Below are 52,490 nucleotides of genomic sequence, written 5' to 3' on the forward strand. Positions count from 1 at the left end.
CGGATGTATATATAAGGCTATATTTGTATATATTTATACATATACATGCATGTACATATATATATATATAATGACTGTGAATGAAATGCTAAATATGTATGCACAGCTAGGTGTGACGATACGTGTAGATACAGCCGCCAATTATCAAACGGCTTCGTCTCTGCTGCATATCTCCTAAAAGAGAGAAGAGACAGCTACAGCAGCAAGAGCAGCAAGCAAAGAAGTTTGTTTAAATAACTTCTGTTATGCAAACAAAGCAAAGAAATATATCGTTTAAGCGGCAATAAAAAGAAATAAAAGCGAAAAGGAGAGGAAGGACAAACTGGAAAACAAATGAAGAGGCAAAGGCGGCAGGCACAGCGATCGCTGCTGCGGCCGTTGCCGCTGCTGCCTCTGCTGCTGCTGCAGCTGCTACAGATGCTGGTATTGCTGCTGCTGCTGCGGTTAACTTCTGCTGCCTCTGCTGCTGCTACTGCAGCTGCTGCTACTGCTGCTGCAGCTGCTGCTGTTGCTGCTGCAGCTCCAGCTGGTGCTGCTGTTGCTGCTGCTGTGCACGCTGTCTCTCGATGCACTGGGCTGTATTTATTTATTTTCATTTATTTTTAAATTATAATGTTTATTTGTTGTACTTCTCCCCTTAACGGGAGTCAACAAAAACCCAAAAAGCCGCTGCCCAGAAAGGCTTCTTCGATGTCCTGGAGACAAAATAAATAAATAAATAACGCAATAATACTTTCTATGGAGTTATTATATAGCATACAATACTATTGTACATTTTACTAAGTTATTTTATATTGCACAATACTATTATACATTTTACTAAGTTGTTTTATGCTACACAATACTATTATACATTTTACTAAGTCATTTTGTATTATGCAATACTATTATGCATTATACTAAGTTATATTGCATTCTATATTGTACGTTATTAAATATATTTCACAGAGGTATTATAATACTACGATGCAAAATCTATATAATGTCCCTGTAATTATTGTACAGGGTTATTATGCATTATACAATTTATTATTATTCCTTATAGAATATCATTATGCGTTTTACAATACTAATTTATAGCATACAAAGTCAATATTACAATGTTATTATACCTTATTGAATATTACTGCGCCTTATGCAATATTATGCTGCCTTATACAATATTATTGCAATTAAATATTATTTGCTATATTACATTATGGCGCTGTATACAACATCAATATTATATTTGTAACAATAGTATTATGCATTAAACAATATTGTAATGCAGACAATATTATCATACCTCTTGCAGCATTATAATAAAGTCTATCTATAGATTATACCGTACTATTATTATACACTGCACAATTTTCTTATACCTTATTACTGTAAAGTATACAGTGTTAACATTATAGTACCCTATACAATATTATTATGCATTATAAAATAGTATTATACTTTATAGATTATTATGTATTATTATTCAAGATGAAAAACTACACATACATATATGTATATATATATATATATATGCATATATATATATATATATATATATATACATATATGCAATATTATTACGTACTAAGAAAGGCACTCTACAATACTATGATGCATTATAAAAAAGCATTATCATACTGTGTACAATGATACTATATATTACACAAACGGTTCCTCCCCTACAGGACATTATTAAACATCACTAAAAAGGATATATTTTTTGTAGTTGCTTATTTACCTCAAATCCCTGCAGAAGTTCGGTCATCTCCTCTAAAGGGCCAACAGAAGAATTGAAGAAAAACTCCATATCTTCTTCTCTTGCTTGTTCTTCTCTTTGTTGTTTCTGCATTTGATGCTGCTCTTGCTGCTTGTTTTGATTTTGTTTCTGTTCTTCTCTCTGTTGCATTTGTTGTTGTACTTGTTTCTGTATTTGTTTATTTCTGTTTATTCTCTGGGGTTTCTCTCTTTTCGTTTTTTGTTCGTTTCCTGTCTTTGGTTGGATTTTCCAAATTTCCACTTCATTAATGCCATTTGCTTCATTTTCTCCGATTGCATCAAACCACTTTATCTCCTTTTCGTCTTCTTCTCCTTCGTGTTCTTTTTTTACTTGTTCTTTTTCTTCGTGTTCTTGTTCTTCTCGTTCTTTTTCTTCTTTTTCCTTTTCTTCTTGTTCTTTTTCTTGTTCTTCTTCGTCGTCTTGTTTTCGTTCTTTTTGTTTGGCTTCGCTTTTGTTTTTATCTTCTTTTTTTTCTGCATATCGTGCTGAGTCTTTTTCTTGGTTTTTCTCCTTCAATTCTGTGCGTTCATTGTTTGCAGTTTTGTCTTCTTTCTTGTCGTTTCGTTTGTATGATCGTTCGCGATAATCCTCCTCCTTCCCCTTTTCCCCTCTTTCGTCTTCTTGTTCTTTTTGTTCCGTTTCTTGTTTTCCTTCCTTTCCTTCCTTTTCTTCTTTTCCCTCCTTTTTTGCCGTTTCTTTCCTTCCTTGGTGTTCTTGTTTTTCTTCTCTTTCTTCCTTTTCTTCCTTTTTTTCTTTTTCTTCTGTTGCTTCCTCTTCTTCCTCTTTTTTCCTTTCTTCTGTTTCTTCTTTTTCTCCTTTCAGTTCCTTTGCTTCTTCTCCTTCCTCCGCTTCTTCCCGCACTTCTCCGTCTTCTCCTTGTTCTTCTCGTTCGTCGTGTTCTTCTTGTTGTCGTTGCTCTTGCTGTTGTTCTTCTTCTTCGTCTCGTTCTTCTTGCTGTTCGTGTCCGTCTTGTTCTTCTTCCTCTCCTTCTTCTTCTGCTGCTGCTGCTTCTTCTACTCCTTCTTCTTCTTCGTTTTCCTCCTCGCCTTCGCTTTCTCTCCGCTGTTGTTGTTTTTCCCGTTGTTGTTGTTGTTGTTGTTGTTGTTGTTGTTGTTGTTGTTGTTGTCGTTGTCGTCGCTGTTGTTGTTCTCGCTCTTGTTCTTGTTGTTCCTGTTCTTGTTCTTCTCCTTCTTCTTCTCCTTCTTCTCCGTCTTCTTCGTCTTCTCCTTCTTCTCCTTTTTCTTTTTCTTCTTCATCCCTTTCTCCTCTGCAAGGCCACTCTTGGTGTGCCTCCATCAACACTTTCACTGCCTCTTCAAGCATCCAAAAGGCTTCACTCGGTCTAAGGCAGCAGCTGAACGTTTCCGTTGGGTATAAACAAAGAGGGGCTGCAAAGTAAAAAAAAGGAAAAACAAAACAAAAACCAAACCAGTGTATTTAGTGCTTCTAATGCAGAGGCTACTAAAACGACAGCAGCATGTAAATAAACTATATGCCCGTTCTGCGTTTACTACGCAGAACACGACGAATAAGACAAGGGAGGAAATGCTCTTCCTTCACTTCACTGCTAGTTCCTCGGTTGTTGTAATGAACAAAAAGAAGACTGAGGGAGGTGTATAAATATTTATATATACATATAGACATGGATATATTGTGTATGTATATTAGGCATTTTGTGGGTATTACTACACATGCGATATAATGCATCTTACGTATTACATATGGTAACTGCTACAGAGACAGAAGAACGGGAGACAGAGGGACTCGCAGAGACAGCGCAGCAAACAAACCAAGCAGAGAATATAATTTCGAACCACGAGACAGCTGGATAGGGATATCCGCCTCTGTCTGTTTTTGTTTGTCTCTTGTAAGCCACCCTTCTTCTTTCATATGCCTCTGCTAAGAAACGAAAATACAAAAAACCAACAGAACGAAGAAAGACGCAAATAATATAGTGAGTTTTCTCTTACAGATGGGCGAGAAGGCATCGTCCTGTAGGTTCATTCTGAGCTCTCTATTTCCTTCTCTCTCTTTGTCGTTTTCTATATATTCTTGTTCTTTTGTTTTGCCTTTGTCTTCGGTTTCGTCGGTGTGCCTATATTCGCCTTTGTACTGCGATGCACGTTTATCTCTCCTTATCTCTTTGTACTCTTCATTGTTTTCGTTAGCTTTGTTTTCTCTGCCTGCGTCTTCTTCCTTTCCTTTCTCTTTCTCGTATTTGTCTCCAACTGAACTGTCTATACAGCAGCAGTCTCCCCCTGTTCTGTGACTCCAGAGCCAGCAGCCTCTTTCAATTTGCCGTAGATCCAAATTTTCGTAGAGAAGTTCCTTCTGGAGTTTCTTCTCCTGATATTCTGCGCCCAATGTTGCCGCTAACAGACTGACAAGACGAGGCAGCCCTCTGCCCTGCTGCTCTTGCTGATGAGGCTGATGCAACTGTTGCTGCTGTTGTGGTTGCCGCTGTTGATGCTGTTGCTGTTGCTGTTGCTGTTCCTGCTGCTGTTGTTGCTGTTCCTGTTGATGCTTCAGTGGATGCTGTGGATGTTGCTTGTGCTGTTGTTGGTGCTGTTGCTGCTGTTGTTGCTCCTGCGTGCGCTGCTGATCTCCTGTAGGCTGAACACTTTTCACGGTTTCGTTTAGCACTAGTGATTTGCTGTAATTGGCGTTGTATTGATGATGCGGCTGCAAGCCAAATGTCCCAGGTCCCAGCCCGCTGCTGAAGCAGCTGCTGTCTTCGTTTTCTGATATTGCTATGAGCGGGTTTCTTGCAAATGACTCCAACGCCCTCAAGACAGCAGACAGGTAGTTGGAGAGATGAAACGGAGAGGGGAAAGCCGAAGGGGAAGAAGACAAAGAGCACGAGGCCGAAGAAGAAGAGGAAGAAGAAGAAGAGAAAGAACAAGAAGAAGACGAAACACCAGACAAAGAAGCAGGCGAACACGGATGCAAACCCAAAATGTCCTCCCCCTTCAGGAGTTCTCTGATCTTCATTTCAATTGCATGCATTTGCTGTTCGTTAAGAAAATTCAAACAGGCAGCGGCAGGGCCTGAGGCAGGCGAAGAAGCAGAAGAGGACGAAGAAGAAGCGGAGGAAGAAGAAGAAGCGGAAGAAGAAGAAGAAGAAGCAGAAGCAACACGAGTCTTATTAGCTTCTCCTTCCTGCTGACAAAGATGCTGTTGTCTGCTGGAAAGCCACAACGAGCTAAATGGCAGCAAATCATCACTTGAAAGCCGGCAATCCAACTGCAGTCCTTTGTTCAGCCCTCCTGCGTCTTCTGCTATTAGCAGTTCTTCTTCTAAACGACTTAAATCGCTGTCTATAAACAAAGAACTGCAAACCGAAGAACCAACGCCAATACCCCCACCAAAATCCAACACGTCCTCCGCTGTCCCATTGCACTCTAAACTGCTACTGCTGCTACTGCTGCTGTTGCCGCTGCCGCTGCTGCTGTTGCTGCTGCCGCTGCTGGCTTTCCGCTGCGAGGGAAGAAGAGCTGAGCAAGCTGCTCCAGCGCCATTGCGGGCGGCAGCAGCTGTTTGCATGCAGGGACGCAAACGGGGCCCTGCGGGTTCCTCTCCTTTCCTGCTGAGGCAACCTCGCGCCGCAGCAGCAGCAGCAGCTGCTGCTGCTGCTGCTGTTGCTGCTGCTGCCGGAATCTTAAGCACGCCCCGAGGCGGACAACGCTCTAGCAAAGGCCCGAGACCCAAACTGTACATAGGGAAAGAAGGCACGCGGTATGAACGCCTTAAAGCCAGCCGTTGCAGCAACCCCTGCCAGATGCCGCCCCCACTCCGCCCATACGTCGGGGCCGCTGCTAGAGAAAGAGAAGGAAACGGACCAGCAGGCGCAGCAGCAGGCGTAGCAGCAGCACCAGCAACAGCAGCGACAGAAGCAGCAGCAGGCCGGTCTATGTCTGACGCAGCAAACGTTTCTCTTGAGAAAAAATTATCTGCTGCAGAAGCTTGGCCCCCAATCCCTTCAGGGCAATTGCAGTGCATCTCCAACCAAATGTCGGAGTCGGAAACAGGCGCTATGGAGCCCTCTAGCAAAGGGTCACACCGTCTGCTGCTGCTGCTGCTGTTGCTGCTGCTGCTCTTTAGGCCTCTTCTCTCGGAAAGGGAGGGGGCTGCTATCGGCTGAAAACCTTCAAGGCAGCCGTCACCTGAGTCCAATTCCCCTGAAGCAACGATGTCTTCCGCCAACTCCTCACTGTACGTGACAGTACACTCCAGCGTGCCCAGAGATGTTGCAAGTGAAAGAAATGTGCACTTTTTCTTCCTTTCTTTGTTTCGCTGGGCAAGGCTGCTCCGGCCATCATTTCCTCCGCCTGAAGAGCAGCAACTGAAGCTGCAACTGCTGCAGCTGCTGCCGCTGCATCCCGAGCAAGGAACAGGAAGAGAACCCTCTTCACCTCTCGGAAGCTCAGCCCCATGCCGCCGACACTTTCGCGCATAGCTGCTGTTGGTGTTGCGGATGGACCGCCGTGAGGGGTAGTGGAGGGCCTCGGTGTTGCTGCAAGTTGGCTCTGCTACTGCTGTTGCTGCTGCTGCCTCCTGCGTACACGAGTAGGAACTCAAGGGGGCAGCAGTTGGTGGCTCGGGGAGGACTGTACATGAATACGACTGGTGCTGAGAGGAACTCCCTGCAGCACAAGAGCGTGCGATGCTGCGCAGCGGAGGAGAAGAATTTAAGCTCTCCTCTGGTGGGAACCAGCTTGGGTTTCCTGCCGCTACACCTCCAAAGCTTTCATCAGGAGATCGACACACCAAGGAGTCTTCTAAATCCGATCTGTAAGAAACCAAAGGCGTCCAGGGAGTAGCAGAGTGGCTCCGCCGATGCCGCACGTGGGAGTCTCCCCCCCGCCAACGAGCGAAGATGTGCGTCTCCACGTACATCTGCTGAGCTTCTCTGCGCTTTGCTTTTCCGGTGTTCGCAAGAGCCAGGAGAGCTGAATGCGCCGGAAGGAAATGCAGAGTCGCCAGCAAACCCTTCAAAGCTGTGCACAACTTTCTCTGCTCGAACTTTGCGTGACGATCAGATGTGACCGACGGGTGGAAATTCAGAATCCACTCTTCTAGGTTGAGATGACTATGGCTCTCTCTTGTTGAAGAATGAAGAGCAAGCAACGGCAACACTTTCCCTTGCGTTTCGGGATAAATACTGATACCATGCAGAAACGATGTGAGGGAATTATGCTCGAGAAAATGGCACTCAGTCGACGCTCTATTCGAGTCCGTTTCGTTCAAGTCGCTCTCACTGGATTTCGCACCGTTGGCCCTCAACGACGAAGAACCGCTCCTGGAGTACCCTTGGTTAGAAGGACGAACCACTGGCACAAGTAAGTAAACGACAACGCGAAGCTGCCAAGAATGATGCAGACTGAACTTTGGATCGCAGAGCAGAGCGGCCCTCAGACTCTCAATTTGAGGAATCTCAATGCGAAAGTGTCGGGCAGACTCAGGAATGAAGTCCACCGAGTAAAGGCAAGCTCTCCTGTTTTGTCTACTACTGTTCTTATAAGAAGTAGCAACATTTCGTGAGCCGTCATTTGGTGGATGTATATCCCGCACGGAACGGTCATTGCAGCGGAAGGGCAATGGCAACTCATCGGAGACGTGTGTTGGCCGAAGAAGATTTACAGGCTTACAAGAGGGGGAGCCAATATGTGGGAACAACCGGTGAGCTACAATTGCCTCCAGAGATGCAATAACCCACTCAGTCACGTAGTATTCTAGGTGCCTCGCCGGTATCATCTCGCGGCTCCGCTCCCACAAATGCCCGAACCAAACGGGCCCCTCTATATGAAAGTAAGGACTTGTATCCAGCCAAATTGCTGGTAATTGTTTGCTTATTGAAGGGCATAGGAAAGGAACACACAGGATTGTGTGCGAAGCTGCATGCAGTGAGGCATGGTAGCGCTAAGGGCTGGGCACGCCTGCCCGCTTTGCCCGCATATGCATTCTTCTAACGTAGGCCTAAGCTGCTTGAAGGCGAATATAAATGAATATTGAAGCAAGGTTGAAGGATTTCAGGGGAAGCTAGCCCACCAACTTTGCAAACTAATAATTGCTGTCGTACCATGTAGACCACTGGACCATTTGGCATTACATCTCATGTCCAACAGGATAAACAACCTTCCTCGAGAAGACTGAGTTTACTATGTAAGTATACCGAATATTCGCTTTACATAACCTTTGTGTTCTGCAGGGTTAATGGCTCATCGGTCTCGAATCACACCAACGTAGTGTTAGAAGCCATCGGACGGCAAGGCGTAACAATTGGAAGATGGCATTATTGCACTGCAACTACAACATCAAAACTCCGTTCATGACTATCAAAATGCAGCACATCCTAGCACATCCAAAGAAAAATTTCGGAAGGTCGCGCTGGCCATGCGTACGCCAAGCTGCTGCTTGTGCGCCCCGCTTGCCCAGGTGTCAAGACAGCGGGTAGGCGAGACGGTAGTCTGGTAGGTCACAATCCGATCCAGACATTAAACAACTCGGAAGGCTAATCTAGAATAGGCATCTTCAAAGCATTATAAGCATTATATATACAAGTAAGCTGTTTAGCTCAAACAAATGTTTTGTTCAAATAAACTAATTCACTTCGTTTCAGATAAGGCTTCCGCACCGTCACCAACTCCCACAAGATCTCGAAGATGTTGGACGCTTCAAGGAACACAATGGACAAGATCACTTCTCAGAATCCTCAACAAATAATGGAGGGCCTGTCGGACTTGGCGAGCAAATCGCGGAGCGAATTATCCGCGCGTTTCACGGCGTTACAAGCGACGATGGAGTCGTATTCCAAAGTTGACATCACGAATCACGTGGTATCCCACATGGTCGACAGCGTCCGACCCGCGAATCTGGCGGAATCCTTTAGCGAAGGAAGCAACAGTCTGCAGGAGACGGTTTCTGGATACACGAAGTCGGTCAAGGACATGATGCCCCCTATGGACCGGATTTACGAACTCATCGCGTCCACATTTGACGTGTCCGCGAAGATGGATCAGCTCAAAGCCATACGCATTCAAGACATTTCCCCGGGAAAAACAATACAAGACCTCACAGAGTTCAGCGACCTCTCTGGAGCTTTCGAAACTCTGAGGCAGCGCGTCACATCTGTCCTGGAGCCGGTTGTTCATGCCGTCGCCTCCATGGATCTGACACAGAAGCTTACCGACTTCACACGGCGGTTCTAAACCAAGAGGATCCAATGGCACGCACTGACTTCTACGATGAGCCGCACACTGCATCCACTGATCTCCAAAGACTGCACAATTAGTTCGTTTGGTGGAAACGCCGCCAACTCAGCTCACACGGTTGAAGCAAGCAGCAGAAGCAACCGCTGTCGCAAGGCTTTAGCCTTCGATGGTATCCACCCGTCTCTTTCGACGGTAGAAAAAACTTGGGCAAAGCGAAACCCACACCCTTTGTCACCGAGCCACATGAAGCATGTGTCCGTATTAGTTCATTCTGAGTCATAGAGCAACCCACAATTCTAATACCCACCGCAAGTTGTGCATAGGAAGCTAACGCAGCATTGTCATAGCTCGAAGCGTGTAACAGCAATGTCTATGGCATCAAGTATATTGCGACTGGCTACCCAAGCCTTCGTCATGGGCACAATTGCTCCGTGTAGGACACGAGCGCCCCAACGATCAAGTTGAACGCCCCCAGGCCGCCTTGTTCGCAATGAATAGGAAAAACACTACCAGGGACCACGGAGTAGTACATCATGCCATGGCCGATGCCACTGCATAATGAATCTACCAATTCCGGCGGGAAGCCGTGGAAGGGAATGTTTCTTTTGCCGCCAACAGACATATCCAGTGGTTTGAGCCTTTCCTCTACTCCTGTAGTGGATGCATAGTGCATCAGAATGTATGGTGTGAATCCATTCCTAATTGCCTGTAAAACGCACCACACAAAATACAACTTAAATTTCCGGCAGATCCTCCTCGAGCAGCCGACTTTGCACCCTACCTTGTGTGCAAAAAGTACAAGGAAGGGGTAATCCTCACATTTTGTGCAACAATCACTGAAAAAGGCTGATCATGATGCTGCGAGAAGTCGTTAACTGACTCGGAACGCCAGCTCCAAACTCCACGGATAACTGCCTCCAGCCGTTGTTTCAAGTACAGTTTGTATTCAGTCTGCATATCGGCATGCATGTCGCAAAGTTGTTTGCGCCCAGCCAGAGCTTTAGATGTCTTAGATATATGAGCAGTGTCCCGGTTCGACTGGCTACCGTCTTGAACCATTTGGCAGGTAGTGGCTTTCGAATGCCGAGAAACGGCACTACAAGAGTCTGCCAGTATGCGCGCCTGCGACTTGAATCCTTGGTTTTCGTTGTTGTGCGAGGGTGCCTCAGAAGGCTGGAAAATGGCGCCAGATCTACCATTACCCGAATGCTTCCATGCACGGCTGGCGGTGAAAGCAGCTCCACCTCTAACAACATGCCCCTTTTCATGAGAAGGCTCGCTCAAGCTATCCGGTAATAGAAGGTTTTTGCACTTGATGGCCTCTGCTCGTTCGTCTGCGTATTTCGGGTGATGCACAGGAGGGCAGCTTCCTTGAGCAGCTACAGATAAGGCAGTATCACGGTGGGCAGCGAAGGGTCCTACGCAAAGCGCTGAGGATGGTATGAGCTCACACGTGGACTGGTAAGCGAGTCCAGTACTGCTGGAATCCTGCCACTTTCGGTGTGGTCTCGACAAACGCGATACAGCAGGGCACAATGCCCTCCCAGGCGGTACAACACTAGCATCTGCAGTGTTGGGTCCAGATATTACTTGCCAATGCCTTTTGAAATCGCCGCAAGAAGCCGCATTGTGCGTGCAACTGATTTCTTGAGGCGGTGCGTACGGTATACGACGCAAAGGCGGAGGCGGTGGCTGATTAACTGGGCAAGGCGGTGCGTATGGCATATGGAAAAGCGGCGGTGGGGAGTGCAAAGGCTGCTGATAAATAGCACCATGGCTCAGTCCACCCTCTCCAAATGAAGCAAACAGCGACCCATTTCCGTTTTGCAGCCCCCCCATCCTCATCTGAGCTGCGTGAGTCTGATCATTCAAAAATAAAGACAAGCAATAACAGACGACAGGGGATGCGCAAAAACGATGGCGGGTCATTGCCAACAAAGAGTCCCATGAGAGGAAACTACCTGACTGAGTGGACCTGAAGGGCTTCCTGTGTTCTTCGAAAACGAACTATATTTCATGCTGACCTGGTGTCCATAGCTTTGCTCTGTCCACGGCTGCACTTTGTACCCCGAGCACTGGAGGTCACCCCTCCCAATGTTGTGCGCCTTTAACCGAGAGCTCCCATTGCAGAATGGGTTGAAATCAGAGGCTGTGGCTGTCTGCCCAGCCTGAAGAATTTCTGTACCTTCTAATCTCCTCCTGTGGTGACCATCATACGACTGAACAGAAGGCGGCACGGGCTTCAGACTGGCGAACTCCGCATCAGTTTTGTCGGACCTGGTATTCTGTCTCCTTTTCAAATATGAAATATTTGAAGTCTTCCCAACTCCATGGCTGTCCCACTCTCGTATTTCGTGGGGTTCATCTCCTCCTCGCAGTTGAAGGATCTCTACCATGTTTCCCTGCCTGCTGCATTGCTCCCCCTTTGGACAGTCTGCAGGCTCTCCTCTGACCGGGTGCACCTCGTCATTACATGAAATAATATTATTTTCGCCACAAGGAGCGGATGGTGCTACTGAGGAAGACGGAAGATTATTTTTCGAATGAGACACTGTGCATTCCTCGGCAACCTCCCTCTCTGAGACTCGAACAACGGAAGCCACAGCACTGTGGTGTCTCACTTAAACAATTTAACGAGACCGGTAGGGACCGTAGAAATTATGCACAGAATCAAACAAAAAATCAGTCGAGAAGAATACAACAACGACAATTGAAACATCGCCCAAAACCACAAACAACAAATACAACAGCACTCATCACAAGCCACGAGCAACTTCGTTTAGTTTAAGCCTGTACCGGCCGTTTCCTTATTCTGCAATTATTTTGTTATTCTGGCTATCTGCACATTTATGCCTGAACCAACTTCAACCTCTACACTAGCAAACCCCATTTCTAGCCATCGCATAATCAAAGGCCCACCACGGGTGACAGCAGTAGCTGCCGATACAAGTTCTGCATCTTCAACAGCTGCTGCTCCTCCTGAAGAGGGGGGAGCTGACAAGCGTTGAGGCCGTCGAGGGGCAGGTTCGAAGAGGATCGGGGGAATGAGTCTCTTCCTGATAAGCGTCGTTGCGTCTCCTCGTCCGTCCTTGTGGTTATCATCTCCACAGGAAGCCAATGGCAACCGCCGAGCCTCCTGCAGGTCGTTTACTGTTTGGCTGGAGTTGTCTGTGGCTTGCGTCGATGCCTCTACAAACTGTTCGGGGAGACCGAGAGGAGTTGGAGCTGATGATGTCGGAGACCGACAGGTGTTGTTGCTGCTGACGTTGTTGTTGTTGCTGGTGTTGTTGCTGCTGCCGTTGTTTTTGTTGTTGCTCTTGTTGTTTTTACTGCTGCTGTTGCTGTTGCTGCCGTTGTTGCTCTTGTCCTTCTTGCTGTTTGCTTGTCTTTCGAAGCCCTCATGCGGCCGGTCTGACTCCGGTGCTGTGTTTAAGTCTGCCGTTGCAGCATCTGCGATGCCTTTCAGACAGAGAGCAAGTTCCTTCTCTGTCTGTATGCGCATGTGAAACACCTCCAGCAGACAACCCAAAAACAACACAACGCCCTCCTCCCCAGCAGACGCACTCACAGGCAAACGGCTCTCCTCACCCACTCGAACAAACACCGGCCACATCCGCTGAAACTCCACCGTCGCTATCTGCTCGCACTCATCTCCACTACCACCACCACCAGCAGGAGCAGCAGCATCAGCACTAAAAAAGGGAGAAGAAGAAGGAGAGTTATCTTCGCCAGGAGGCACAGGTGCGCACTCGCGGGCCTGTCGCTCATCTTTAGGTTCATCTGCATGCAAACAACGGCAAAGAAAGGAAAGAAGAAAACACCGGCTCGAAGTGCAAGAGACAGCCACTTCCCTCTTCTATTGCCGCTACGGCTTAGCTGTAATACACATGCACCCATATGCACAGTGCAGGTGTAAAACTACTGTGTATTTCCTACAAATGAAATAGCAAGAGAAACAACCGCCAGGGATCAACACGATTCTGTTTGGAACGAATGGGAAATATCAAATGCAAGGAGGGCAACCAGCCGACTGAAGAATATTCCTTGGAAAACGTAAACCCTAAACCCTAAACCCTAAACCCTCAAGCTGTTGAATAGCCAGTCAAAGCGTTTATCAGCTGTCTGCCAAGCTCACCAGTGGCTGCAGAAGCATCTCCTCCTCCCTCTGTTTGGAGAGTGTTGTTTCGTTTGTTTCTCCTGAGAGGTGGAGATGAAATGTCTATGTGGGTGCATGCAGGCATTATGCGTAGCAGCTGTGGAGATACACTCCGAACAAACCGAATGCAACTGACGTTACCGTCCACTTCCCACTGTCTCTTCTCATCTTCGTGGTCGTTTGCTGGTCTCTTTCTTTGCGTGTTGTCTCCTTGGTTCTTCGTTGTCTTCTCCTTGTCGTGTGAATCAACCTCCCCTTTTGTCTGCTGCTCCTCTGTACCCCCGCTTCCCCGCTGCAGCTCGTAGTTCTCTTCCAGCAGCGCGTGAAGCGACGGCGGCGGCAGCAGCAGCTGCTGCTGCTGCTGTTCACTGCTGTCGCGTTTATCTTCCTCATTTGTGCGTATTTCTCTTTCGTTTGTTTGCATGGCGTTTGCGGTGTTTGTTTGGTCTGTGCACGTCAGCCACTTTAATCTCTCCCATTCTTCCCAGCACAAATTCACCTTCAACGACTTAAATAAATCAACCCAGTCAAACGGCCGCCCCCACCCCTTTTTCTTTTTTGCTCTCTTTTTGCTTATAATAAACTCTTCATTCTTCTTCTTTGCTCCCTTAAACGCCTCGCTGCATGCAGTAGCAGCACAAGAAACATCGTTGTCGTTGTTGCTGTTGGTATTGCCGTTGTTGTCGTTGGTGTGGCCTCGTTTCCTCTTTCTTTCACCTCCAGATGCTCTCCCCCCCTGTCTTCCTGTCTCGGCAGGCATCTCCTCTCCCTCCATTTCTCTTTCTGCTTCTTCTAAACCCAAAGCTCGAGGGCGGATGCAGCCGCACCCGTGATAACCCCAACACAAACCCTTCTTCTTACGCCAATTCTTCACACGCCGAGAAGCCCAGTACTCCTGAACCACAACTCCATATATATATATATATATATATATATATTATGTATATGCGTTTACACTACAATAATAGTTTCATTATATTGAGCACGGGCGCTCTATGAGTCCTATATGTACATATATGTACATATGCATACATATATGCATATATATATATATATATATATATATATTGTCCACAGCTATGGTCACACGACAACCGAAAACAACCCAAAAAAGTATATCTCTTGTTATACTTCTTGCGCTGTATATTTCTACCTTTCTTGCTGTATGAAAGACATGTTGAAGAAGGTCAGTCTCGGGCCCACAGAAGAGGCCATCAGAGCATTCGCTGCAGAATCTCCAGAAATCTTTTCCAGCGCAGTTAGAAGACTCTGCCTTTATACCTCCCGCTATATTCACGCCCCAATGCAACTGAGACGAATTCTGAACCACCATGTCCCCCATGCACTGAGCACCCGCGTACACCTGAGGCATCCAGCATAGCCGGAAAGAGAAATACACATATCAGGAGGTAATGACACGCAACCAGTAGCGAATGGAAGCGCAGGGGACAGAGCAGCAACAGCAGAAGAGAAGCGTAGAAGAAAGAGGAAGAGAAGATAACAACTCCAACAAAACCTGCAAAAAATGAAGCAGCTGGAGCCGATAGATTAACAAGCCGTAGTTACTAGATAGATGCGCCTTCACCATACATATTCTACATATATATATATATATTGAATAAGTATTTATATAGTAAAACGCCTATGGTGTATCAATGTATGCATCCGTATGGATGCATCCAGCACTGTGTAATATATATGTATTACACAGTGCTGGATGCATACATTGATACACCATAGGCGTTTTTCGATATAAGTATTTATTCAATATATATGTATATATAATTTACGGTTTATACACTGCGTAGTACGGCATGCGAATGTTATACGTATTCTTAACAGTACACCGCATACACACATTAGAGGTTTCATACTAAATGAATATCATAGATATTATACTATATCGCACACAATATTAAACATTAAATATACTGATTATATACATTTATATAGTATTTGACACGGCTCACTTCCAAGTCGTTGAACAAATGCATCAATGTTGGGGGGTAAGGCCAGAATGCCTTATGATTGGCTAAGCAGACTTTTTCTCTTGTGTGTCCTGCAAGGCTGCGTAGCACATCGGTGGGAATATGACAATTTAAATTTTTTCTTTGTTCTCCTGCTGCTGCTCGCAGCAGGTCTGTCAGGCGAGATAACAGCTTTCGAGATGAAGACCGTGGGGTTGTAAACCACAACTTGCAGCACAAATCCCCGGAGAACAAACTGTCAAAGTAGCTTTTCAAGTTTCCTCTGTGGCTGGAAGGGAAATCTGAATCAACACAAACACCTGCAGCTGCTACAGGAGAAGCAACTGTTGAGGCCCCCTCTCTGTTCTTCTGCCCACAGGCCGCTGTGTCGGTACTGTGATTGCAGGGAGCGGAAGCTGCTGAAGAAGAAGGCAGAGCGGACATTGTCTGTAATGAAGATAACTAGCAAAACAAGAAGAAGGAAGCTTGGTGGCTTCTTTCTATTTCTTCTCGGCAACAGCGTATGTTGTCTGCATGCTGTCAGCTGCTGCATTCAGCTTGTTGTTTCTTGCTGCCTTTCCTGCATTCAAAAGAGGAACTTCACCCATGGTTTCCTCTTCAATCCCCTCAGATATTCAACTCGTAAGCTCCCCATACACTCCGACGGTTGCTCTCTGCATCATTCAATTGGCTTCCCTCTAGCCAGCTGCTCGTGAACATCAAAAGCGCGCGCTGCTTTATGAATGGCTATGTCTTGTTTAGGTTAATTCTCTTCCAGCGACTGAATAGAAAATTAAAACAATTGAAAGACCAGAGGATACAGGGGACGAAGATACGATGACAAGCGATTGAACGATTGGCGGAGAGGTCCGGCGGCGAGCGCAGGGCGAAGACGCTTAGATAAACGCAGCAAAGCCACCTAAGAGGGGATTAGAGGCATCAAATGTATAACAATGAACTATTAATGATTGTAATTCTTGTTTTATCTTCAATTCACAAAAAGAAACAGCAAGGAATAACTGGTTCGGTAGCCTTCTTGTCCGCCCGTCTCCGACGCCCGATGGCCCCTCTTTGGTTGCCTTCCTGAGATTAATCCATATACCTGAATAAATAATTAAATATTCGCATGAACAACTAATCAAAAAAAGATATTTTTAATCTTTTCTGGGCCTTGAAACAAACAATGCGGTCGGTGATCACTGCCCGTTCCGGTTGCCTCGATGGAACGGACCGTGAACTAGGCAGAAAAATGCAAATGACGGCTCCTTCTTTTCCCTTTTCTTATAAATTACCTCATTATGACAATACAATGTATATTAATACTCATGCCTCATCACTCACCACGTTATTAGCAGCAGAGCCAATCATAGCAGTTCAACCGGTGGACACTAACACTGTTGTGCACGTTAAGCTTGTTAGGCACGTGCTTGTGTCTCGCAGGCTAGTTACAGCAATGCTTAAGTAAAATCGCACCCATATATCTGCATAATTAAGTATAATCTTTATACATTATCGAATTATTTCTCTCTTGAATTCAGTTAGCATTAAAGGAACTGCTTGCACTTCCTCTCAGAGCCGAAGTGGCGTCGCCTGCCGCTATTATGGCCGCTCCTGCTGTGCACTCTTCCTGTCCAGTGCATCACTTTAACATTGTACTAAAGCTTACTTCTCTACTTTTTAATTGTGTTCCCATTGGCAAACAGGTTTATTGTAACGCTCTGCACTACAATTTCCCCCCCTGTCTGCAGCAATTCGCCTGGCCCTCCGCAGCCCACTCAATTCCACTCGTTGCTCTCTGCGCTTTTACGTGATATACCTTCTTCTGTTCTGGTACGGGGGGGAAAGTTGCTTATACAACTCTCCCCAAGAGTTGCCGACTGCTTGGGCAGCAGCGTGTGCATCTTCGCCAACTCTGGTGTTCTTGCTGTGCCCTTTACTCCTGCAGCGTCTGCTCCTGTTGCTGCTCCTGTTTGAGTTGAGGTTGGGGCTAGCATCAGGGGGTTCAGGCTGCCGTGCGGATTTCCCCCTGTTGCTCCTGGTGCTGCTGCGGCGGCAACTGCTTTTGCATCTTTTATCGCTGCATTTGCTGCTAAGCTTGTTTCTGCTGCGTCTGCTGCTCCTGCGGTTGTTGCTTCTGCTTCTGCCGCTGCTGCCCTTGCTACTGTTGCTTGTGCAACTGCTGCTTGTGTTGGTGCTGCTTCTGATGCTGCTGCGCTGGTTGAAGTGCGTGTGCTGCAACTGCGCCTTATGCATCTGCTGCTGCGGCGCTAGTTGCTGCTGAATCCGCCGCCACTGCTTTGTTTGCTACTGAACTACACTCCAGTGTTAAGTAGCGCTTCACACGTATCTCCTTATATCTCGGAACAGAGCATTGCTGTAATTCCTGTGCACCATTATTGACCCGGTGCTCGCACTAACGGGTTCCGCGTGGCGACTTGCACATCCGCTTCATATCTTATTCTCTGCAATATCCAATCTCCGGGCTCGCAATTCTCAGGCTAGCTACATGCCCATCGATGTGGTGAACGCTGATCTTCTTCCTCAGTGCACTCTCTGGATACTTAAGTCGCCCGAAACAATGGGCTGCCCCTTTCCCCAGTTGCAAAAAAATCTTGTTCCACATAGGGCAGACTTCGATTGCATCTGGCCCTGTTGTGACTGCACGCATCACCCTTTATGCTGCATCTCCTGCACCTAGAACGTTCCTCTTGCCATTTTAAACTCCACTGGTAGTCTCCCCTATCGTGGAGTTTGGTAATAGTAGTGCGTCTAGACCCATGGTGGTGCCCTTGCTATTGCTTAGATGGTGTTGCATAATCTCTTCACCCAGATACCCTTTCCTGGTTTCGCCTGGTCTTCGATCGTCCGCGTGAGAAGCACTCCTCTGCCAAGTGGCCCTTGTCCTTGCATAGTAATCGGATTGAGCGGCTCCCTGGCACCTGTGCCTGCCCTATTTTGGCTTGCCTTGCTGGCCCTCCACCGACACTGAGCTTCAGTTCGCGCCGCCGCCCTCTCCAGTATTCGTCTGCGGGGCCGCAAGCGCCTTTTAATGCCGCCATTTCCTCTTCCGCAGCAACTCTTCGGTTGTTGAACATACCCGTGGCCCCCGTAGTTAGGACCTTGGGCAGCTCAAGTTGGAACATTTAACAGTTAACAAGCTCCGGCGCGATAATCTCTACTCTTCGTGCAACTATCTTTGCAAACGCAGCCGAATATATCAGAAGGTCTCCTTGACACTATATAACGGCCATCTGTTGGATAAGAGAGCCGGAGAAATTATGGTAGAAGCAGTGTAGCATGAACTCGTTTCAGTTGTGCTCCTTCAATCATCCTCATCTGTTTTCTGTAGGTGCCCCCAGGGCATCAGAATGGCACCTCTTAAATATTTTCCCAGCTCGCTGCCCCAATGAAGCTGTGACAAGCCTTCAGAAAAACAAAGTGAAGGACGTACGAATTAAATTTGCATCCTCTGTGGAACAACAAACGCCTTCCACTACATAGACATCATTTTTTTCGGACGAACGGAAAACAGAGTGGTAGACCTCGCCCCGTTATTGTTGTTTCCTCGGAAGCGAGTGTTAAGAAAGGTACGGACAGACGGACTGCTCTTGCGTTTCGTCTCAACACCAGCGGCGGAGAAAACATCAAGAAATTATACCTGCAGCACTAAACCCTAGAACACAAACCCTCTAGTTTGGTAAGGATACTTCTTGCCGAGGAGAGGAGCAGATTGACCCTAAACCATATATCCTTGGCATTGCTTGTCATTTAACTATTAGAGGGAATTAGGAGAAGAAAGGAAGGAACAAACAGAAATACAACACCAGCGACCGTAGAGCTGCTGTGCAACAACCGCAAAGATGAATTTGGTGCGATCTCACCAATATTTTGCCTTTTAACGCCAGTATTCACCCACAATAACACCTCACTGTTAAATGAAATGCATTTATCCATTTTCTTACACAGTTTTCCACTTGTTCATGCACCATTTTGCTCACTAGACAACAAGCGATGCAAAGACAGGAGAGGCCCGTGTTAGAAATAAAAGACTGCAAACAATAAGAAGATCTGTTTATTTGCCTCTACTAATTTAACTGCGTTTGAGTTTTCCATGTTTTAACTGCGTTTATTCTAAAACAACGATAGAGACAACGAAAACAGAGACAGCAAGAGCTACTCTCATTCAACTCTGTTGCCGCAGCTGAAATTGAACAGCGGTGGCCCTGCAGCGTTTCTTTGTTACTTTGTTTAGAATAGAGGAGGTGTTTATTGCGTTCCGTCTCTTTTATTCCGTTTGTTTTATTTAATTTTGAGTTCTTGCATGCCTTAAATGGTAAAAGACAACGGCAAACACTCCAGCTAACAACGAGCGTTGCTTCGATGGGGCTTTGCTGATGCATGAGGATTGCGAAAAGGCTTTTTCCTCCTTCTCCTTTCTGAAACCCCAAATTCCTCCTTTGTCAGTTGTGGTATTTTAAACATATCGGCTTGCACAGAGCGGGGGATCCAGAGTTTAGGGTTTAGGGTTTAGGCTTTAGGGTTTAAAATTAACTGCGATGGTGTTACGGGGTTTGCGGCTGCGGGGGGAATCCCCCGGTTGTGTTTCTCCCTTTTTGCCGTTTGTTTCTTCTCGCATTCTTTGTAGTGAGGATGCGGCATTAAGGAGCTCTCTCTGTGCTTCTCGCCGTTTGTGCAGTCTTTCCGGTGCATCCGGTGTTGTTTCTGTTACCGGTCGTTCTCTTTCTCCTTTAGAATTAAAAAGTTCTGCTTTAAAGTGCTTTGGAGGAAGAGGAAGTTTGTCTTCTGTTGCGGCGAAGGGAGGGTTTAGTGGTTTGCGTGGGTTTAAAACCTCTTCAAGGGCTTTGGGGCGTTGTTATCAACCTAATACTCGGTTGTATTCTCTTTCTTCCTCCGTTCCTCTTTCTTGTTCATCTTCGTCCTCTTCTTCTTCTTCTCCTTCTTCTTCTTCGCCTTCTTCTTCTCATTCGCATTCCTCCCGGTCTCGGCTTCCGGAAGTGTCTTCGTCTTTGCACTCGTTTCCTGTTTTTTCTTCTGTTTCTTCTATTTCTTCTTCTCCAGCCGCTCGTTTGTGTTTCTCTCGCGGCCTAGCTGTAGGAACATTTGAACGTTTAAAGCCGCATTTAAATATCGGAACGATCGGCCATGTTGATCATGGGAAGACGACGCTAACAGCGGCCATAACGAAGGTTTTAGCTACAGACGGTCGTACAGAGTTTAAATCATATGCAGATATAGACAAAAGCCCTGAAGAAAGAAGAAGAGGAATTACTATCAATGCTACCCATGTGGAATATGAAACAAACAACAGACATTACGGTCATGTTGACTGCCCTGGGCATGCAGATTATATTAAAAATATGATTACTGGTGCTGCACAAATGGATGGAGCTATCCTCGTTGTTTCTGCTTATGATGGAGCTATGCCGCAAACTAGAGAGCATATCCTCCTTTCTAAACAGGTATGCAGACAAACCTCACAGCAATTCAGCAATAACAAACTGCAGTAAGAACAGCAGCAACAACAGCAAAAACAGCAGTACACAACTACAATTGCAGTAAGAGAAACAGCAGCAGGAGCAGGAGTAGCAGCAGCAACAACAGCAGCAGCAACAACTACACACAAATACCAATCTCAGCAATAATGTACGCCATATGCGTAGCCATTGTATATATATGTATATTCATATATATGTATGTTGCGTTTAAAGCTGTAGATGTTGATGTACATATATATATATATATATATGCGGGAAAATGCGCGGAGATTGGGCGGTTCAGCTATAGAGCTAGCTAGCTGGCTAGCTCGCTAATGTATTAGTTATTGAGATGGGTAGCAATCCAAGAAGCCGTTGACGGTTCTCTATTTCCATTCGCATGCGTATGCAATTAATGTTCGGGTGTCTGCGCAGGTTGGGGTGCCTCGTTTGGTGGTATTTCTGAACAAGATGGATATGACAGAAGATATGGAGTTGGTGGAGTTGGTGGAGATGGAGGTGCGAGATCTTCTTTCTCTTTATGGATTCCCTGGAGAAGAAACTCCTATTGTTAGGGGTTCAGCGCTGAAGGCACTCAACGGAGAAGAAGGCGAATACGGAGTCAACGCAATACGCGCACTTATGCAGGTCCAGCTCAACAACAGCTAGCTAGCTAGCGAACTATATGAACCTAGCTAGCTACCTAACTAACTAGATGAACATATCTAGCTAGCTAGCTAGATGGACATAGCTAGCTAGCTACCTACCTACCTAGCTATGCATATGCTTGTTATTCGTATTGCGTTTTTAGTAATTGTATTTGTGTCTATAACAGGCATTAGTTAATTACATTTTATTTCTTTGTCCTCGTGCGTATAACAGGCATCAGTTCGTTAGTTAGATTTATTTAATGTATTTTGTTTTTGTTTTAATTGCATTTGCGTTAGTGGTATTCATTCATAGTTGTTTATATTATTTTATTTATCTTTTCTTCTTTTTAATTGTATTGCAGGCTTGCGATTCATTTATTCCTGAGCCGGAGAGAAAAGCAGATCTGCCGTTGGTGTTGCCAGTAGAACAAGTGCTTTCTATACCGGGTAGGAGACAAAGTGTCTCCATTTGTCTCTTCTTTTCATTTTATTTTCTATCTCTCGTTTTTCTGTCTCCTTTTGCCGCTGTTTTGTTTCTGTGTTCGTCCGTCTCTTTACCTTCTGCTGTCTCCTTTTGTCTCTGCTGTTCCTCTGTCTCTTTTTGTCTCTTGTGTGTTTCTCTGCGACCTCCTTTTGCTCTGATGGAGTAAAGAAATACAATTTAAAACATTGCCTCTTCATGTATTTCTTTTTCTATCTCCTTCCTTTCTTTTCTGTTTTTTGTTTGTATATGTCCCTTTATCTCGCTGCTTTCTTTATATTATCAGTTAGTTTTATTATAGTTTATGTATTTGTCTGTCTCCTCATCTGTTGATTTATGCTTGTTTCTTTTGCGTCTCCCTTCCCTTCTGTACAACCATTCATTCACAAAGAAGTAAACAAATGAACAAACAAATAAATAACTAAACAAACAAGCAAGCAAATAAATAAATAGATAAAGAAATAAACAAATACTTTATTTAAATTGCGCTTTCACAGGCAAAGGGACGGTATTGACAGGGCGTTTAGAACAGGGGACACTTAAAGGTGGAGAGACAGTGGAAATCGTCGGTCTAAACCCTAAACCCCTCAAAGCGCAAATTGCTGCTCTCGAAATGTTCAGAAAAACACTCGATGAGGCGAGAGCTGGAGACCAGGTAAAATATCAATAAACCCTAAACCCTAAGCATACTATTATATATATATATATATATTATATACATATATACGCATCTATATAGATTTATTCATGTATGATCTTAAAATTGAATTATACATATGCATTTCCACGCTTATGTATATAATGCTTTAGAGGGTGTTTTGTCTTTAGGGTTTATTGCATGGATTGTTTATAGTTTTATGTATAATATAAACTATATATATATATATATATATGTTGTTTGTGTTTAGGTCGGCGCCCTAGTGAAGGGTTTGAAGCGCGACGAGATAAAGCGAGGGATGGTGGTGGGTGCGGTGGGTCATTTGAAGGTATTTAAAAAGTTTTCTGCAAATGTTTATGTCTTAAAGGAAGAAGAAGGAGGGAGAAAGAAACCCTTCTTCACTTATTATCGGCCTCAGGCATTCATTAGGACAGGAGATATGGCCTGCACCATTACTTTACCAGAAGGAAAAGAGATGGTGAGGAGTTTTTCTTGCATTATATTAATGCGTTTATATATATATATATATATATTTATATATATACATTTACATTTACGTTTATATATATATACTATTACTTGTATGACGGCAATAGAGTGAGAAACGGAGAGAGATAGACAGATAAAGAAATAAAGACGCAGAGACAGAAAAAGAAACAGAGGGAGAGACAGAGACAGAAGCAGAGACAGACGCAGCAGCAGAGAGACACGTACAGAACAAACGGAGACAGAGACGAAGAGGGTATAGTGCAGGAAGAGGAGACATGGGGCTTATTGCGTGTCCTCTGCATGCGTGTAGTTTATTCTTTCTTCCCCCTTTTACTTTCTTTTGCTTTTGTTTATTTGTTTTATTTTTTATAGGCTATGCCAGGAGACCAACTCGAAGTAGAAGTGGAGCTGCTGCACCCTCTTCCTCTCGAGCAGGGTCTGCGCTTTGCTCTGAGAGAAGGAGGGAAGACTGTCGCCTCAGGCGTCGTCACCAAGACCATCAGCTGAGGTGTACAGACACCTCAAATATATATATATATATATATATATATATATATATACCATCAGCTGAGGCGTACAGACACCTCAAAGATCTGCATCATCTCTTGATGTGTACAGACACCCCAAAAATATGCATCAGCAGCTGAGGTGTATATACACCTTAAAAGTGTGCAGCAGCAGCTGAGGTGTACAGACACCTCGAAAGCCAACACCAACAGCTGCAGTGTGTGTACAGACGCCTGCAAGATAAACATCATCAGCTGAGGTGGTCAGACACCTGAAGTATAAACACCATCAGCTGCTGAGGTGTACAGGCAGATGCTGAAGCCTCTCCATCGTGCCTTCTTGTCTATTTCTTTCTCTGTTTGTGTCTCTGTTTGCTCTGTCTTTGCCTTGTTTTAGTCTCTGTCTCCTCCTGCATAGCTATTGCCCCATTCTGCTTCTTGATGTCTCTCTTCTGTCTGTCTCTTCTCTGTCTCCTGTCGATATTATTTTTCTGCTGTCTGTCTCTTTCTGTCTTTGTTGCTGCGTAGTTTGTCTCTGCCTAATCAGGGGCAGGCTGTCTCTGTTTTAGTTGTTTTTCTTTTAATCAACTAAATAAAATAAAAAACAGAGAGAATAACAAATTGAACAAAGACAGACAAGCAAATAATCGTAGCGAGGCAGAGACATATCCTATAAAAGAGTAATTCATTAACTTATTAACTTTGTCTGTGGAGACTAATAATGATAAAGGAGACAAATAATAATAAAGGAGACAAATACACAATAGTGAAGGAGACAATTAATAACGGAGACAAAAGACAAGAAAGATAAGGTGAGACAAAAAAAGACAAATAAAGACAAACGAGATAAATAAAGACAAAGGAGATAAGTAAATAACAAATGAGGCGGAAGGAGACAGGAGGAGACAGAGACCCGAGAAGGAAGAGGCCAGAGACGGGGGCGAGGAGATATATGATGATACAAACAAAAACAGACAAAAACAAACAAAACAAACAAACAGATGAACAAACAAGCAAAATAACGAAAGGAGGACATCACACAGCGTCTCAGCGTCTCATACAAAATAACTCAGACGGTTTCTTTGCACAAACTACATGCTTACTTATTTGTCTATTTATTCTGTTTACTCTAGGTTTGTTTTTTTCTTGGTTTGCCTCCTCTCACCACCTCCTGCCTCGAGCACTTAGTGAGTACACCACAGTCATTGGAGTTGTTTGTTTAAAAGAAAAAACAAAAACAAAAACAAGCTCAATGCCTTTCTGCTCTATGAGGGTAAATAAAGGAGTCAAGAAGAAGTAAACCTAGAAGAAGCTGCTTTTATTGGGGTGCTGCTGCTGTCCTGTGCATATCTGTTGCTGTTGCTGCGTATGCATGTGTGCTGCTGCTGCAGCAGAGGATACATTTGTTGCTGCTGCAGCGAATGCATGCGTACTGCTGCTGCTGATGTGTATGCTTGTACTACTGCTGCAGAAGCCAATTCATGCGTGCTGCTGTTGCTGCAGTGTATGCATGCGCTGCTGCAGCTGCAGCGGGTGCTACAGTGGCGTCTGCATGTGGATTTTAAAAGAATTCTTATTTTATTTAAATAATTCTTTTTTTATTGAATAGACTTCGCCTTTGTTGTAAGTCATGAAAGTAATGATGCCATATCGCGGACCCCCTTTGTGCACTATCTACATAAACTGAGAGGGAGAGGAGAAGAAGTTTCAATAATGATTTTATATTTATTATTATGTTTCTCGTATCTTCCATTTCTTTGAGGTGTACATACACCTCAGAAATAGCAGTACCTCACAACCCCCCTAGAGAACGACAACAGGAGGAGGATAATTAAAAACAATTAAATTAATTTATTTTAAATTAAATTATTTATTTGCAGCATGTAGAACGGCAGCAGCTACTTCCTTCTACTGGGGCTGGAGCAGCGGCTCTGGGTTGTTGTGTGTTATGCACATAAAGATAACACAAAGTTTCGTCAGTAAATAACTAAATCAATTGTTTTAGAAGACATTTTGGGGGATAAATTTGCAATAAATCTGCTGCATTCTTCGGGTGTACGTACACCTGAGCTGCCGAGGGCGCAGCAGCTCGACAGCATCGGGGGGTTTTCTTTTCTTTTCTTTTCTTCTTTTTTCTCTTCTTCTGTTATTTTCTTAGCAATGTCTTTCTTTATTTCTAGAGCTGCAGCAGCAGCAGTGGCAGGTCGCCGCTGCTGTCGATACACCCGAGGCAATTCTTCACCGCTTTCCTTCCGTTCTAACGGAGTAGCTGCAGCTTCTTTTTCGAGTGTATCTGCAGCTCAAGCTGCACCGTCTCAGTCGTCTCAGCATTTAAACCTGAACATAACAACAAATTCCGAGCCTTACGATGTGTTTATTATAGGAGGAGGAGTTGCAGGCACAGCGCTGCTGTATGAGTTGGCTGCCTTTACAAGTCAGTCAATACACGCGCACCTATACCCCAGGGTTTTGAGGGCTTAGGGTTTAGGGTTTAGGGTTTAGGGTTTAGGGTTTGCTGTGCCTGCGCAGATCTGAACAAGGTGGGGCTTGCAGAAAGAAGGCATGGGTTCGGCCTTGTTCAGTCGCACCCAAAAAATAACTCGCAAACTATTCACTGCGGAGACATCGAAACAAACTACACCATAGGTAAACCCTAAACCCTAAACCCTAAACCCTAAACCCTAAAACCTCATTTCTCCTTCCATTTATTAGTGCAAACCCTGGTCGACGCACAACGCAGACGCTGTTGTGCTACTCTTCTTGGGTTGCCCAGGGCTTAGGATTTAGAGTTAAGGGTTTGGGGTATAGGGATTAGGGCTTAGGGTTTAGGGTTTAGGGTTTAGGTTTAGGTTCAAGGGTGTAGGGTTTAGGGTTTGCTGTGAGCTGCAGAAAAGGCAAAGATCGTCAAGAGACAGGCAGACATGCTCCGCAACTTCGCCACCAAGTTGGCCCCCGCAGTGCGAGACAAGTGAGGGCTTAGGGTTTAGGGTTTAGGGTTTAGGGTTTAGGGTTGCAGCTGTTTCGGATGTTGTTGTGTGTGTGTTTATTTGTATGTGTTTATTAATTTTTTGTTGTGTATTGACTGCGTTTTCCTGCTTTGTTTGTTTGTTTTTGTTTTGTTGTTGGTGCTTGTTTACTCCTTTGTTTACCTACCATTTGTTTGTTATTTAGCTGTTTATTTATTTATTTATTTATTTATTTTATTTATTATTCGTCTTTCTTCTGTATGTCCACTGTTAATTATTTGTCTCTGTTCCCTTTGTTCAGGCGCTAAAACATATTTATATCTTTTTGTGTATTTGTTTGTTGATTTATTTATTTCTTTTAATGTTGTATTTATGTATACCCCCATTACTTATTCATTCGCTTGCTATCTTTCATTTGTCTTATTTATCTCTCTATATATACATATACATATATATATACATATATATACATATATATGTATATAATATATATATATATATATATATATTCATATATACATTATATATATATGTATACATATACATATACATATACATATACATATACATATAGACATACACATACCTACATAATTATTTTTTTGACATGCACGTTATTGTTTTTTAATCTACTATTTATTTATTTTATTTATTTTACTTTTATATATTTATATATTTATTTATTTTATTTTATTTTATTTTATTTAATTGTTTTTTAGAGTAATATTTCGCTTCCCTAAGATGGCGCTGGCTGTGGGGCCGGCGGAGTGCGACTTCATGGAGAAGAGATATAAAATATTTAAAGAGGTGTTTACCTCTTTGCAGCTTATTAATAAAGAACAAGTAAGATTAAATGCTTTATTATAGTGTATCTATTCTTGTTCGAGTGTTATTAATAAAGAACAAGTAAGAATAAATGCATTGTTATAGTGTATCTATTCTTATTCGAGTCTAGTACGATTATTATTGTATTTAAAAAGATATTAAATATTTACTTCTTTTCAGTTTAACGATAAAGAACGCGTGTGATTGCGAGTAAGCTATCTATATAAGTATATAAATATATATATATATATATATTTATATATATATGTATATTATATATTTAGTTTATACATAATATATATAACATATAGATTATTACAGATAATATACAACATATATATACACGTCATATACATATACATATATAATTATATATATACATATATATATATATATATTATATTGTTTGTTTGCATGCGTTTTAGATATGCGAAGTGGAGCCTCGCGTTGGTTTGAAGTCTGCGTACACCCCACGAGATGAAGAAATCTGCGGTGTATTTGTGCCGAATGAATACACCGGGGTTAATTATATTACTCTCGCTGAAGCACTTGCAGAGAAAGCAACAAGTCTAAGAGCCAGTAATAAAGTAAGCAGAAATATGTGCATCTATGTGTATATACATGTATGTATATAGATGTATAGATATTCATATATATATATATATATATATGCCTATATCTATAGCTATATACCTATATCTATAACTCTATCTATCACTCTCTCTCTCTCTCTCTATATATATATATATATGTATATATATCTATATCTATATGTCTATATCTATATCTATATCTGTATCTATATATATATTATACATATATATGCAGATATTGTCTTGTTCCTTTTAGCAGGCTGCTATTACTATTTCATTACTTCTTTTGTTTCTGTTTGTAGCGTGAATTATATTTATTGTCTTTCTTTGTTTTTTCTTTATTAGGCTATCGATGTGCATTTAAATACTGAGGTTCTGCAAATAAAACGCGAGGCTAGCGATTTATTTTCTGTTATTACAAACAAAGGCGTTAAGAAGGTAATAACAATTAACATTAGAAAGATATAAATATCTTTGTCTTATTACCACTCCTATTATTATTTATTATTTATTATATTTTATTATTATTATTCTGTATTATTATTATTATTATTGCTTTTATTATTATTATTACGGCTATCATTATTGTTATAATTTTGCTATTACTATTGTTATTATTATTTATTATTATTTATTACTATTACTATTATTATTATTTACTGCTACTGGCATTGTTATTACTAGCAACGGTGCATGCAGCAGAAAAAGAAAGGAGACAGTTGAATTGTCATGTGTTTGTTTTGTTTTGTCTCCTTTTATTTTCTGACTTGTATTTTATTTGTCTCTTCTTCATCTCTACGTTTGTCTCTTTGTGTCTCTTGTTTGATGTTTGCTTTTTATTAAACATGTCTTGTTAGTAATTTTATTTGTTTTGTTTGTTTGCTGTTTATTGCTTTGTTTGTTTTTCTGTTTTTATATTTGCATTTGCACTTTCATGCAGATATCTCTATTTGCGTGGTGTACATAATTTATATATATATATATATTTCTATATATATATATATATTTCTATATATATATATATATATTTCTATATATATATATATATTTCTATATATATATATATATTTCTATATATATATATATATATTTCTAATTTATTTATTGTGTCTGTATAAACATTAATCTCTTTTTATTTGAATAATATAAACATCCATGATTTACATAGTTTAATTTATACATGTTTATATATACATATGTATATATGCATAATATATACATATATATGCATATACACATATGTATATATATATATATACATATTATATAATATACGTTATTAGTGTACTTAAAGAGTTAATATTTGTATTTGTTTGTTGCATAGAAGTATGCACATATATATATATATATATATCATTGGATATAGAAGCATTACATATCTGATGATAATAACGATGATAAGAATATAAAATATATATATTATAGACTAGATAAACGAATATTATTTCGTTTGTCTTCAGGCAAAGTTTGTCGTCGTAAGTGCATGCGGGCACTCGCTTTTATTTGCACAGAAGCTGGGCTACGGCCTTCAATATTCTTGTCTTCCTGTTGCAGGTTCTTTCTACTTTACTGATCGCATGTAAGCAAAATGTCTCTTCTTCGTCTCCTTTTGGTGTCTCTTTCTCTCTCTCTCTCTTCTGCTGTCTCCTCCCTTGTCTCTTCTTTGTCTCCTTTTGCTGTCTCTTTCTCCGTCTCTTTTGCTGTCTCCTCTTTTGTCTCTTCTTTGTCTTCTTTTGCTGTCTCTTTCTCTGTCTCTTTTGCTGTTCACTTGTTTGTCTCTCCTTTGTCTTCTTGTTCTCTGTCCCTTTCTCTGTCTCTTTCTCTGTCTCTCTTGCTGTCTCCTTGTTTGTTTGTTCTTTGTCTCCTTGTTGTCTGTCTCTTTTGCTGTCTCCTTCTCTGTCTCATAGTTCCTTTTGCTGCCTCTTTGTCTCCTTGTTGTTTGTCTCCTTTGCTGTCTCCGTGTTGTTTGTCTCTTTCTCTGTCTCCTTTTGTGTCTCTTCGCTCATAGCTGTCTTTCTCTCTGTCGTTATCGCTTTGCTATTTCTTTTTTATCTTTGTCTCTGTCTTCTTCTCTTTGTTAGTCTCCAAGTTTGTCTCTTCTTCTGTCTCCTTGTATCTGTCCTTCTGCTGTCTCTGTATGTCTCTTTTTTGTCTCCTTTTGTTTGTTGCTGTCTCTTGCATATTTCTGTCTCTTCTTTTTAATCATTTCCTTTCTTTTCGCGTCTTTGTCTGCCCATCTCTGTATTTAATAACCTAGCAATAGATATTTACTTTCAATAAACAAGTTTAAAATATATATATATATACATGTATATATATATATATATAAATGCATGCATGCATGCATGCATGCAGGCTAAATGGGAAGGTGTACACCGTGCAAGACTCGAGGCTTCCTTTTGCTGCAGTGCACGGAGACCCTGATGTTGTTGCGGGTTCAAAGACAAGGTTTGGGCCGACAGCATTGCCTTTACCTCTTTTAGAAAGATATAATATGAGCACCTTCTGCGACTTCTTAAAGGTTATTCAACCCGATATGGATCTCCTTCAGGTGTATGTGCAGCTCCTTAATACCAGCCATATGCGCAATTATATACTGCGCAACTTCCTCTTTGAAATACCCAAATTCAACCTCAAACTCTTCGCAAATGTAAACCCTAAACCCTAAACCCTAAACCCTAAACCCCAACATAGCACGCCTGCTTATACGCTTAACAGCTTCCTCACGCACGACTTTCTAAACCCTAAACCCTAGCTTGTATGAAGACGCGTACAGGAGAAAAGAGCTTTTCTTATTGATTAGCTTGCTCGAGAGGGATTAGGGTTTATTATTATTATTGTTTATTATTGTTATTATTTATTATTATTATTATTACTGTTATTATTACCAGTTGGGTTGAGGGTTTCGCTTATTGACTGGGTTTTGTGTTGTCGTTGCGCCAACACAGCACGACAGGCGACTTCCCTAAACCCTAAACCCTAAACCCTAAGTCTGCTGCAGCGTTGCATGGTTTGCTGCAGGACCTACGAAAGATTGTTCCTTCTATTAAAGCGGAAGACCTGACGTATGCAAAGGGGTTTGGGGGTGTGAGGCCTCAACTTATCGATAAAAAGCAAAAGAAACTCCTCTTAGGAGAAGGCAAAATCATGACAGGTGCATCCCTAGGGTTTAGGGTTTAGGGTTTAGGGTTTAGGGTTTAGGGGAATTACGGGTTAGGGTTTGTTTGTGGGGCTGCATTTCTGCATTTTCTGTGTTTGTTATTGTAGTCCGTTTGATTTATTATTTATTTCCTTGTCTTTGCATTTGTTGTTGTCTTTGATATTTGCTTGGTTTGTGCGTTTACTGCGTGTATTGTATTTGCTTGCTAGGGTTTAGGGTTTAGGGTTTTAGGGTGTCTGCGCACTGTTTAGTTTTTCTTGCATATGTTCATTTATTATATTTCTTTCTTGCATTTATTGGGTTTCTTTTATTGTTTGTTTGTATTTACTGTCTCTTAGCTTAACTATTAATAGTTATTGCTTTTATTGTATTTGTTTGATTTGTATGCGTATTGCTTTAGTTTGTTTATTTTATTGTTTTTATTGTATTTGTCTTAGGGCAAAATATTATTTTTAATATTACTCCTTCGCCTGGAGGCACAACATGTCTCGGCACTGCAGAAACAGATATGCGCGAGATATGCAAACAGCTGGGAGCAGAAATAAACGAAAAAAGATTTAAAGAAACCCTATTAGAAGGCGAATATCCTGTGGTGTATTAAAAAGCAAACGGAAAAACAAACTAATCAACAAACATAAACGAGGTGTATATACACCGTGCAGGCAAACAAAAGCCAGCTGCGTCTTCGTTTTAGATGTGTGCTGCATGAAAGAAACACAATGGGGTGTATAGGCACCTCCTGGGGTGTATATGCACCCCTCAGGGTGTATATGCAGCTCATCGGGGTGTATAGGCACCTCATTGGGGTGCATAGGCACCTCATCTGGGTGCATAGGCACCTCTTGGGGTGTATAGGCACCTCAGGTGTGAGTGTTCGCACTTCAGATGTATGCAGACCTCCGGTGTATACACACACCTCAACATAGATTTGCATGCAAAAAAACAAAAGCCATATGTGTATTTATTTGTTCCATTTTTCAGCTTGCGTCTCCTGAACTTTAGTGCCTCCTTTTGAGGTGTATAGGCAGCTCAGGTGTATAGGCAGCTCAGCCCAGTCGTCAGTATCTGCGGTGTACAGACACCCGAGGCTACGAATTCAAGATGTCTCTACAGGCAACACCAACTTCACTTCAAGTTTATTATTTAAATTTTAAACAACAGCCTGGCATAATCTAAGTACGGCCGTTTAGGGCTCAGCTATTCTACGCATTAATAAGTGCAGCCTAGCCTATATATATATGTATATATATATATATGCATATTATATGCTGTATATACAATATATATATATATGCTACGTACAACTATATATATAATCCAGAGGACATTTGGAGCGGGGTTGGGGTGTCTGTACACCCCAAGTTGTTTGCGTTTGTTGCCCTCCCTCGGTCTTCACCCAGGAAGACGAATAATAAAGAGATAAAGAAGGAGACAATATTAAGGAGACACAGGAGGAGAGAAGATTAAATAAAGTAAACAAATAAGGAGACAGGAGGAGACAAATGAGGAGACAGAAGCCAAACGAACAAACAATAGAGGAGACAGTAAAAGAGACAGTAAAATACAAATGCACAATCAGAAGAGGAGGCAGAGGCAGAGACAACTGAGGAGACAGCCAAACTGAAGAGACACTTCAAAGGAGACAAAACACCCCGAAAGAGATATACATACAAACATAAGCCATGCAGACAACATAAACAAACAGTAGCTACCGAGCTTTCATCTCAGCAGCAGCAGCAGCAGCAGCAGCAGCAGCAGGAGCAACGGCAGCAGCTGCAGGAGCAACGCAGTGTTATTTATATAAAGGATAATACAGCGCTGCAAGCGAGCAGCAGCAGAGGGAGTTTCAATGGAGACACCACGCCAATAGCAACTGCAGCAAGAGCAGCAGCAGCAGCAGCTGCTGCTGCTGCTGTCTGCTGCTGCTGCTGCTGCTGCAGTGCTCTGAAAAGAAACATCTTTTGCTTCGGTGTATGTACACCTCAGCTGTTCAAGGCCCCGAGGCCACTGCCACAATGCATGCATGCATTATAACAATTGTTTGTCTAAATATTGTTTGTTTCTTTGTTTGTTTTTGTTTGTTTATATAAATATGTTGTTTGATTTGGGGTTCCTTTACTTATTGCTCGTTTACTACTTCTTTGTTGCTTGTCTACTGTTTGTTTTCTTATTTCTCTGCTTGCTGTTTATTATTTATTTATTTAATTTATTTATTTATTTATGCTCTCCTCAGCCTGAGAGGTATTTGTTTAGAAGGCGCTGCGTGGGGCGGCACAAGTGGCTGGTGTCAGGCCTGAACAGAAAAACGCACAAACCCTAAACCCTAAACCCTAAACCCTAAACACTAAACCCTAAACTCTACATTATTAGCCATAAACCTTCACAAGAATCTTATGTTTTTGTGTTTCTACATGCGCGCTTCCGACTAATCTCTATCCACTATAAAACAAACCCCAAACCCTAAATCTAAACCCTAAACCCTAAACCCTAAACCCTAAACCCCAAGGCGGCATTCACTTTCGAGAATGCGAAAATAAATTCCGGAAGAGTCGATGGAAAAAACGCCTAAACCACAACACGAGCAACGTGTTTAGCTGCCTATACACCCTAAGCCCTAAACCCTAAACCCTAAACCCTAGGCTCTCTGTTCTCTCTCTATCGTGCATGCAGCTGCTCTCTTAGTTATTTCTCTATGCTTTATATACCCCCTCTATTAATATTATATTTATATTATTTATATTTATATTATACTTATGCTCTCATTCTTACTTTTGTACAGCAGCAACACAAACAAAAACATAAAAAAAGAAACAACACAGAAGATGCTGTCGTCCCTAAACCCTAAACCCTAAACCCTAAACCCTAAACAACACTCACTCTGTTCCCTTGCGTGCACTGGCGAAGATTCTGCGGATATCTTTCGCTAAGACTTTGCCCAACTCCACGCTGAAAATAAATAAAAATAAAAATAAAGATAAACAAAGACATTAATTAATTAAAAAACAAAGACATCAATTAAATAAACAAAGATAATAAATAAATAAATAATAGTAGTAAGCAGACAAATGTAGCTACTTAAACAAATACATTTAAATAAACAACAACACTGGAATAAGAGACGGCAATTAAATAAAAAAATACAAAACCCTAAACCCTCTTAGGGTTTGCGTAGACAAATGGTTTAGGGTTTACAGCAACACGCAAACAGCAGCAGCAACAAACCCGAAAGAGAGCAGCAGCCGCAGCAGCAGTTGAGCAGCAGCAGCACTATAACAGCAACAGCATCATCACAACAACACTAAAGGCGCAGCAGCAGCCGCAGCAACAGCAGCAGCAGTCGGAGCATTATAGCAACACTCCAGCAGCAGCAGCAGCACCACAGCCACACGGCAGCAGCAGCAGCAGCAGCATCACAGCCACACTAGAGCAACAGCAGCAGCAGCAGCAGCAGCAGCAGCAGCAGCAGCATTAAATACCCCCATTGATCAAAGGAGTTAATTCCCCAGACAAAGCCCTCAGTAGCGACGCGGTTCTCGTAGAGAGAGAGCAGCATTCCCAAGTAGTAGGCGTTGCACTCAGGCAACAACAACCTGCCCCGCAAACCCTAAACCCTAAACCCTAAACCCTAAACCCTAATCCCGGAACCCGCAACTCTAAACCCTAAACCCGGAACGCGTAATTCTAAATTATATATACACCCTACACCGAAAACCCTATACCGTATGCATACCCTAAACCCTAAACCCTAAACCCTAAACCCTAAACCCTAGAGCTGGAAGCCGTTAAGGTGGCCACAAGCCCTGTTTCCAACCCCCCATTCCGCAACCCCCAACCCCTAAACCCTAAACCCTAAACCCTAAGCCCTAAACCCTAAACCCTACATGGTGGAAGGTCTGTTGCCTGTGAATGTTTTGTGAGGGATAAGATTTGCTGCTACATTTTCTTTCTGCAATTCTTCAGCTGTCTTCCCAAAGGCCAGCGCATCGGGCTGAGCAAAGAAGTTTGACATCAACTCGTCGTGGTTTGATACCTCCTCTCCCTATACACAAACCCTAAACCCTAAACCCTAAACCCTAAACCCTAAACCCTAAAGGCCCAGCGAGAGGGGGGTTCCAGCGACGCCAAATGGCTAACTGCATGAGCTGCAAACCCTAAACCCTAAACCCTAATAATACACCCGAGGAACTATACGCCAGGTCGTCTGAGCCTCCTCATAAAAAACCCCAAACCCTAAACCCTAAACCCTAGTTCACTAACCTTCACGGTGATGGGGTTCTGGCTCTTCTGGAAGCCGATGAACTCCGCAGGCACTATCCTCCCCTGATGCAGCAGCTGGTAGAAGCTGCATATACACCCCAAACAAAAAAAGCAAAAGCTGCCTATACACCCCAAGCATACAGAGCAGCAACAACAGCAGCAGCAGCAGCGGCAGCAGGAGTAGGGAGGCGACAAGATGCAGCCGCAGCTGCCTGTACAGCTGGTGATGTTGGGGTGTATAGGCAGCTACCTACCTGTGCTGGCCGTTGGTCCCGGGCTCTCCAAAATAAATTTCACCCGCAGCCCCAGCGAGCCGCTGCCCATTCATGTCGACGCCCTTCCCTGCATCATGCATCAACGAAAAAAAAGCCCCAACATCATACCCTGCAATAAATGCATGCATGCATGCATGCATGCGTACACGTACACCGCTGTGCATGTAGAGCCGTCTACGCATGCATGCACCGCCCTGCACGCGTGCATACACCAGTCTGCATGCATGCATATACCGCTCTGCACGCATGCGCCGCTCTCCATGCATACAACGCTACATGCATGCATGCATACACCGCTCTGCATGCACACACCGTTCTGCATGCACGCACCACTCTGCATGCATGCATGCATGCATCAATACAACAAGAGGGGGCTAAATTTGCTCACCGTTGCTTTCCATCGTCAGTTGTTGAATGTGCGCTGCAAATCGATGCATTGCCTAAAAAAACAAAAAAAAGACAAAAAAGCCCCAAACTTGCATGCGCATGCACTGACGCATGCATGCACTCTAAACCCTGAACCCTCAACCCTCAACTCAACCCTAACAGTAATGCTAATGCTAAGCCACGCCCGCACCACACAGCCATACACACACACACACACAGCAGCAGCAGAAACACCAGCAGCAGCACCGCATGCAGCACTACAGCAGCAGCAACACCACCACCAATATCACCAGCAGCAACAGCAGCAGCAGCAGCAACAGCAGCAGCAGGAAGCAGCACCTGGCAGTAAGGAAGAACAGCGACGCAGTTGAGGCCCAGCACTGACGAATTGAAGACAGAGGCTAGACCCATCAACATCGGAAGGTTTGCCTCCACTGGTGCAGTCAAAAAGTGCTTGTCCATTGCGTGGCAACCCTAAACCCTCACAAACCCTAAACCCTAATAAACCCTCAACCCTACGAAACCCTAAACCCTAATACGCCCTACACCCTGATAAACCCTTTTCAACCCCAATAAACTATAAAAAACCCTAATGAACACTAATAAAGCCTCAACAATCTTTAGTCAGTAGTCGCCCTAAATAAACCTGCATAATTAGGGTTTGTGGTTTTGTGATGGTTTAGGGTTTCGTGATGGTTTAGGGTTTAATTCGGGTTTAGCGCTTCGTCATGGTTTATGGTCTAATTATAGTTTAGGGTTTAACTAGGGTTTAGGGTTTAATTAGGGTTTAGGGTTTAACGACGGCCTACGCTTCAACTGGGGCTTAGGGTGTTAGGTTAAATAAGGGTTTAGGGTTCAATTAGGGTTTAGGGTTTAATTAGGGTTTAGGGTTTACTTTGAGAAGACTCTCTACAACATCGAAGCCGTAGTGAATGGCCAAAGGAAGAACTCCCACTGCTGACGTCACAGAGAAACGTCCGCCCTAAACGCAAACCCTAAACCCTAAACCCTAAACCCTAAACCCTAAACCCTAACGGTAAACCCTAACCCTAAACCCTACACCCTAAACCCTGAACCCTCAACCCCAAAAGAAATGAGGCTTTAAACCCTACAACTCCCCTGGCATTCGGGAACCCTAGACAGTAGGAAGCCCTTAACAGGAGCAAACCCTAAACCCTAAACCCTAAACCCTAAACCCTAAAGCCTCGCGAGCATACCACCCAGTCCCAGAAGCCGAAGACTCTGTCTTCAGGAATTCCAAATTTGGCTGTCAACTCCAAATTGGTGCTGACGGCGCACATGTGCAGACCTGCGCATACACCCTAAACCCTAGACCCTAAGCCCTAAGCCCTAAGTCCTAAACCCTAAACCCTGAAACCTGAATTTCAATGGATGCGTTTGCTTGCATGCATGGATGGATGGATAGATGCATCTGTTTGCATGCATTTGCATGTATCTGCATGCATACAAGCCTGGGTTGTATACTGAGTTTAAAATGACTATTACAACATAAACCCTAAACCCTAAACCCTCATAAAGAATCTTACTGAGGTTAGGGTTTTCTCCTGGTATTCCGCTTGCCAGCCATTGCTTGAGTGTCTTCGCATTTAATATTGTCTCTGCTGTTGTAAATGTTTTGCTGATAATTACTATTAAAGTTTCTTCAGGTTTTAAGCCCTCTGTACACCGCGCCACGTCTATAGGATCTACATTCGCTAAGAAGCTGCAAACAAATACAATAAATAAATAAATAAATAAATAAATAAATAAATAAATAAATAACGCTAATTAAATAGAACAAAGTATAATTAAATAGATATACATCTATATATATATTACTGTCTGCACAATTCTCTCTGTCTGTCTCTGTTTAGCCGTCTCTGTCTCCCTTTGTCTGCTGCTCCTTCTCTCTGCCTTTAACTCCTCCCATTTCCCTCCCAAACCCTAAACCCTAAACCCTAAACCCTAAACCCTAAACCCTAAACCCTGACCGGATGGTTCTTCCTTCTGCTTGTTTTTTCGCTGACGGTTCTGTCTTGAGACTTTCGACTAGGAATTCGCTCGCTAAGTAACTGCCGCCAATGCCGATGCAGATTATATTCGTCAGAGTCTTCCCAGTTGCACCCTTCAGTGTACCTGCAACAAACCACAAACCCTAAACCCTAAACCCTAAACCCTAAACCACAAATCCTGACCCTCCGACCCCCGTCCCTAAACCCCAAAACCCTAAACCCTAAACCCTAAACCCTAAACCCTAAACCCCAACACCCTAAACCCTAAACCCTATACCCTCACTCCTAAACCCTAAACCCTAAACCCTATACCCTAACCCCGCACCCCTAAACCGTACCCCGGCACCCCCCACCCCTAAACCCATGCCCCTTCCCCCCCATGCCTAAGCCCTAAACCCTAAACCCTAAACCCTAAACCCTACCATTTCTGATTTTTTCTGAGAAGGTTTTAATCCGGTCGAGGACCTGATGCACCTCGCTGACGACGTCAGCCCCATCGACTTGCAGTTTTTCTCCTTTCGGCATGCGCAGCGCAACATGTAGTACACTTCGGCCTTCAGTTATATTTATTTTCTCGCCCTTAAACATTGCCTGAACCTTCTCTGCCACCTGCAATACACCGCAAACCCTAAACCACAAACCCTAAACCACAAACCCTAAACCTACTTCATATCATACCAGAAACACTTAAATTCAACCGATATTCACAAACCCTAAACATCATACTATCAACCCTAATCATACCCTAAACCCTAAACCCTAAACCCTAGTCTAGCCGTATATGTGCGTGTTACAATTCGATATAATGAAGTTATTATATTAAAAGATAAACCCTAAACCCTAAACTCTTTTAAAGGGAGATAAACCACTAAAGAAGACCTGAACTCCTACACAGAGAATAAACCCTAAACCCTAAACCCTAATCCTCATCATTTAAAAGCAACATGTGCTGGCAGAGACCCCCAAACACAAACCACAAACCCTAAAAAATAAAGCAGAAACCAGATGCTACTGCGAGAGGCAAATCTCATTCAAAGAAGGGTTTAGGGTTTAGGGTTTAGGGTTTGGGCGGGGAGATCGACTCCCTTCCCCTCCTCCCCCACCCTAAACCCTAAACCCTAATTGCTGAGTATCCCACAGTGCATAAAACCTAAGAAGCCGAAGCAGCCAACGACGACACGCAAAGTCTTCGTTAGGGTTTAGGGTTTAGGGTTTAGGGTTTACGTACACGTCGCTCCTTTGCCAATTCTATCAAGGCATCAAGGCCCTCCTTATCCAGGAGCTGTCTGCTGAAGTCCATGCAGACACCTGAGTACAAACCCTAAACCCTAAACCCTAAACCCTAAACCCCCATCCCTACACCCTAAACCCTCAACCCTAGGTCCTAAACCCTAAGCCCTACGGCCTAAGACCCTTTTAACTGAACCAAAGCTGCGGAGAAGCAGCAGCTTGAAGTCCCTTTGTGGAGCAGCGGAAGCGAACTGAGGGTTTAGGGTTTAGGGTTTAGGGTTTAGGGATTGGGTACCTCCGAACTCCCTGTACATGCGAGCGTTGCGCTCCTCATCTTGCATCAACTCCCTCAAGCTATTATTCAGCCCTTTCTGCTGCTGCAGCAGCCCGACAGATTTAGTGGATAGAAATTCAGAAGACATTTTCGCCAACCCTAAACCCTAAACCCTAAACCCTAAACCCTAGTAGTTCCGAGGCGCAGCGATATTGCGGAGCGCTCACTGTCGCAGCGGCGCTCTAAGGGACAGAAAAGAAGATGTTTATATCAAGAAGAAGAAAGAAACAAACAGGTATTACAAAACATTGCTGCTGCTGCTGCTGCTGCTACTCTTGCTGCTGCTGCTGCTGCTGCAGATGTGTGTTGCCTTGCACCGCTGCGCGGCCCCGCTGCCGCACACAACCCCCAGGTGTACATACACCTCAAATTTTTCATTTAAACCCTATAAATCTGACGATTAAATAAATTCTAAACCCTTTCACTCTTTAATTATGCTTAAATTTCAATATTTTAGGGTGTATGTACACCCGTCTGCAGCAGCGTCTCCCTGCTGGGGGCGTGGTGTGTAGCGCCTTCTGCCGCAAAAGTGCAGGAAAAAACAGTTAAAGTAGTTAATATTAATTAAATAAATGCATTTAATAATTAAATAAATCTATATTTTAATCAAAACCCGCTCCAAATGCTGCAGCAGCATACCCCTACCTAGCATGCATACACCCTACCAACATCACTGAGCTGCCTATACACCTCAACTCATCCACTGCAACACGCAGGCCTTTAAACAAAAGACAAACAAGAAATATTTAATTTAATTTCGCTGATTTTGTTTATCTCAGCGCCCCCTGCACGGAGAGTTCGTGCATCCCTAAGACGAGTCTCCACACTAACGTACAGACATACATACATATAGATTTAGATACATATATATATACGTATACATACATATATATATCTATATATTTATATAGATAAATATATAGATATATATATGTATGTATACATATATATGTATACATACATATAGATGTATGTATACAACTATATATATAGATATATATATAGATCTATAGATCTATTAGATCTATTTATATTAGCGTGTATATATCTTTGTGGGTTGAGCCTCTAAGTAAATATACGCATTGGTATATGTAGGTATACATCTTAATATGTTATGAATATATATATATATATTATATATATTATATATATTATATATCTTAGTATGTTGATATATTTAAACAAAAGAAAAGAAAGGGAACCAATTAATAAATAGCGGTGTAAAAACAAAAAAAACAAACAAAAACAAACAAACAAAGAGATTTTAAAAGTCAAGATAAAGGAGACAGACAAAGTAGAAAGCGTAAATTTAACAAAGGAGACAAACAGCGGAGGAGACAAACAGATTAAAGGAGACAGACACAGACGTAAAGAGACAGAGACAGACATAAAGAGACAGAGACAGACATAGAGAGATAGAGGCAGACATAGAGAGATAGAAACAGACATAAAGAGACAGAGGCAGATTAAAAGAGACAGACACAGACATAAAGAGACAGAGACAGATGAAAGGAGACAGAGACAGATGAAAGGAGACAGATAAAAGGAGACAGACAAAGAGAAGGAGACAAAGACCGACATAAAGAGACAGAGACAGATAAAAGGAGACAGACAAAGAGAGACAGAGACAGAGACAGATAAAAGGAGACAGACAAGGAGAGAAGGAAACAGAAAGAAGAGAAAGAGACAATTAAAAAAGGAGACAGCTGAGCGCAGTTTGCCCCAACAAAATAAATAAATACATCGCAGGCGAACAACTGCAGCAAACAAACAAAGAGAAAGAGATAAAGAGAGACGAAAAAGAAAAGGAGACAGCAAAAGCAGGGTTTATACAGCAGCAGCAGCCGCCTGTCTCTTCTTTGCTTCCTTGTTGTCTCTCTTCTCCTACCCTAAACCCTAAACCCTAAACCCTAGGGGTTTTATATTTCGTTTCCTGGAGATAGAAGAATGCACTCGAATTGCTGCTGCTGCTGCTGCAGAAGCACACAGCAGCAACGATAACGACAGAGTCAGAAGCAGCAGCAGCCTCATCAGCAAAACAATTATTATAGCTGCAGTACTGGCTGCAGCAGTTGCAGCAGCAGCAGCGGCAGCAGCAGCAGTGGCAGCGGCGGCGGAAGCAGCAGCAGCAGAAGCGGCAGCAGCAGCAGCAGCAGCAGCAGCAGCAGCTGCAGGCGCATGTATAAGTTAACAGATATATCTCCTTTGATAGAGTGTAGAAGCAAGACTGATGAATATGAAGAAAATAACAAACGTATATATATATTTATATTAATATTATTATTATTATATATATATTTGATTATATATAAAGACCCCTGCAGCAAAGGAGACAGAAGAGACAGCAACAATAACACATTCTATCTCCTTCTTCCTCCGTCTGTTGCAGCACTGCTTGCTGTTGCTGCTGCTGCAGCAGCAGCAACAGCAGAACCCCCCTTCGTAACAGCAAAACAACAGCAGCAAGAAAGCACCTCTGCTGCATGCAGTGCATGCAAATAGAAACAATAATAATAAACGTAATAACAATAATAATAATAGTAAAGAGAAAACAATAAAATAATAATAATGCTCATAATAATAATAATAAAGAAATAAAACAAAATAATAGTAATAATAATAACGCTAAAGAAATAACAATAAAATATTTATAATAATAAAAAAGGCTTCAGACAAACATTGCTATACATGCTGCTGCAGCAACTACTGCAGCAGCAGCAACTCCTGCAGCAGCAGCAACTGCTGCTGCTGCAGCAGATAAAGGTGTTTACGTGTCTCCTTCTGCGTTGAATTTATCGGTTTATTATCGTTTTAATCTTAAAGCAATAAAATAAAATATTTAAAGTACAATTTAATGAAGAAGACAGAGAAAGGCTGCGGCGCCCGCCTCAGCTGTCTGCTGCCTTCCTGCGCTGCTGCTGCAGTTGGGTGCTATCTCCTCTCTGTTTTTAATTTATTAATATTGTTGATTTGTTTGTTTATAAATAACAAAAAAGAATTTAAAATAACAGCAATAATTGCGGTGTATGTACACTGCAGCGCCGCCGTCGGCTGCGGTCGCCTGCGGCCCCACAGCAGAGCGACAAGATCTGCTGCTGCTGCTGCTGTCGCTGCTGCTGCTGCAGCAGCTGCTGCTGCAGCAACAACAATAGACGTTTGAAATTCACGAAGTAAATCGTAATAGAACTTTTTCATAGAAGGTAGCTCCTCATTCTCTTCCCCCTGATATTGCTGCTGCTGCTGTTGCTGCTGCTGCTGCTGCTGCTGTATCGCCCCGGACCGCAGCAAAAACAGCAGCAAAAACCAGCGGCAAAACCAGAAGCAGCAGCAGGAACAGCAGCAGCATCAATAACAAGAGCAGCAGCAACAGGGCCTTAGTCTCTTCCTGATTTTATATTTTTTAAGTTGAGGTGTATAAACAGCAAAAGAAGAAACATAAACAGCGTCATCATGCAGCCTCCCCGTCGGCTGCGCCTCCTCGATGTAGAGAAGCAGCAGCAGCAGCAGCAGCAGCAGCAACAGCAGCAGCAGCAGCAGCATCAGCGATAAGAGGTATTGCAGGTCTGATATGATAGGGGTGTTTGAGGTGTACGTACACCCCAAGTAGCCAACAGGTAGCAGCAGCAGCGTAACACCTCCAAGCCCGGAAGCAGCAGCAACAGCAGCAGCAGCAGCAACCGCAACAGCAGTTAGAACAGCAGCACCGGCAACAACAGCAGTAGTAATAGTAGCGACACCACTCGCAGCAGCAGTAGCAGCAGCTGCAGGTGCAGCAGCAGCAGCTGCAGCAGCAGCAAGTGCTGCTGCTCCATCGCAGAGCCCGCAGCAGCGGGAGCAGCAGCAGGAATAGAAGCAGGGCAACAGCAAGAGCAGCAGGCTGCAGCAGCAGCACCAGCAGCAGCTGCAGCAGCACCAGGAGCAGCAGCAGCAGCACCAGCAGCAGCAGCACCAGCAGCAGCAGCAGGGCAACAGCAGAGGCAGCAAGCCGCAGGTGCAGCAACAGGTACAGCAGCAGCAGCAACAGCAGGTGCAGCAGCAGCAGCAGGTGCAGCAGCAGCAGCATGCATGCAGCAGCGTCCTTTTCTCTTGACTCCGGTTTCAGAGGCTGGTGGTTAATAAATAAAATAATAATAATTATTTTTATTTGCTGATGCACTTTTAATAATTATAATTATAATTATTTTATTGTTTATATGCAGCTAATGAATAAACATGAAGAAGCCCTGTTTGCTGCTGTCTGTACACCGCCAGTCTCTTTGCTGTCTCCTCTCACCAGAGCCTCTAAACGGAGACACTAGAAGGAGACACCTGGCGAGGAGGCGCTTCTTACCCCTCTACTCCTCCCCTCTGCTGCTGCTGCTGCTGCTGCTGCTGCTGCTGCTGCTGCTGTGTGGGGCCCCACACGTATCTGCACAGTCTCCAAACATCTTCAGCAAAAGAAGAAACAAACGCAGCCGTCCGCTTGCAAATAAACAAAAAGAGCAAGGAGACGCCTTTGCTGCTGGGGGGCCCCCCAGGGCCCCCAAAGGGAGACCCATAAGGCAGCAGCCAGCAGCAGCAGCGCTGCACGAAGACGCAGCAGCAGCAGCAGCAGCAGAAACAGCAGCAGCAGAAGCACGCCAGGAACAAGACACGTTGCTCCGCGATACAGTAGCAGCTGCAGCACCAAAGCGTCCAGCAGCAGCAGCAGCAGCAGCAGCACCAACAGCAGCAGCAGTTACACCCACAGTAGCGGCAGCGCCTGCTGCTGCAGAAGAACCAGCAGCAACAGAAACAGCAACAGCAACAGCAACAGCAACAGCAGCATCAGGAGCAGCGCAACTGTTTGCACAAGCAGCACCAACACCAGCAGCAGCAGCAGCACAAACAGCAGCATACAAGCAGCCTCATCGCCGTGACGGTTTGGGGCCCCTGCATGCATCTGCTGCACCTGACAGACAAATTGAGGGGGCCCCCCGAGGCGCTGCTGCAATTGCAGCAGCAGAAGACTTTAAAGAGGAAGCAGCGTCTAGGGGCCCCCTAGGGGGCCCCTCTTGGGGGGCCCCCAAAGGTGGGGCCCCCCCCTCTCAATCAGAGTCCTTTATAGGGGCCTTCCTCTCTCAGACGTCTTCAGAGGGTCCCCTAGGGGCCCGCCGTGGGGGGCCCCCCAAGGTACCTAGCGGGGGGCCCCCAGGGGCCCCTAGTGGGGGGCCCCCAGGGGGCTCTAGTGGGGGGCCCCCAGGGGGCCCTAGTGGGGGGCCCACAGAGGCCTCTAGTGAGGGCCCCTTAGAGGCCCTTAGTGGGGATAGCCCAGGGGGCCCTACTAGGGGGCCCTCAGGGGCCCCTGATGGGAGCTCATTAGGGGCTCCTGATGAGGGGCCCCCGGCCTTTGAAGGCCCTGATGGGGGGCCCCTTGGGGGCCCTGATGGGGGGCCCCTGGGGGGCCCCCAAGAGGGTGTATTGGTGTATGCTCAGAGTTTTGTTTTGGAGGTACCTTTTGCTGCTTTGAGCGCCCCGAGAAATATGCGGAGCTCTTCGATGGTGGCGGTGGCTGTGGGGCCCCCAGTTGTGCTGCAGGTGAAGGAGACAGCAGATGAAGAGACAGCAGATGAAGAGACAGCAGATGAAGAGACAGCAGAAGAGCGGACAGCAGAGAAAGCGACAGGAGAGAGGGATGCAGAGCCTATGTGGGTGAGAGCAGCAGATCTGATGCTAAGCAAGCAGCATATACAAGTTGCTGTCCCCTCAGGTTCTGCTGCTGCTGCTGCTGCGCTGCTGCGAGTAAAAGCAGAAGCACCTGTGAGGCTTACTGTTCGATTGGAGACAGATTGGAGACAAACTGCAGCAGCACTCAGAAAATCCCTCGCACAAATAGACGCCCAGCAGCAGCAGCAGCAGCAGCAGCAGCAGCAGCAGCAGCAAAAGGAAGAGGCTGAGGACAGGGGCCTCTTAGCGCGCTTGAGAAGAGACACTTGGGGTATGCCTGCGTCTCCTATCTCCAGTATTGGCTACAGACTCGCACCGCTGCAGCATGAAGAGACACCCCACACACGCAGGCTGCAGCAGCAGCAGCAGCAACAGCAGCAACAGCAGCAGGAGCTGCTGCGGCTAGCCCTCTCTGAGCCGTTGAGTGAAGAGTCCCTTGCATCTGCTGCTACTGCTGCTGCTGCAGTGCAGCAGCAAGTAGATGCTGCTATTGCAGCAGAACTTGCTGCAGCAATTGGGGCAGAGAGCTCCTCTCGCTCCCGACGGAGACCCACCCCACCGAGACGCGAGCAGCAGCAGCAGCAGCAGCAGCAGCAGCGGCTGCAGCAGCAGCAGAAGCAGCAGCAGAAGCAGCAGCAGAGGCAGCAGCAGAAGCAGCAGCAAAGGGAAGCAGCTCGCAGGCCCTCAAGGACGCTGCAGCAGCTGCCTCCACAGAAAGGAGACACCAAAACTCAGCAGTCTATACACCCCACGGCCCCACCCCTCAAAGAGAGCTTATTCGTGTCTCCGCAGCAGCAGCAGCATCAGAAACAGCAGCAACAACAACAACAGGTGCAGCAGCAGAAGCAGCAACAACAGCAGCAGCAGAAGCTGCAGCAGAAACAGTCGAAGCAGCAAAAGCAGCAGCAGCAACAGCAACAATCAAAGAACCCAAAACCCAACCAACAGCAGGAGCAGCAACAGCGCCAGCAGCAGCAACAGCAGCAGCAGCAGCAGCAGCAGGTGGCAATGGTTGACTTTGAGGCCTTTGACGCCAGTGAGGTGTATCTAAACCGCGTCCTTGTGGGGTGGAGGTGCAGCAAAGAGGAGACAGAAGAGCTGCGGAGACAGGCTAATAGAAAACCTCTTAAGGGGGGCCCCCCTCTGCCAGCTGCTGCTGATGTTTCTGCTGCTGTTTCCTTCGCAGACAGCAGCAGCAGCAGCAGCAGCAGCAGGGATACGAGGGTGCGGATGAACAGCAAAGAAAGCAGCAGCAGTAGCAGCAGCAAACCGTCTCTCTATGTCCCTCCGCAGTTGCCGCTAGACCCGGCAGCGTTTGCTGCGAAAGAGATAGCAGCAACAGGAGGAGCAGCAGCAGCAACAGCAGCAGCAGCAGCAGCAGACAGCAGCTTAAGGGGGGCCCCCAAAATGCCTCTTGGCAGCCTGCAGTTTGATGTCCGGGGATTCAGAGACAAATACAGAACACGCCGCTACACGGAGACACTTAAACGAAGGAGACTTGCTGCAGACAGCAGCAGCAGCAGCAGCAACAGCAACAGCAACAACAACAACAGCAGCAGCAGCAGCGGGACGTCGGCTAGGAGATTGCAGGTGCTGGAAGAAGCAGCAAAGGGGGCAGGAGCTCTTATTAAAGACGTTAGGCGTATATACAGCAGACTCAAATCAACAGGGGGGAGTGCAGCGCAGCAGCTACCAGCTGATGCTGCTGCAGCTGGTAAACGAGATGCTGCTGCTGCTGCTGCTGCTTCTGCTGCTGCTGAAGAAGGAGGAAATACTGCTCCCTCTCGGCGGGCACAGAAGCTCTGGCCCGGAGACACAGCAAAGGAGACAGGAGACACTTCAGCAGCAAAGACAAATGCAGCAGCAGCAACCCTTTTATACGAGTCTCTAGAACTGTGCGGCGTAGACCTCCTGACGCTTGACTATCCCCAGACCAGCAGCAGCAACAGCAGCAGCAGCAGCAGCAACAGCAACAGCAACAGCAGCAGCAGGATCATGCAGGAAGACTTGTTATCACTTCAGCAGTTCTTGCAGCAACTGGTAGACGCCAGCAGCTCCTCTAGAGACATTCTTTTTGTGTCTCCTGACGCTCCGATAAGGGCCCAGCGCAAGCCACAGCAGCAGCAGCAGCCGCAGCAGCAGCCTGCAGCAACAGCAGAGGCAGGAAGCGCGGCAGCAGCAACCGCAGCAACCGCAGCAGCCGCAGCGACAGCAGCAACGGCAGCAGCAGCAGCAAGTGCAGCAGGAAGCGCAGCAGCAACGGGGGAAGAAGCCGGCTTGAAGGGGTCTCGCCAGCTGCAGAGGTTAGCTGATAATGCGTTTATTGCTGTGTCTCCCTCGGAGTCTTCTGCGGCAGCAGCAGCAGCAGGAGGTGTAACAGGAGGCGGAGCAGCAGCAGCAGCAGCTTCTCGTCTTGGAGCGCCTAATGACCCTCTGTTCAATCTTCAGTGGGCTTTGGGGGCCCCCCCACCTGAGGGGGGCCCCCATGCTGCTGCTGCATGCGAAGCAGGAAGTGCAGCAGCACTTCTCGGCGTCTCTTGGAGTTCGCCGTGGCTGCTGCGCAGTGATTACGCTCGCTCGCAGCTGCTGAAGGTTAGGGATTTATGTCAGGGAGTATCAAGAGACACCAGCAGCAGCAGCAGCAGCAACAGCAGCAGCAGCAGCAGTAGTAGTGATGGTAGTAGCGGCGGGGGAGGTGGCAGGAGAGGCGGTGGCGGCAGCAGCAGCAAGAGGAGCAGCAGCAGCAGCAGCAGCAGCAGCAGCAGCAGCAGGCATGTTGAGGAGTTGTCTGCAGAGGAGGGGGGAAAGGAGACAGCAAATGAAGAGGAGGAGACAGCAGCAGCAACTGCTGCTAACGGAATTGATATGCTGCGTGTCTGGCGGTTAGGGGCCCTCGCAGCAGCAGACGATGTTGCTGTACCCGTCGCTGTTATTGATACTGGTGACGTCTGTCTCCTCCTCTGCTGTCTCCTCTGCAGTCTCCTTTGCTGTCTCCTCTGCTGTCTCCTCTGCTGTCTCCTCTGCTGTCTCCCTTCTTGTCCCTTTGTTGTCTCCTTCGGCATCTCCTCTGCTGTTTTGCTGTCTCCTTTTGGTGTCTCCTTTGGTGTCTGGTGTCTCCTTTGGTGTCCCCTTTTGTCTCCTTTTGCCTCCTTTAGTGTCTCCTTTGCTGTCTCCTTTTGTCTCCCTTTCTCGCCGTTGTTGTTTTGTCTGCTTCAGTTCTCACTACTTGTCTCCTTTGCTTTTTCTTTGTTGTCTCCTTCGGTATCTCCTTTTGTCTCCTTTTGTCTCTTTCTTATTACCTTGTCTCCTTCTGTCTCTTCTTTCTTTTTCTTCACCCTCCCGTTCTCTGTCTGCTGCTGTCTCCTTGTCTCCGTCGCTGCAGATTTTGTTTTGTCTCTGCTGTTGTGGTGTCTCTTTTTTCTTCACGTTTAGGGTTTAGGCTTTAGGGTTTAGGGTTTAGGGTTTAGGGTTTAGGGTTTAGGGTTTAGGGTTTAGGGTTTAGGGCTCTTAGTTCGAATGCCGCCTTCGGGTGCCTCCTGTCTGTCTCTGTCTCCGTTTTTATTTGTTCTTTCTCTGTCGCTGTCTCTTTATTTTTCTATGCTTTTCTTTGTTTCTTTCGCTTTCGCTTTCTTTTTCTCTGTCTCCTTTTATCTTTATCTGTCTCCTTTTAATAGCTTTTATATCCTTCCTGTCTCCCTTAATCTTTATCTGTCTCCTTTTAATGTCTTTTATATCCTTTCTGTTTCTTTTAACCTTTATCTGTCTCCTTTAATCTTTATCTGTCTCCTCTAATCTTTATCTGTCTCCTTTAACCTTTATCTGTCTCCTTTTATTATTTTATTTTTAGGTGTTAATTACCTTCACCCGGAACTGTCTCTTTCTATGTGGGTAAATCGCAAAGAACTTCACGGACAGGTAAATAGATAATAAATAATAATAAATAATAAATAATAAATAATAATAAATAATAAATAATAATAAATAATAAATAATAAATAATAAATAATAAATAATAATAAATAATAAATAATGAAGATAGATTGAATTATATTTAAAGAGACAGAGATATAATAAACAAAAAATAATAAAGAATAAAGAATAAAGATAAAATAAATTATATTTAAAGAGACAGAGAGACAATAAACAAAAAGAAATAATAAAGGTTAAACAAATAGTAGACAGAGGCAAACAAGAGACAAAGAAATCAAAAGAAGAGACAAAAAGGAGACACATCAAAGATAAAGGAGACAGCAAAAACCCGCGAAGAGACAAACAATAAAAACACCAACAGAGACACAAACAATAAAACAGAGACAGACGAAAACACAGAGATAGAGATAGAGACAGAGATAGAGTTAGAGACAGAGTTAGAGACAGAGTTAGAGACAGAGACAGAGTTAGAGACAGAGACAGAGATAGAGACAGAGATAGAGATAGAGACAGAGACAAACACAAAGACAGAGATAGAGACAGAGATAGAGATAGAGACAAAGACAGAGGCAACTGTTTTTCCGTTTCTTTTTCTGTGTCTTTTTGTCTCTCTCTTTATCCTCAGTATCTCCTTTTGTCTCCTTGTGTCTCCTTTTGTCTCCTTTTGTCTCCTTTTGTCTCCTTTTGTCTCCTTTTGTCTCTTTTTGCCTCCTTTTGTCTCCTTTTGTCTCCTTTTGTCTCCTTTTGTCTCCTTTTGTCTCGTTTTTTTCTTATTTGCTATTTCTCTGTCTGTAATATGTTTGAATCTGTTATTTGCCTCTTCCTTTTGTTTTATTATTTGTGTTTTGTTTTAAAGACAGGGGTAGACGACGACGCAAACGGGTTTATTGATGATGTCTTTGGCTGGAACTTCCTAATGAATAATAATAACCCGATGGATGATAACGGGCACGGGTCGCATGTAGCAGGTAGAGGCAATTTCTGTCTCCTTGTCTTTCTTTTTCTGTCTCTCTTTGTCTCCTTGTCTTTGCTTTTATGTCTCTCTTTGTCTCCTTGTCTTTCTTTTTCTGTCTCTCTTTGTCTCTCTTTCTTTTTGTGTGTCTACGTTTGCTTTCTTTCTATTTCCTTGTCATATATATATACATTCTATACAGATATATATATATATATATATACATATATATGTATGTATATACATATATACATACATATACCTCTATATATATATATATACATTTACATACATACATATATATACATATATATACATACATACATATATATATACACCTATATATATACACCTATAGATATATATATACACCTACATATATATATACACCTATATATATATATACACCTATATATATATATATATATATATATATAAATAATGATTTGTGCAGGGATAGTGGCAGCTCGTCGAAACAACGCAGAGGGTATAAGCGGCATAAGTCAGCACAGCGCGGTGATGGCGCTAAAGATTTTAGACGGCGGCGGAGAAGGAGACGTTTCTCATGCAGTCCCCGCTATTCAATACGCCGTTCAAAACGGTGCTAAAATACTCACCAACTCTTGGGGCGGTGTCACTGGTTAGTTATATATATATATATATATATTTTTATATATTTATATTTATATATATAGATATGTTTATATACATTTATATTTATATATTTGTATATATGTGTGTAGACATTTGTGTAGATATGTTTGTGTATATATATATATATATATGCATATAGATGTATATAGATGTTTGTATATGTATGTAGATGTATATATATATGCATATATATACATATATATGTATATATATGTTTGTATGTATGTATATATATAGGTCTAGTTAATGTAGATATATATATATATATATACATATATATATATTTATATTTATATTTATATATATTTATATTTGATTCCGTTTGTCGGATGCGCTGGGGATAAGAGAAACGAGAAGGCGTAGCCCTGATATATATATATATATATATATATATATATGTATTTACATGCATATATATAGCTATGTCTACACGTACATATATATTATGTTTATGTATATAGTCTATCTAAGTGTCTCTTGCTTGTCTCCTTCATCGTCTTCAAATCGATATCACTTGTTTATATTTATTTTCTTCGTCTTCTGTCTCCTTTATCTTATTTATTTACCTGTCTCCTTTGTCTGTCTCCTTTGTCTGTCTCCTTTGTCTGTCTCTTTTTGTGTGTCTCTGTCTGCGTCTTTGCTGCGCGTAGAATTAAGTTGTTTTTGTTTGTCTTTGTCTCTCTACATTGTTGGCTAAAGTGTCTCCTCTCTATATCGGTTTAACTGTCTCCTGTTTACATTATTATATCTCTACTTATGTCTCCTGTTTCTGCTGCTGCTGCTGCTGCTGCATGCAGGTGCAGCAGCTCATATATTAGGTTTGTTGCTGCAGCAAGCAGTAGCGAGTGCATCAGACACAGTCTTCATAACAGCAGCAGGAAATGAAGGTCAAGATATTTCGCTGTCTCCTTATTACCCTGCATCATTTGTAAGAGATTGGTCTCTAACTGTCTCCGCATACACCCGAAAGGGGACTGTCCCCTCTTGGGCTAACATAGGCAAGCAAACAGTACATCTTACAGCCCCAGGAGAGCTCATCGCTTCTACCTGGCGCACCCCAGATGTCTCCATCAACCCACAACAACAAACCACCAATGGGGGCCCCCAGGGGGGCCCCCAAGGGGGCCCCCAAGGGGGCCCCCAACAGGGGCCCTCAGGGGGCCCCTCAAGGGGCCCCTTCCCTGAGGGCCCCACGGAGATCGCTTCAGGAGACACTCAGGGGCCCGCGATTGACGGGGGGGCCCCTGGGGGCCCTCAAGGAGGGGGGGCCCCTGGGGGCCCCCAAGGGAGGGCCCCTGGGGTGTATCGTGTGACTAGCGGGACTAGCATGGCTGCACCTATGGTGAGCGGTGTAGCAGCAGAAGTTTTGTCGCTGTCTCCTTTAGCAATACCGCAGCAAGTTGTGGATGTACTGGTGAGAGGGGGTGAAGGAGACAGGAGACACTTGGGGCTGTCTATGACTGGGAGACGCCTTAACGCTCTGCATGCGCTGCTGCTGGGGAGGCTTTTATTTGCCTTTCCCTCTCATCATCATCTCTATTTAAAAGGAGACACTGAGGAGACACTTAAAATAGAATTTGATGCTAGCAGATTGCCCCCAGGTGTATATACAGCTAAGCTGCTGCTGGTGTACGCAAGACAAAAACCAGAAGAGACTACTGCAGCTACAGGGGCTACTGCAGCAGCAGCAGCAGCAGCAGCAGCAGCAGCAAAACTGTCTCCTGCGAGGGGACGCCTAGTTGAAATTGTCTCCGTGCAAATTCCCCTAACTCTCCATGTGCTGTAATAAACTGCAGCAGCAGCTGCAACACACACGCTGCTGCTGCTGCTGCTGCTGCTGCTGCTGCTGCTGCTGCTG

General features: G+C 44.2%; 7 protein-coding genes across 7 annotated transcripts; 4 read left to right on the forward strand and 3 right to left on the reverse strand.

Moving 5' to 3' along the window:
• Positions 1-1,684: 1,684 nt before the first annotated feature.
• On the reverse strand, positions 1,685-7,513 carry EAH_00015630 (hypothetical protein, conserved; the record flags this gene model as incomplete). Its single annotated transcript, XM_013394057.1, has 2 exons — positions 1,685-3,147; positions 3,730-7,513. 2 exons carry the CDS (start codon positions 7,511-7,513, stop codon positions 1,685-1,687), a joined length of 5,247 nt encoding a protein of 1,748 aa, XP_013249511.1.
• Positions 7,514-8,421: 908 nt separating this feature from the next.
• Positions 8,422-8,967, forward strand: EAH_00015640 (hypothetical protein, conserved; the record flags this gene model as incomplete). Its single annotated transcript, XM_013394058.1, has 1 exon — positions 8,422-8,967. One exon carries the CDS (start codon positions 8,422-8,424, stop codon positions 8,965-8,967), a length of 546 nt encoding a protein of 181 aa, XP_013249512.1.
• A 415-nt stretch (positions 8,968-9,382) lies between these two features.
• Positions 9,383-15,537, reverse strand: EAH_00015650 (hypothetical protein, conserved; the record flags this gene model as incomplete). The annotated part of the gene is made up of 7 exons (XM_013394059.1): positions 9,383-9,676; positions 9,790-10,830; positions 10,995-11,548; positions 11,890-12,750; positions 13,106-14,021; positions 14,280-14,489; positions 15,097-15,537. 7 exons carry the CDS (start codon positions 15,535-15,537, stop codon positions 9,383-9,385), a joined length of 4,317 nt encoding a protein of 1,438 aa, XP_013249513.1.
• Positions 15,538-19,649: 4,112 nt separating this feature from the next.
• Positions 19,650-23,373, forward strand: EAH_00015660 (elongation factor Tu, putative; the record flags this gene model as incomplete). The annotated part of the gene is made up of 7 exons (XM_013394060.1): positions 19,650-19,737; positions 20,173-20,573; positions 21,024-21,236; positions 21,601-21,685; positions 22,217-22,374; positions 22,706-22,855; positions 23,239-23,373. 7 exons carry the CDS (start codon positions 19,650-19,652, stop codon positions 23,371-23,373), a joined length of 1,230 nt encoding a protein of 409 aa, XP_013249514.1.
• A 2,159-nt stretch (positions 23,374-25,532) lies between these two features.
• EAH_00015670 (malate:quinone oxidoreductase, putative) lies at positions 25,533-26,344 on the forward strand (the record flags this gene model as incomplete). The annotated part of the gene is made up of 3 exons (XM_013394061.1): positions 25,533-25,806; positions 25,902-26,018; positions 26,262-26,344. The coding sequence occupies 3 exons, from the start codon at positions 25,533-25,535 to the stop codon at positions 26,342-26,344; spliced, it is 474 nt and encodes a 157-aa protein (XP_013249515.1).
• Positions 26,345-33,145: 6,801 nt separating this feature from the next.
• EAH_00015680 (glucose-6-phosphate isomerase, putative) lies at positions 33,146-39,499 on the reverse strand (the record flags this gene model as incomplete). The annotated part of the gene is made up of 15 exons (XM_013394062.1): positions 33,146-33,209; positions 33,794-33,862; positions 34,393-34,506; positions 34,798-34,955; positions 35,174-35,258; positions 35,428-35,515; positions 35,837-35,888; positions 36,175-36,309; positions 36,731-36,817; positions 37,053-37,144; positions 37,383-37,558; positions 37,827-37,971; positions 38,270-38,456; positions 39,076-39,155; positions 39,373-39,499. 15 exons carry the CDS (start codon positions 39,497-39,499, stop codon positions 33,146-33,148), a joined length of 1,659 nt encoding a protein of 552 aa, XP_013249516.1.
• A 3,480-nt stretch (positions 39,500-42,979) lies between these two features.
• Positions 42,980-52,418, forward strand: EAH_00015690 (subtilase family serine protease, putative; the record flags this gene model as incomplete). Its single annotated transcript, XM_013394063.1, has 6 exons — positions 42,980-42,999; positions 43,929-48,037; positions 48,944-49,011; positions 49,883-49,994; positions 50,433-50,618; positions 51,430-52,418. 6 exons carry the CDS (start codon positions 42,980-42,982, stop codon positions 52,416-52,418), a joined length of 5,484 nt encoding a protein of 1,827 aa, XP_013249517.1.
• Positions 52,419-52,490: the final 72 nt, after the last annotated feature.

The sequence above is a fragment of the Eimeria acervulina genome, genomic scaffold, assembly GCF_000499425.1.
Source record: "Eimeria acervulina Houghton genomic scaffold, Eah_scaff95, whole genome shotgun sequence".
In the NCBI taxonomy this organism is placed as follows: Eukaryota; Apicomplexa; class Conoidasida; order Eucoccidiorida; family Eimeriidae; genus Eimeria; species Eimeria acervulina.